The sequence below is a fragment of the Ornithorhynchus anatinus genome, unplaced genomic scaffold, assembly GCF_004115215.2.
Source record: "Ornithorhynchus anatinus isolate Pmale09 unplaced genomic scaffold, mOrnAna1.pri.v4 scaffold_80_arrow_ctg1, whole genome shotgun sequence".
Taxonomy (NCBI): Eukaryota; Metazoa; Chordata; class Mammalia; order Monotremata; family Ornithorhynchidae; genus Ornithorhynchus; species Ornithorhynchus anatinus.
In genome coordinates this window covers 1177385-1249473 of record NW_024396936.1, presented here as the reverse complement: position 1 = coordinate 1249473, position 72089 = coordinate 1177385, and the positions used below count along the sequence as shown (strand labels likewise).

Sequence of the window (72089 nt, the reverse complement as noted above, 5' to 3'; positions counted from 1 at the left end):
ACTGGGTCAAACTACCCCGGAGTTTGAGCTGCAGCCTGAACCAGAATGAATTACCCCAGGGGCCTGAACCAGGTTGAGCTACCCCTAAGGCCTGAGATGAGGCCTGAGGAGACCAAGTTATTCCAGGGGCTTGATTTGGGGACAGAGATGTGCAAAGCTAACTCAGGGGCCTGGGACTGGGCCTGAGCCAGAATGAGCTACCCCAGGGAAAAAAGACGGGGCCAGAGCTGGGCCTGAGCTGGGGCTTGAGCCAGGATGAGTTATCCCAGGAACCTGAGCTGGGGTCTGAGCTAGGCCTAGGTAACCCAGGAGCCTGAGTGGGGCTGAGCTACCCCAGGGTTTTGAACCAGGATGAAGCACACAACCACACCCATGAAGAATTCATTCGCTCCCTAGGCTTCAACTCCCATCTGTCACCCGTCTCCGGGGATGGGTTCATTTGGGATCGGCTTGGTGTGTGTGTGTGTGTGTGTGTGTGTGTGTGTGTGTGTGTGTGTGTGTGTGTGTGAGAGAGAGAGAGAGAGACAGAGAGAGAGAGAGAGAGAGAGAGAGACCAGGGATGGAAAGCCCGAGTTCATATAAAATGGATTCTGCCAAGCAAATTGAATTATGTGATTGTTTAGAGGCAACAAATTGAACTCCTTTCCAGGAGGAGTTCACCTAATTATTATTGATTATTGATCATTATAATATGATTATTGGTGGAGTTACAGCTTCCCTAGTGGGAGGAATATACTTGTATGGTAGTATTAGAGCTTAGCTAATGGGAGGAGGAATACTCTGGCCCACGCAGGTAGGAATCGACTTACAGTTTGCTCTCATGCGGTGAGGCGGCTACCTCTCACACATGTGCCCTCTGCACATGGGAGGAATCCACTTAGGTGATAAATCAACTTATGTGCTATTTGCACTTGGTGAGGCAGCTAGCTCCCACCATGTTAACATCCCACTCGGGAGGAATCCACTTAGGCGTTAAATCCACTAATGTGCTACTCGCACTTGGTGAGGCGGCTAGCTCCCACCGTGTCCCACCATGGAGAAGTAGCGTGGCTCAGTGGAAAGAGCCCGGGATTGGGAGTCAGAAGTCATGGGTTCTAATCCAGATCCTCCATTTGTCAGCTGTGTGACCCTGGGGAAGTCACTTAATTTCTCTGTGCCTCAGTTCCCTCATCTGTAAAATGGGGATGAAGGCTGTGAGCCCTACGTGGGACAACCTGATTACCTTGTATCAACCCCAGCGCTTAGAACAGTGCTTGGCACATAGCGCTTAACAAATACCAACATTATTATTATTATGTTCACATCCCAATTGGCATTAAATCCACTTATGTGCTCCTCACATTTGGTGAGTCAGTAGCTCCCACCATGTTCACGTCCCACTCAGGAGGAATCCAATTAAACGGTACATACCCATGGCGAAGCGTCTGGCTTCCAGCCCCACGAGCGTTCAGCAGGACGGGACACTCATCCATCCCACGTTTCCTCACTTGGCGCAGGCAAAGCAGCCTTCTCATGCTCTTGACAGAGGCGACCTGCAGACGGCTCTTGCAAGTCTCGTTCCTCTGCACAGAAGGTTAGAGGCTACAGGTATTTATCACCTGTGCCCTTAGGCCATTCCAGCTTCAGGCCTCAATTTATCCAATCTTTGCCCTTCCCCCTCCTCCATACTTAATTTGATTGGCACTGGGAGGAGGGGCACCTTCTGTATTCCCAGCTTGGGCTGTCAATCTGGTAGTTTTGATTGTGGGGGCAGTATCTTACCCTCACTTCCGAGTTCTGCCTGCTGGCTCAGGAGGTCACGAGATAGCATTTGACCTTGAGATGGTCGGTACCCCAGAGTCACTTTGGGACACCATATCTATGCAGATGACTTCCAAATCTACCTCTCTAGCCCTGATCTCTCTCCTTCTCAGCAGACTCATATTTCCTCCTATTTTCAGGACATCTCTACTTACATGTCCAACTGATACTTCAAACTTAATATGCCTAAAACTGAGCTCCTCTTCCTACCCAAACCCTGTCCTCTCTGCCACTTTTGCAACACTACAGGCAGCACCACTATCCTCCCTGCCCGAGAAGCCTGTAAACTTGGCATTATCCTTGACTCTTCTCTCTCATTCCATTCATTCATTCAGTCAGTCATTCAATCGTATTTATTGAGCGCTTACTATGTGCAGAGCACTGTACTAAGGGCTTGGAATGTATAATTCAGCAACAGATAGAGACAATCCCTGCCCAGTAGCGGGCTCACAGTCTATTCCATCGAATCTGTCAACAAATCCTGTCGGTTCAACCTTCACAACATCTCTAAAATCTGCCCTTTCCTCTCCATCATTCATTCATTCACTTATTCGTTCAATTCTTTCTGCATCAAACAGAATCCCCTTCCCATAGGCTTTGAAGTAATCTTGCTCCCTCCTACCTTACCTCCTTGGGATTTCTTACTACAACCCAGCCCACACACTGTGATCCTCTAATGCCACTGTACCTTAATTTCATCTATCTCTCCATCAATCCCTCGACTACATCCTGCCCTGGTCTAGAAATTCCTCCCCCTTTTCTATTTAACAGCTGATCACTCTTTCTGCCTTCGAAGTCTTATTATAGCACATCTCCTCCAAGAGAACTTCCCTGTCAGCCCTCTTTCTCTTCTCCAACTTCTTCTGTTTTGCCCTAATACTTGGATTTGCACCCTTTATTTTCCCTTCCTTCAGTCTTACAGCACTTATATACAAATACATACTTTATTCATTTGTATAAATGTCTCTCCCTCTAGATCACACGTTCGTTGTAGGCAGGAAATGTGTCTGCCGGTTCCATATCATACTCAAGGTCTTCCCCTTTTGTGGAAATGGAATAAGCCAAAGGATCCCAAGGAGACCCCTATGTGATCAAACCACATTTGGTCACTGCCACTGGCGAATTCAAAGCACCTCCACCCATGTCTAGGGAAGTGGGTGAGAGCTGGGAAGAGCTCTCACAGAAATCTCCCCCTTGGACTGAGGCTGTCAGCACATATTGATCATGAGTTCTACTCTCTTACTTCTGTCAGTCTGCAGTTTGGGTACCATTCTTCTACCTAGCAAACAAAACAGATCAGTGAATCTAAAAATGGAACTAAATGAACAATAACCACAAGCAAGTAACAGCCAATTCCAAACCCAACAAGAATTGTTCAATTTTAGCAACTCACAGTCCTTCATTAACCTACAGGATATCCCCACCTACTTTGTCAAAAGTCTCAAGATCTACTCTACTCTACCTTGCATCATTCAACAAGGACAAGCAAAGCTATGACCAGGAACCCCAATGGTCTCCATGAAGCAGCATGGTCTAGTGGATAGAGCACGGATCTGGGAGTTAAAAGAACTTGGGTTCTAAACCTTGCTTTGCCACTTGTCTGCTTTGTGACCTTGGGCATGTCACTTGGTTTCTCTGTGCCTCAGTTACCTCATTTGTAGCAGATGAGAAGCAGCGTGGCTTAGTGGGAAAAGCATTGGCTTGGGAGTCAGAGGTCATGGATGTGAATCCCTGCTCCACCACTTGGTTGTGTGACTTTGGGCAAGTCACTTAACTTCTCTGCGCTTCAGTTACCTCCTCTGTAAATGGGGAATTAAGACTGTGAGCCCCACGTGGGACAACCTGATAACTTACTATCTACACTAGTACTTAGAACTGTGCTTGGCACATAGTGGCTCAGTGGCTCAGTGGCTCACTGAGCCACGAAGCAGTGTGGCTCAGTGGAAAGAGCACGGGCTTTGGAGTCAGGGCTCATGAGTTCGAATCCCAGCTCTGCCACTTGTCGGCTGTGTGACTGTGGGCAAGTCACTTAACTTCTCTGTGCCTCAGTTCCCTCATCTGTAAAATGGGGATTAAGACTGTGAGCCCCACGTGGGACAACCTGATTCCCCTATGTCTACCCCAGCGCTTAGAACAGTGCTCGGCACATAGTAAGCGCTTAACAAATACCAACATTATTACATAGTGCTTAACAAATACCATTATTATCATTATTATCTGTAAGATGGTGACTAAGACTCTGAACCTCATGTGGGACATGGACTGAGACCAAACTGATTAGCTTGTATCTTCCCCAGCACTTAGAACAGCTCCTGGAACGTAGTAAGCTCTAAACAAATATCATAAAAAACAGATTAGTCAGATGAATGGTTCCCTGATCATTTAGAAGCCTTGAGAACAATTTACAATAATAGGAGACCCCATAGTTGATGTGTACATGAGCAAAGACACCCTTATTTGGGGGAAATATGATGAGTATGAAGCAGTGTGGCCTCATAGAAAGAGCACAGGACTGGAAGCCAGTTTTAATTCCAGTTCATCCACTTGCCTGCCGTGTGACTTTAAGCTAGTCACTTAGTTTGTGCTTCAGTTTTATCATCTGTAAAATAGGGAGTGAATACCTGTTAATTCTCTCTCTTAGACTGCAAACTCCATATAGGACGGACACTGTGTCTAATTTGACTCTGTCTATCCTAGACCTTAGTACAGTTCCTGGGCTCAACAAATGCCACAGTTATTATCTGTTATTTATTATTGCTCCTCTTTTGCATGAAACATCAGTAGGATCCCCCCCCTCCACCTAGGCTGCAAGCTTGTTGTGGGCAGGGAATGTGTCTGTTTATTGTTGCATTGTATTCTCCCAAGTGCTTAGTACAGTGATCTGCACCCAGTAAGCATTCAATAAATATGATTGAATGGATGAATTTTATACCATGAGTGTGAAACTGGTTGTAGCTTCAGATGCGGCAGCTGAATTTGGAACTCCAGGAAGACTAGGCATCCCTTATTCTATAATAACAATAATAATATTTAAGTGCTATCTATTTTCCGGGCACTGTTGGAGTCTTGGGCACAGTCCATTTCCCACATGAAATTCATAGTCTTAAATCCCATTTTACAGCTGAGTTAACTGAGGCAGAGAAGTGAAGTGGCTTGACCAAGGTAACACAGCAGACAAATGGTGGAGCTGGGTTTAGATCCCAAGTCCTTCTGACTCCCAGGCATGTGCTCTACCCACTAGGCCATACTACTTCTCTACAGTCCAAGAAGATTCATTTGGCATGTAGAAAGCTGAGGTGGGTGGACCAGAGATTCAGACTGTCAGAGAAGCAATGCCGACACGGTCCACTTGTATGCTAAAAATGAAGAGAGTGGAGGAGTCCCAGGGGGAGGTACATGCAAGGAGCTTCCTGCAGATAGAATCTAGGCTAATTAAGGTGGGCTAACTGTGGTCTCCACAATGTCTGAGTTGCTGTTGCCCCCACCTGCCAGCAGGGAAGGGTGCTAATCCCAAGGTCTTGAGAGAAAGAACCACAACTGCACCCAGAGGGCCAGGAGAAGGGGCTGCCCATTGTGGAGGAACAGGACAAGAGCTTCAAAGAATCAGAGCAGCACTGGGAAAGACCTTAGTATCCAAGGAGATAAGCACTAGGATGGAATGGGCTCCTCTCATTCACTCAACTCTGGTGACAGTGTGCTAAGGACTAGTGGGAATTTTGGACTCTAGTACAGTGCAGTGCAATTCAAGTACCTCATAGCAGCTGATTTAGAGCCAGAGGGTGTTGAGCAATAGCAGAAAAAAATCAAAATCATGACCTGCCAGAAAAGAGCTAATTCCAAAGAACAGACTGTTCTACTGTCTTGCAGGTACAGCAAGAGGCACTGAGGCTCAAATAGGGGCTGTGCAGAGATATCCTCAGGAGAGGGTGAGAGCAGGCCTCAGACCCAGTGTTTCTTGGGAACCCCACCACAGAGCTTGTCCTTGGGGAGAATCAAGAGTTGGGGCACCCACTAAGCAAGCTCTGCAAGGGGAGGGCTTCGTTTGAGAGCAGGCAATCCTAGGGGAAGAAGAGGGTATAGAACCTGCCAGAGACAATGAAACCCCTCATGTAAAAGAAGCCTTTGTAGATTACAAGACTGGAAACCAGACTTCCAGGGGAAGCATGACAAGGGCACTTCTGATTGAGGTACTAAACTCTGCTGATTTTGGAGGATGGGGAGAGCATGAAAACTGTAGCTGAGGCCTCACACCTTCATATCACCCCTCCTAAGTCTTACATGCTTTTCTCAGAAGGAGATTAGCCATTCTCCCTTCACTGTCTGCTCTGAGCATGCAGGCAGATGAGACAGGTTTCTGGATTGAAGTGATGGAGGCAAAAAGCGTTTCTCAGCTGTTGTGCACAAATCATCTAGAGCAGTTTCCTGGCAGCCATGGTCTGGGGGTAGACAGGTCTAGATCTACTCAGGGTTTGGCAGAGGAAAAAGTTGCAGAATTATGAGGAGAGAAGCAGAAATCCCCTGACAGCTAGAGTAGATTTATTTCAAGTCGGAGAGCTTGCTTGACTGTTTCATTATGATCAATAAAACAGATGGAGCAGGTATAAGGGACATGAGAGGGAGACGTAGGGTCACTGGTGACTTCATGAAGAAATTAAAGATCTGGAATGATTCCTGTGGGAATGGGTATGGAAGCAATATGGGAGAAGAAAGTGGGCAAACAGAAGAAAGGGCAGCACTGTAGCGGGAGCATGGTAAAATTGCAGGAGTCAGCCGGGTGCCTAGAGGTCCACCAATAGCACTGGGTACCTTGAATGCAAGAGTTAATAAGTAATAATAATAATAATAATGATAATGACATTTGTTAAGTGCCATGTACCTGGCACTGTTCTAAGTGCGGGGGTAGATACAGTGCAATCGGATTGTTCCATATGGGGCTCACATTTTTTAATCTCCATTTTACAGATGAGGTAACTGAGGCACAGAGAAGTGAAGTGGCTTGCCCATGGTCAAACAGCAGACAAGTGGTGGAGCCAGAATTAGAACTCACATCCTCTGACTCCCAAGCTCGGCCTCTTTCCACTGAGCCACGCTGCTTCTCAGCAGAGTGAAATCTGCTCTGGAAGTGATCCAGGTTTGGGGGTTAGATGTCCATAGAGTCATTCATTTGGTCAGTCAGTCAGTCATATTTATTGAGCACTTACTGTGTGCAGATCACTGTAATAAGAGAGTATAATACAACAGTGAACAAATTCTTTAAAAAAAACGAGCTCACAGTCTAGAGGGGGCAAGAAAGACATTAAAATGAATAAATAAATTACAAATATGGACATAGGTGCTGTGGGGCTAGGAGGGGGGATGAAGAAAAAAGCAAGTCAGGATGACAAAGAAGGGAATGGGAGAAGAGGAAAGGGGGGCTTTGTCGGGGAAGCTCTCTTGGAGGAGACATGCCTTCAAAAGACTTGAAAGGGGAGGAGAGTACTTGTCTGCAGGATTTTAGGAGTGAGGGCATTCTAGGCTACAGAGTGGACATGGGTGATAGCTTGATAGCGAGATAGATGAGATCGAGGTTCAGAGAGGTTAGCTTCAGAGGGATAGGGGGCTGAGGCAGTTGAATATAGTAGAGCAAGTTGTGTTGGGGAGGTAGACTTTTGAATCAAGAGGGGGAAAGGTCTGTAGGGAATCTAGATGGAGGGGCACATTGTTTAAGCACTTGCACAAACTCTTCCTCAACACAAAGATCACTGGGGAAATGCCATAAGATTTCAAAAGTGTCACCATTACCATGATATTCATGAAGAAGGGCAAATAAACAGATTACTAGAATTACTGAAATACATGGTGCTCTCCGTTGCCCACATGACTGCAATCAATGCCTTCTGGATCGGCCGCTAAAGAACATGGTTGAACAGCAAAATACAGGACCCAGGAGAAGTGTAGTGAACAGCACCAGGACCACAACACAGTTTTCTAAAACCTAAATAAAGCATATCTATTCAAATAATTCCCAAATACATCTCTCCAGACCTGACCTCACTCCTTCCTCCTTCAATTCTTCCTGCCTTCAGGACATTTATTAGTAATAATAATAATGGTCATATTTGTAAAGGACATACTATGTGACAAGCACTGTACTAAATGCTGGGGTGAATACAAACAAATCGGGTGGCACACTGTGAGCCTCATTCAGGACAGGGACTGTCTTAATCTCCATTTTACAGAAGAGGTAATTGAGGTCCAGAGAAGTGAAGTCACTTGCCCAAGCTCACACAGCAGAAAGGTGGAGGAGCTGGGATTAGTACCCATGATGTTCTGACTCCCAGGCCTATGTTCTATCCACTATGCTGTTTCTCACTATGCTGTTTCTCACTATGGTTATCCTGTCAACACCTTAAACTTAAAATATCCAAAAAAGAACTTCTCATCTTTCCACCCTAACCGGTCTCTGTCTGTCTTTCCTATCACTGTAAACAACAGCACTATCCTCTCTATCTTACGAGCCCAAAACTTGGGCATTATCCTTGATTCTCCCCCACTTCAAAGTTTTACTGAAATCACATCTCCTCCAAGAGATCTTCCTTTACTAAGCCATCTTTTCCTCTTCTCCCACTCACTTCTACTTCACCCTTTATTCATTCCCCCTTCCCAACCTCCCAACACATGTACATATCTGTAATTCACTTATTTATATTAATGTCTTTGTCCACCTCTAGACTGTAAGCTCGATGTGGGCAGTAAGTGCTCAATAAATATGATTGACTGACTGACTCACTAAATCTGTCAACAAATCCTGTCAGTTCTACCTTCACAAACTGCTAAAATGTTCCCTTTCTTGTCCATCCAAACTACTACTACTACACTGATCCAAGCACCATTATTATCTCTCCTTGACTACTGCATCAGTCTCCTCAGTGGTCTCCCTGCCTCCTCCATCTCCCCAGCTCAGTCCGTACTTCACTTTTTCATTAAAAAAAATTCAGTGTATATCTCCCTACTCCTCAAGAACCTCCATCTCTGTGTTAAATCACTCGGTGAGGTCATCTCCTCCTATCTTACCATGTTTATTTTCCTACAACCTAACCTGCACATTTCACTTCTCTAATGCCATTTTACTCACTGTACCCATGCAAATCATCTCGCACCCACTATTCATTCATTCATTCATTCATTCATTCAATAGCATTTATTGAAAGCTTACTATGTGCAGGGCACCTCCTTGGTACCTCCTAGAGGTGCTGCCATTCCCACCAAACTCACCAAATCACAGCTTGGGATTGACCCCTCACACCCAGTGTTTCCCCAACACCTTTGAATTTGGGGCATTTTCCCCGACTCTCTCACCTCTGGGCCATCTGACCTGTGCAGATCAGAGCACAAGATGAAGAGCAACAGGACCCTTGGAGGAAGGGCCAAGAGTGATTCATTCGTTCATTCAATCAATCTTATTTATTGAGTACTTACCAGGTGCAGAGCACTGTACTAAGCGCTTGGGAAATTGGGAATGTACAATACAACAATACACAGACACATTCTCTGCCCACAACAAACACAGTCAAAAGGGGGGAGAGAGACATTACTATGAATAAATAACATATATGTACATAACTGATGTGAGACCAGGAAGGGTGATAAACAAGGAGAAAGTCAGGGAGATGCAGAAGGGAGTGGGAGAAGAGGAAAGAGGACTGAGTCAGGGAAGGCTTCTTGAAGCAGATGTGCCTTCAAAAGGCTTTGAAGGGAGAGTAATTGCCCGTAGGATTTGAGGAGGGAGGGTAGTCTAGCCAGAGGCAGGATGTGGGCCTTGGGTTGGCAGCAAGGTAGAGACACAGTGAGGAAGTTAGCATTAGAGAAGTGAAATGAGTGGTCTGGGTTATAGTAGGAGAGTATTGAGGTGAAATAGGAGATGGCAAGGCAATTTATCACTTTAAAGCCAATGAGGATTTTTTTTTTTTTTTTGATGCAGAAGTGGATGGGCAACCACTGGAGTTTCTGGAGATGTGAGAAAATATATCCTGAATATTTTGTAGAAAAATGATCTGGGGAGCAGAGTGAAACATGGACTGGAGTAGGGAGAAGTCCTGAAGCCCAGACTCCAGTGGCAAAGATGGCAAACAGTGAGACCTGTGTCTAAAACCTCCAGGAACAAAAGCAGCACAAATTGCTGTTTTATTCATAGTATTGTCTCAGAGTGAAACATGGACTGGAGTAGGGACTGGTGCGGAGGCTGGGAGGCCATCAGGGAGGCTGACGCAGTAATCCGGGCAGGATAGGATGAATGATTATGATAAGATGGTAGCATTTTGGGTAGAGAGGAAAGAGTGGATTTTAGCGATGTGTGAAGGTGGGACCAACAGGATTTAATGATGGATTGAATACGTGGGTTGAATAAGAGAGAGGAGACAAGGACAAGGACAAGGCTACGGGCTTGTGAGACAGGAAAGATGGTGGCGCCTTGCTTTTCTCCTCACACCAAAGGAGCAAGCCTGAGTGGAGATACAGGAGGTATCAGAAAAGGAAATGAGGAGCTACCTCTGTGGATGCTGAAATAAAGAGCACAGAGAAGGAGCTCTGGCCATTCTGATCTGGAGAAGGGGATTGGGAATCCAGTGATGGTGTGGGGATGCTTGAGACAATATTGAGGCAGACTTCCTGGCACCCATTTTTAGGCAGCTTGCCAGGTTGTAGGTGGAGGTGACCACCTCTTACCTAATACTGCTTACCTCTTACCCTTGCTATAGCAGTCATATGTGCACAGTGGCAAAGACAGTGATTTTCACATAGGGAGAAACTAATTTGAATGATCATGTCAAGTGTATTTATCATGCTAGCTCATACTAAACCTGTGCACTAGAAATGTCGGTGGAAAAAGAAGTGATTAACATCAGTCTGCCCTCTGAGCAGTGCTAACATGAGTCAAATGAGATAAAATTGTGTTCTGGAGAGCCAGACAGGGGCCTTTTTGTTCATTGGTGCCCCTGTCTGGCTCTCAGGAACAAGTTGTACTTGTGCTGCTTTTTGTTCCTGGGGGTTCTAGACCCAGGTCTCACTCTTTGCCATTTTTGCCACTGGAGTCTGGGTTTCAGGACTTTGGGTGCCAGGCTCCTAGATCTATTTTTTGGTTTGGTCTTTATATCTTTTCATTCACTTGTATTTATTGAGCACTCACAATGTGCAGAGTACTGTACTAATCGCTTGAGAGAGTACATTACAACAATAAACAGACACATTCCCTGCCCACAAACGAGCTTACAATATAGAGGAGGGGAGAAGGACATTAATATAAATAAATAAATTACAGATATGGGCATAATTGCAGTGGGGCTTGGAGGGGGGATGAAAAAAGGAGCAAGTCAGAGATATGCAGAAGGGAGTGGGAGTAGAGGAAAGGGGGGCTTAGTCATGGAAGACCTCTTGTAGGATATCTGTCTGCAATAAGACTTTGAAAAGCGGGAGAGTATTTGTCAGTAGAATTTGAAGAAGGAGGGTGTTCCGGGCCAGAGGCAGCATGTGGGCAAGGGGTCAAAGGTGAGATAGGCGAGAGTGAGACACAAGGAGGTTAGCATTAGAGGAGTGAAGTGTGTGGGCTGGGTTATAGTAGGAGAGTAGCAAGGTGAGGTAGTAGGGGGCAAGGTGATTGAGTGCTTTAAAGACAAAGGTGAGGAGTTTTTGTTTTTTGTGGAGGCAGATGGAGAACCACTGGCTTTTCTTGAGGAATAGGGAAACAGGTCCTGAAAGCTTTTGTAGAAAAATGATTTGGGCAGCAGACTGAAGTATTGACTGGACTGGAATGGAGACAGGCAGGAGGTTGGGAGGTGAGCAAAGTGGTTGATGCAATAATCCAGGTGGAATGGGATGAGTAATTTTATTAACAGGGTAGCAGTTTGGATGGAGAGGAAAGGACAGATTCTAACAATGTTCAGGTGGGACAGACATGATTCAGTGATGGATTGAATATGTGTGTTGAATGAGAGAGAGGAGTCAAGGATATTGTCAAAGTTACGGTCTTGTGAGACAGAAAGGATGGTGGTGCTATGTAATAATAATAATGATAATATTTTTGGTATTTGTTAAGTGGTTACTATGTGACAAGCATTGTTCTAAGGGCTGGGTTTGATACAAGGTAATCAGGTTGTCCCATGTGAGGCTCACAGTTGTAATCCCCATTTTACAGATGAGGTAACTGAGACACAGAGAAGTTAAACTGCTTGCCTAAGGTCACACAACAGAAAAGTGGTAGAGGTGGGATTAGAACTCACGGCATCTGACTCCCAAGCCCGTGCTCTTTCCACTAAGCCATACTGCTAGTGATGAAGCAGCGTGGCTTAGTGGAAAAAGCATGGGCTTGGGAGTCAGAAGTCGTGGGTTCTAATACTAACTCCACCACTTGCCTGCTGTGTGACCTTGGGCAAGTCACTTAACTTCTCTGTGCTTCAGATACCTCATCTATAAAAATGGGGATTAAAAAAATGTGATCCCCACGTGGGACAATCTCAATACCCTGTATCTATCCCAGCGCTTGGAACATAGTAAGTGCTGAGCAAATACCATAATAATAATCATAATGAGAAAGTCAGGGGGAGAACAGGGTTTGGGTGGAAAGATAAGGAGTTTTGTTTTGGATATGTTAAGCTTGAGGTGATGGGGGGACATCCAAGTAGAAATGTCTTGAAGGCAGGAGGAAATGTGAGACTGCAGAGAGGGGGAGAGATCAGGGCTGGAGATGAAGATTTGTGTAACATTGCATAGGGGTGGTAGTTCAAGCTATGGGAGCGAATGAGTTCTCCAAGGAAGTGCGGTTAGATGGAGAATGGAAGGGGACCCAGAACTGGATCTTGAGGGACACCCTCCCCCCACCAGTAGAAGGTGGGAGGCAAAGGAGGAGCCTGTGAAGGAGACTGAGAATGAATGGATAGAGAGATAAGAGAACCAGGAGAGGACAGTTTCAGTGAAGCCAAGGTTGGATAACATTTCCAGGACTAGGGGGTTGAGACAGTGTTGAAGGGAGTTGAGAGGTTGAGGAAGATTCATTCATTCATTCATTCATTCATCAGTATTTATTGAGCGCTTACTATGTGCAGAGCACTGTACTAAGTGTTCGGAATGTACAATTCAGCAACAGATAGAGACAATCCATGCCCATTGATGGGCTTACAGTCTAATCGGGGGAGACAGACAGACAAAAACAATAGCAATGAATAGAATCAAGGGGATGTATATCTCATTAACAAAATGAATAGGGTAATAAAAATATATACAAATGAGCAAATGAGCACAGTGCTGAGGGGAGGGGAAGGGAGAGGGGGAGGAGCAGAGGGAAAGGGGGGAAAGGGGGCTTAGCTGAGGGGAGATGAAGAAGGGGGTGAGAGGCAGCAGAGGGAGCAGAGGGAAAAGGGTAAGCTCAGTCTGGGAAGGCCTCTTGAAGGAGGTGAGCTCTCAGTAGGGCTTTGAAGAGGGGAAGAGAGTGAGTTTGGTGGAGGTGAGGAGGGAGGGCATTCCAGGACAGCGGGAGGACATGGGCCAGGGGTCGACGGTGGGATAGGCGAGAACTGGGGACGGTGAGGAGGTGGGCGGCAGAGGAGCAGTGGATAGGCAACCACTGGAGGTATTTAAGAAGGGGAGTGACATGCCCAGAGCGTTTCTGCAGGAAGATGATCCGGGCAGTGGAATGAAGAATAGACTGGAGCGAGGAGAGACAGGAGGAAGGGAGATCAGAGAGAAGGCTGATACAATAATCCAGCCAGGATATTATGAGTGCTCATAATGTACCAGTAAAATAGTAAAAAACCAGTAATGTACCATATGTACCAGTAAAATAGCCGTTTGGATGGAGAGGAAAGGGCGGATCTTGTCGATATTATAAAGGTGAGACCGGCAGGCCTTGGTGACAGATTGGATATGTGGGGTGAATGAGAGAGCTGAGTCAAGGATGACACCAAGGTTGCGGGCTTGAGAGACGGGAAGGATGGTCATACCATCCACAGTGATAGGGAAGTCAGGAAGAGGACAGGGCTTGGGAGGGAAGATAAGGAGCTCAGTTTTGGACATGGTGAGTTTTAGGTGGTGGGCAGACAACCAGGTGGAGACGTTCTGGAGGCCGGAGGAGAGACGAGCCTGAAGGGATGGGGAGAGAACAGGGGCGGAGATGTACATTTGTGTGTCATCTGCATAGAGTTGATAGTTGAAGCCATGGGAGTGAATGAGTTCACCAAGGGAGTGCGTGTAGATGGAGAACAGAAGAGGGCCAAGAACTGACCCTTGAGGAACTCCTACAGTTAGAGGATGGGAGGGGGAGGAGGAGCCAGGGAAGGAGACTGAGAATGAACGGCCAGAAAGATGAGGAGAACCAGGAGAGGATGGATTCTGTGAAGCCAAGGTGAGCTAAGGTGTGGAGGAGAAGGGGATGGTTGACGGTGGCAAAGACAGATTGGGATAGAGTAGGAGCCATTGGCTTGGGCAAGAAGCAGGTCATGGGTGACCTTAGAGAGAGCAGTCTCAGTAGAGTGGAGGCGATGAAAGCCAGATTGGAGGGGGTCCAGGAGAGAACTGGAGTTAAGGAATTCTAGGCAGCGAGTGTAGATGACTCGTTCTAGGAGCTTGGAAAGGAAGGGTAATAGGGAGATAGGGCAATAACTGGAAGGGGAAGTGGGGTCGAGAGAGACTAAGCGCTTAGTCCAGTGCTCCGCACACAGTAAGCGCTCAATAAATAAGATTGAATGAATGAATGAATATGATTGACTGAGAGATTAAGCCCTTACTACAGCGCTCTGCACACAGTAAGCGCTCAATAAATACAATTGGATGAATGAATGAATACATTTGACTGAAATTAATCACTTAGGAAAGCGCTCTGCACACAGCGCTCAATAAATATGATTGAATTAATGAAGGAATAGGATTGATTGATTGAGATGAAGCGCTTAGTCCAGTGTTTCGCACATAGTAAGTGCTCAATAAATACGACTGGATGAATGAATGAATGAAACTGACCCATCGAGATCAAGAGCTAAATCCAGTGTTTTGCACATAGTAAGCGCTCAATAAAAACTATTGCATGAATGAATTAATATGCTTAATCCAGTGCCCCGCACACAATAAGCGCTCAATAAATACAATTGCATGAATGAATGAATAAGATTAACGGAGACTAAGCGCTTAGTTCAGCGCTCCGCACACAGGAAGCGCTCAATAAATGAGACTAGATGAATGAATGAATGAATGAATGAATAAATAAGACTGACCGATCATTTGAGATCAAGGGGTTAGTCTAGTGTTCTGCGCACAGTAAGCGCTCAATAAATACGATTGCATGAATGAATGAATGAATGAATACTGTTGACCGATTGATTAAGCGCTTAGTCCAGTGCTCCGTATACAATAAGCGCTCAATAAATTCGATTGAATGGATACGATTAACCAATCGATTATTGTTATTAATAATAATGATGATGGCATTTGTTAAGTGCCTACTATGTGCAAAGCACTGTTCTATGTGCCGGGGAGGACCCAAGGTGATAAGATTGTGATGAGATGAGACCGTGGGTCTCACGGTCTCAGTGGAAAGAGACCGGGCTTGGGAGTCAGAGGTCATGTGTTCGAATTCCAGCTCTGCCACCTGTCAGCTGTGACTGTGGGCAAGTCACTTAACTTCGCTGTGCCTCAATGACCTCATCTGGAAAATGGGGATTAACTGTGAGCCCTACCTGATTGTATCTACCCTAGCGCTTAGATCAGGGCTCTGCACAAATACCAAATACCAAATCTTAACAAATACCAACATTATTATTATTACTATTATTTTCCAGAGGAGGTCACCGAGGCCCAGATAAATGAAGGGACTGGCCCCAAGTCCCCCAGCCGCCACGGAGCAGCTGCGGGATGGGCTTCGGAATTTGAACCCACGACCTCTGCCTCTCCAGCCCGGGGCTCTTCCCGCTGGATTTCTATCTGTTGCCGAATTGTATATTCAAAGTGCTTAGTACAGTGCTCTGCACTTAGTAAGCGCTCAATAAATACTATTGAATGAATGAATGAATAGATTAAGCGCTGTCCCCCTTTGGAAATAATAATAATTCATTCATTCATTCAATAGTATTTATTGAGCGCTTACTATGTGCAGAGCACTGTACTAAGCGCTTGGGATGAACAAGTCGGCAACAGATAGAGACAGTCCCTGCCGTTTGACGGGCTTACAGTCTAATCGGGGGAGACGGACAGACAAGAACAGTGGCACTAAACAGCGTCAAGGGGAAGAACATCTCGTAAAAACAATGGCAACTAAATAGAATCAAGGCGATGTACAATTCATTAACAAAATAAATAGGGTAACGAAAATATATACAGATGAGCGGACGGGTACAGTGCTGTGGGGATGGGAAGGGAGAGGTGGAGGAGCAGAGGGAAAAGGGGAAAATGAGGCTTTAGCTGCGGAGAGGTAAAGGGGGGATGGCAGAGGGAGTAGAGGGGGAAGAGGAGCTCAGTCTGGGAAACGCCTCTTGGAGGAGGTGATTTTTAAGTAAGGTTTTGAAGAGGGAAAGAGAATCAGTTTGGCGGAGGTGAGGAGGGAGGGCGTTCCAGGACCGCGGGAGGACGTGACCCAGGGGTCGACGGCGGGATAGGCGAGACCGAGGGACGGCGAGGAGGTGGGCGGCAGAGGAGCGGAGCGTGCGGGGTGGGCGGTAGAAAGAGAGAAGGGAGGAGAGGTAGGAAGGGGCAAGGTGATGGAGAGCCTTGAAGCCTAGAGTGAGGAGTTTTTGTTTGGAGCGGAGGTCGATAGGCAACCACTGGAGTTGTTTAAGAAGGGGAGTGACATGCCCAGATCGTTTCTGCAGGAAGATGAGCCGGGCAGCGGAGTGAAGAATAGACCGGAGCGGGGCGAGAGAGGAGGAAGGGAGGTCAGAGAGAAGGCTGACACAGTAGTCTAGCCGGGATATAACGAGAGCCCATAATAGTAAGGTAGCCGTTTGGGTGGAGAGGAAAGGGCGGATCTTGGCGATATTGTAGAGGTGAAACCGGCAGGTCTTGGTAACGGATAGGATGTGTGGGGTGAACGAGAGGGACGAGTCAAGGATGACACCGAGATTGCGGGCCTGCGGGACGGGAAGGATGGTCGTGCCATCCACGGTGATGGAGAAGTCTGGGAGCGGACCGGGCTTGGGAGGGAAGATGAGGAGCTCAGTCTTGCTCATGTTGAGTTTTAGGTGGCGGGCCGACATCCAGGTGGAGACGTCCCGGAGGCAGGAGGAGATGCGAGCCTGAAGGGAGGGGGAGAGGACAGGGGCGGAGATGTAGATCTGCGTGTCATCTGCGTAGAGATGGTAGTCAAAGCCGTGAGAGCGGATGAGTTCACCGAGGGAGTGAGTGTAAATGGAGAACAGAAGAGGGCCAAGAACTGACCCTTGAGGAACTCCAACAGTTAAAGGATGGGAGGGGGAGGAGGCTCCAGCGTAGGAGACCGAGAATGATCGGCCAGAGAGGTAAGAGGAGAACCAGGAGAGGACAGAGTCCGTGAAGCCAAGGTGAGATAAGGTATGGAGGAGGAGGGGATGGTCGACAGTGTCAAAGGCAGCAGAGAGGTCAAGGAGGATCAGAATGGAGTAGGAGCCATTGGATTTGGCAAGAAGGAGGTCATGGGTGACCTTAGAGAGAGCAGTCTCGGTAGAGTGGAGGGGACGGAAGCCAGATTGGAGGGGGTCTAGGAGAGAATGGGAGTTAAGGAATTCTAGGCATCGATTGTAGACGACTCGTTCTAAGATTTTGGAAAGGAAGGGTAGTAGGGAGATAGGACGATAACTGGAGGGGGAAGTGGGGTCAAGAGCGGGTTTTTTTAGGATGGGGGAGACGTGGGCGTGTTTGAAGGCAGAGGGGATGGAGCCCATGGAGATTGAGTGGTTAAAAATAGAAGTTAAGGAAGGGAGGAGGGCAGGGGCGATGGTTTTAAGAAGGTGAGAGGGAATGGGGTCCGAGGCGCAGGTGGAGGGGGTGGCACTTGCGAGGAGGGAGGAGATCTCCTCTGAGGATACTGCAGGGAAGGATGGGAAAGTAGGGGAGGGGGTTGTTGGGGGGAGGGGAGAGGCGGAGGGGTGACTTTGGGGAGCTCAGACCTGATCGTGTTGATTTTCGTGAGGAAATAGGTGGCCAGATCATTAGGGGTGAGAGATGGGGGAGGGGGAGGAACAGGGGGCCTAAGGAGAGAGTTAAAGGTCCGGAACAATCGGCGGGGGTGACGGGCATGGGTGTCGATGAGGGAGGAGAAGAAGCTTTGCCTGGCGGAGGAGAGGGCAGAGTTAAGGCAGGAAAGGATAAATTTGAAGTGTGTGAGGTCGGCTCGGTGCTTGGACTTTCGCCAGCAGCGCTCAGCAGCTCGAGCATAGGAGCGTAGGAGGCGGACGGAGGAGGTGATCCGGGGCTGTGGGTTAGTGGAGCGAGAGCGGCGGAGGGAAAGGGGGGCGAGAGAGTCGAGATGAGTAGAGAGGGTGGAGTTGAGAGCGGAGACCCGATCGTCGAGAGTGGGAAGAGAGGACAGGGCTGCAAGGTGAGGAGAGATGCTATTGGAAAGACGGATGGGATCGAGAGAGCGGAGGTCTCTGTGGGGCAGTAGCGAAGATTTGCAGGGGGAGGGAGTGTGAGAGATGAGGCAGGTGAGAAGGTTATGGTCAGAGAGAGGGATTTCAGAGTTGGTGAGGGAGGAGATAGTGCAGCGGTAGGAGATGACGAGATAGAGGGTGTGACCGAGTCGGTGAGTGGGCGCGGTATGGTGGAGGAGGAGGTTGGCAGAGTCGAGGAGGGATAGCAGGCGGGCGGCAGAGGAGTCGTCGGGTACATCCGTATGGATGTTGAAGTCTCCAAGGATCAGAGTGGGCAGAGAGAAGGAGAGGAGGAAGGTGAGAAAGGGGTCAAGGTGGTTGAAGAAGTCGGAGGTGGGACCGGGAGGTAGGTAGATGATGGCGACAAGTAACTGGAGTGGGTGGTAGAGGAGAATGATATGGGCTTCGAAGGAGGGGAAGGAGAGGGAGGGGGGAGGAGGGATAGTGCGGAAGCGGCAACGGGGCGAGAGGAGGAAGCCGACGCCTCCTCCCTTACCGGTGAGTCTGGGGGAGTGGGAGGAGAGGCCGCCGCTGGAGAGAGCGGCGGCGGAGACCGTGTCTTCGGGAGAGAGCCACGTCTCCGAAAGGGCGAGGAGGAGGAGAGAGCGGGAGAGGAAAAGGTCATGGATGAAAGGTAGCTTGCCTGTAATAGAGCGGGGGTTCCAGAGGCCACACTTGAAAGTAGCTGTGGGTGCAAGGGGAGGAGGGGGGGGAGGGCGGGGGGAGGGGAGGGTTTGGATGGGAAGGAGGTGGCGGGGCCCTGGACGAGGAGAGGGGGATGAGGGGTGGCGGTGGGACAAGAGGACTGGGATGGGGCATGGGTGGGGAAGAGAGAAGGGGGGAGGGGGTGAAGAGGGGGTTTGGTGGGGGGAAGAGTAGGGGGAGGGGGAAGAGGGGTAGCGCTGGTAAAGTGGGGTTCTAGGGCGGGAGAGAGGAGGGGGGAGGAGACAGAGGAGAGAGCGGGAAAGAGCTGAGCGAGAGAGGGGAAGGGGAAGGGGAAGGGGAGGATAGGAAGGGGCGGGAGGGGGGGGGGGAGGGACATGGCGAGGCCAGAGAGGTGGGTGGCAGCACTGACAACAATAAACAGTAATAAACGAAATCGGTAATATAGCAACATGATACAATATGATACAATACAGTGGTGCTAATATAGCAACATGATACAGTATGATACAATATAGTCGTGTTAATAAAAGGGGTGATGATCAGGGTCGGGGGTAGACTCGATTAAGGGGCGACCTGATCAAATTCAAAGTCTGACGACAATAAACAATGACAAGCGAGATCGCTAATATAGCAACATGCTACAGTAAGGCACACTACAATAGTGTTAATAAGCAGGCGATGACCAGGGTCGGGGGACGAGCCGACCCTACCCGATCAGACTCAAAGTCAAGCGGCCAGCGGCCGAGAGAGTCCCAGAGCTCATGACCAAATAACTCTGTGGCGGCGGGGGGGCCCTGAGGTTGTCCGGGGTGGGTGGCGGCCGTGGGTGGCGGCTGTGGGCGGTGGCTAAGGTAAGGTAACATGGTGAGAACAAGGACGTCGTCGCCCGGGGCGGGGGCGGGAGGGATGAATCACCTCAAGAGGGAAGAGGGAGTGAGGCCTTCCCAAAATGGCCGCCTCAGGCAGAGTGGGGGCTTCCCAAAATGGCCGCCTCGGGTGGAGTGGGGGAGCGGTTGGGGAGCACAATGTCCCCGGGCCCGAGCAGGGGGACACAATGTTCCCCGAGGACACAATGTCCTTGGGGCCGAGAAGGGGAGCACAATGTCCCCAGGATCGAGAAGGGGAGCGCAATGTCCCCGGGCCCGAGCGGGGGGGGGGGGGGGGGGGGGGGTGGACTGGAAGCTGGTGGCTGGGGGTCTGTGGGGGCGAAGATCCGTAGTGTCGGAGTTCCCGAGCGGGGGTGCGGAGATCCAGGTTGTGAAAGGCTGAGGCGGGCGTGGGTCCGCACGGTCCGAGGCTCAGCTCCCCGGTGGAGGCGGAGGAAGCGCAGATGAGTCAGCGAGCGGTAGGCGAAGGGGGGCTTGTCGGGAATCGGGGCAGGGGCCGGGTGGGCCGAGGGTGCGCCTCAGGGGAGCAGAGATCCCGAGCCCACGAGGTAATGGCTCCAAGGGTCCGGGCGATGACAAGGCTCAGCTTCCGGGAGAGGGGGATGGTCTCGGCGTGGATGAGTCGGCGGTCGGCGGCCAAAAAGCCGCTAAAGTCGGCGGTCGGTGGCCAAAAGGCTGCTAAAGAGCTAGGCTGGAAACGGGGGGCAGGCAGCCCAAGGAACCACCGCCTGGGAGGAGAGCTCCAGAGTCCATGTGGTGGTCGATTCGGCTGGGAAGAGGGGGCCCGGCGGTCTGAGACTTACCCCCAGGGGAGCAGAGATCCCGGGCCCACGTGTTGTTGGTATTTGTTAAGTGCTTACTATGTGCCAAGCGCTGATCTAAGCGCTGGGGTAGATACAGGGTCATCAGGTTGTCCCACGTGAGGCTCACAGTCTGCATCCCCATTTTACAGATGAGGTCACTGAGGCACCGAGAAGTCAATTGACTGGCCCAAAGTCACCCAGCGGACAGGTGGCGGAGGCGGTAATCGAACCCATGACCTCTGACTCCTAAACCCGGGCTTTTTCCACTGAGCCACGCTGCCTGGCCCCCAAGTTGCTCCAGGGCCGCCCCCTCATTCATTCATTCATTCATTCATTCATTCATTCATTCATTCATTCAATCAATTGTAGTTCTGGAGCGTCTATGTGCGGAACCCTGGACGAAGCGCTGGGCACGGACGATCCGGCAACAGAGAGAGACCGACAACGGGCTTACGACCTGAGCCGGGGGGAGACTCCCCTTCCCCTCCCCCTCCTCCCGCAGCCGCAGCCTTGTCCCCCGCAAGCTCAGAACAGTGCTTTGCACATAGTAAGCGCTTAACAAATGCCATCACCAAGATCATCCCGAGCAGAGCGGCGCCCCGCCCCGCCCCCGGACCCCTCAACGGGACGTTGGAGGTGCTCTTGCTGCAGGTCCAACCTCCGCCGCCAGGGAGCGCGCTGAGCTGCACCCCTTCGCCCGACGCCCCCGCTCTCTCCCTGGCCGATGTGCGCATGCTCTGCTCCTCACCCTTGCCCCCTCCGGCCCTGGGTGATGTGCGCATGCTCCGCAACTGACCCTCACCCTCCCCCCCCCGACGATGTGCGCATGCTCCGCTTCTCGCCCTCGCCCCCTCCTCTCTCTCAGAGCCCGCTCACCTCGGCACTGGTGTGGGCGAGGCCTCAGGTGCTGAAGCATCTAATACTGTTACTATTAATAACAGTTATTAATATTAATAAGTATAAGAATTCATTAATAATTCTTAATGATTAGTAATATTAACAATAATAATGGTACTTCTTAAATTCTGACTTTGGGCCCAACATTACCCTAAGCGCCTCAGGTAGATACAAGTTAATCAGGAAGGACGCAATCCCTCTCCCACATGGGGCTCACACTCATCCCCATTTCACAGAGGTGGTAACTGAGGCACAGAGAAGTGACTTGCGCAGGGTCACAGAGCAGATATGTGGTGGAGCCGAGATTAGAACCCTGGCGGTGGGCAATTTAGTCCGCCCCGAGAGGGAGAAGGGGAAGGGAAAATGGGGTAAATTGGAGAGGAGGAGAGGCCAACTTGCAAGATGAACTGCCCTATTTCGGACCAAGACGGGTCAACTGTAATCGCTGGCCAGGGAGGCCGTGTGGTGCAGCCAGGGTAAGGGGGAGCAAAGAGGCACAGAGATCGGGGGGCATGATGGGCACATGAGAGGAGAGGACCTAAAGGCTACCACTAAGCTGGCCCTATTTCTTTTTGAGAAGCCCTGTCCTCCACCAACAAGTAGCTAATAACAATTGTAGTGTTGGTTAAGAGTTTATGTGCCGGGCACTTTACTAAGCGCCGGGGTAGATTCATTCATTCAATAGCATTTATTGAGCGCTTACTATGTGCAGAGCACTGTACTAAGCGCTTGGAATGTACAAATCGGTAACAGATAGAGACAGACGGGCTTACAGTCTAATCGGGGGGAGACAGACAAAAACGATAGCAATAAATAGAATCAAGGGGATGAACACCTCATTAAAACAATAGCAAATAAATAGAATCAAGGTGATGTACATCTCATTAACAAAATAAATAGGGTAATGAAAATATATTCAGTTGAGCAGACGAGTACAGTGCTGAGGGGAGGGGAAGGGAGAGGGGGAGGAGCAGAGGGAAAGAGGAGTGGAAGCCAGCTGCAGGAATGTATGTAAGAGGGAGAGTGTCAGAGGGATCCTTAATATGATGATTAAAAGTAACTGAGTTGAATACAAGAAAGAAAGGGATGGGGTAGGGAAGAAGAGAAAAGAAAGGAAAAAAACCCACTTAGGTTCCTTAACTGTAGAGATTGGCCCTCAACAGCCAAGTGATCCACAGGCTTTGTGTCACTGATAACTCTGAAAACCAGTACAGACAACGAGTCAGGTTAAAGCAGTGTAGCCACACGTTGACAATTAACAGATGAGTCATCCTAGCCTCCAAACCCCCAACCCAAAACAGCCCCCTACCTCTCTACATACCACATCTCAAAACAAGTGCCCACATCCCCCACCCACGATCAACATTGCAAACCCCACCCCACACCTCAGAGCAACATCCCTTAGATAGATAAAAGATAGTAGGGCCAGACACAGTCCATGTCCCACATAGGATTCCCAGTCTCAATCCTCCATTTTGCAGATGCGAGAACTGAGTCACAGAGAAGTGAAGTGACTTCCCCGAGGTCACACAGTGGATAAGTAGTAGAGTAGGGATTAGAAGCAAGATCCTTCTGACTTCCAGGCCCAGAGTCTATCCACTCTAACATCTAACATCGTGTAGGGTTTTCAGGAAGAGGTTGGCACAGCCTGAGACAGAGAAGGCCTCCCTGGGTGGCCCAAACCTCCCTTCCATCACCCCCCAAAAACTCTCTGAGAGTCCTCAGGGCAGGGATGTCCCTAGGCATCCCTGGGCTCGGGGTACTGCTGCAAAGCTCTGGAAACTTGTGTGTGTGTGTGTGTGTGTGTGCTATTTTTAAAGTGCTTACTATGTGCTGGGCACTGCACTGACTAATGAGGTTGATACAAGCTAATCAGGCTGGACACAGTCCCTGTTCCACATGGTGCTCACAGTCTTAATCCCCATTTTATAGATAACTGAGACAAAGAGAAGTTAAGTGACTTATCCAAGGTCACTGAGCAGACCACAAGCACCACAGCACCTCACTGAGCCACTCCCCCCAGCCAAATACATACCTCAGACATGAAAAAAGAGCCTCTACCATGAAGTGCCTCAAAAGTTATATTCAACCTGTGCATTGTTCTTTCCATGGAAACATTTAATAAAATGCAAAATATTTAGTCTCTGTGAAGGGAAGCAAGCCAGCCTACATGGCCAGGTAGGTCACAATGGGCAATGTCAGCATCTTTCAATCCTATTCTCTGGGACGAATGGCCATGCCTGAGGGGGACACAGTCAGAAACTGGACAGGTAGACCACAGATGAATTCCCTTTTCAGTCCATTCATCAATGATTAGACTGCTGTCCCAAACGCCACACATTATGAGTATGCAAATGCTCCAGGGGTGCCCCTTTCTCTGGGTCAGAAGCAATCAATCGATCCATCAGTGGAATTTCTTGAGCGCTTACTGTGTGCAGAGCACTTGTCTAAGCGTTTGGGAGAGTACAATACAAGGAAGTTGGTGGACACGTTACATGCCCGTGAGGAGCTTACAGTCTAGAAGCAGCAGGGAGAGCAGGAGAACAGGGTGGCGGGGAGATCTAAAGTGGGAGGGGTGCAGCGCCCCGGAAGAAAAATACATGAAGGGATGCAACAGATTTGCGTGGCTGCTTTTTCAAAACAATTATGAACCGGGGGAAAGAAAAATCCTCTTCAAGATCAAACTGTGTTTGGAGAAAGTCTTCAAATACCAGAATCCTGTAGAACCTTTAGAAGGGACTTGCAAAGATTATCAGGGCCAACTCCCTAAGTCTGGAAAGGAGAATAATGATATAACCAAAGAGCCTATTCTTTTCTTAAGGATGCCTTGGGATGGAGAACCTTGACACTTTTCCTCATGTCACCTCAAGCTTAAGATGTTCAAAACAGAACTCCTTATCTTCCTACCAAACCCTGTCCTCCCTGTCACTTTCCCATCACTGTAGATGGCACCACCATCCTACCTGTCTCACAAGCCCAGAACCTTGGCGTTATCCTTAACTCCTCCCTCTCATTCAACCCATATAGTCAATCCATCACCAAATCCTGTCGGTCCCATCTTCACAACATCACTAAAATCCTCCCTCCAAACTCCTACCACGTCAATACAGACAGAGTCCTTCTTACACATGGGGCTCCCAGTGTAAATAGAAGGGAGCAGTTACAGAGATGTACATAAGTGCTGTAGGGCTGAGGGAGGGGTGAATAAAGGGAGCAAATCCAAGTGCAAAGGTGACACGGAGGGAAGTGAGAGAAGAGGAAATGAGGGCTTAGTTGGGAAAAGCCTCTTAGAGGAGATGTGCCTTCAAGAGGCTTTGAAGCTAGGGAGAGTAATTGTCTGTAGGATACGAAGAGGGAGGGCATTCCAGGCCAAAAGCAGGATGTGGGCGAGAGGTCGGTGTTGAGATAAATGAGATTGAGATACAGTGAGTAGATTGGCATTAGATGAGTGCAGCGTGTGGGCAGGGTCATAGCAGGAGATCAGCGAGGGGAGACAGGAGGGGTAAGCTGTAAATCAGATGGTAAGGACTTTCTGTCTGATGCGGAAGTGGATGGGCAACCACTGGAGTTTCTTGAGGAGTCGGGGGAAATATGGACTGAATGTCTTTGTAGAAAAATGATCTGGGCAGCAGATTGAAATATGGACTGGAGTGGAGACACAAGAGGTTGGGCAGTCAGCAAGGAGGCGGATAGAGTAATCAAGGTGGGTTAGGTTAAGTGCTTGGATTGACACGTTAGCAGTTTGATAGAGAGGAAAGGGCAGAGTTTAGCAATGTTGTGAAGGTGGAATCAACAGGATTTAGTGACAGATTGATTATGTGGGTTGAATCTGTAGAATGGGGATTAAGACCACGAGCCCCATGTGGGACAGGGACTATGTACATCCCAAGGAACCCAGAGAAACAGCATGGCTTAATGGAAAGAGAATGGGCTTAGGAGTCAGAGGTCATTGGTTCTAATCCCTGCTCCGCCACTTGTCAGCTGTGTGACTTTGGACAAGTCACTTAACCTCTCTGTGCCTCATCTGTAAAATGGGGATTGAGACTGTGAGCCCCACGTGGGACACCCGAATAACCTTATATCTACCCCAGCACTTAGTACTTGGAACATAGAAAGCACTTAACAAATTTTATTATTATTGTTATTATTAATGAGAGAGAGAAGTCAAGGATAAACTCAAGGTTACGGGCTTTTGAGACAGGAAGGTGCTGTCTACACTGGAGGGAAAATCACAGGTAGAGCAGGGTTTGGGTGGGAAGGTAAGAAGTTCTGTTTTGGACATGCTAGGTTTGACGTTGTGTTATGCTATGTTAAGTTATTTGCCCAAATTTATACAACAGGCAAGTGGTGGAGCCAGGATTAGAACCCAGGAGTTCTGACTCCCAGGCCCATGTTTTTTCCACTAGATCATACTGCTACTTAGAAGAATCTTACTTTAATTTTCAATTTACATTCCCTCTATTGGGGAATTCATCCATTCTCTGGTTTCAACTACCACCTCTCTATGGGTGACTCTTAAATCTACCTTCAGTTCCAGTTAGCATGGACCTGGGAGTCAGAAGATTCTGAGTTTTAATTCCAGCTCTGCCACTTGTCTGCTCTGTGAACTTGGGCAAGTCACTTAACTTCTCTGTGCCTCAGTAACCTCTTCTGTAAATTGGGGATTAAAACTGTAGGCCTAAAGTGGGACACGGACTGTGTTCAACCTGGTTAGCTTGTATAATAATGTTGGTATTTGTTAAGTGCTTACTATGTGCAGAGCACTGTTCTAAGCGCTGGGGTAGATACAGGGTAATCAGGTTGTCCCACATGAGGCTCACAGTCTTAATCTCCATTTTACGGATGAGGGAACTGAGGCACAAAGAAGTTAAGTGACTTGCCCACAGTCACACAACTGACAAGTGGCAGAACTGGGATTCAAACCCATGACATCTGAATCCCAAGCCCGTGCTCTTTCCATCTACCCCAGTACCCCAGTACCATGCCTAGCAAATAGAAAGTGCTTAACAAATACCATAAAAAAAATAGTTTGGTAGAGGGGCGTGGAATTTGGGCACAGACTCTTTCCGAGATGCCAGGATAAATAAATTTATAAAACGGCTGATAACAGGACTGGAGATTTTATTAAACTACCCATTGTTAATCAGTTAATCAATGGTATTAATTGAGCAGTTATTGTGAGCAGAACACAGTACTAAGTACTTGGGGGAATTCAATAATACAATATCCAACCTGATTAACTTGTATCTACCTCAGTGCTTCTTACTGTTCCTGGCACATAGTAAGCTCTCTATAAATACCACTGAAAAAAAGACTTCCCGAACTAAGCTTTCATTTCTTCTTCTCCCACTTCCTTCTGCGATGCTCTTGCACTTTCATCCTTTATTCACTCCTCCATCGCCCTCACAGCACTTTTGTACATATCTGTAATTTATTTATTTATATTAATATCAATCTCCTTGAGAATATAAGATCATTGTTGGCAGGGAATGTGTGTACCAACTCTGTTTTAACGCACATTCCGGAGTGCTTATTTCAGTGCTCTGCACAAGGTAAGCTCTTAGTATTTATGCTTGACTGATTGATTGATTTATCAGTCATCTACCTATTTCAAGCAAGGTTCCAATGGGATTATTTTTCCTTCCCAAACCCCGAAAAGTCTCAGGTGAATATTAAAAACTGGAGTGAATGAGAATAAAAAGGAAAAGGACTCTTTTTACAATTCACACCCTATGTAAGCCCTAAACAGAGGCTAATGTTTTCGCTTCTTTGTTCTGCAGTTAATCAGCTGAGAAGATGAATCAGAAAAGATCAGTGATATTTTATACAGTCCAACCTGTGCCACTGTGTTGTACATGTTACCTTGCTGAAAATCACTGTGAATGAATATCAGAGGTCAAGATGATGAGGTAGGAATGATATTGAGCATAGCTTCTAAAAACCCTCTATTTCAAGAGGCCCCATTTATTTTGTCCCAAATGTATAGGACTTTCCCTTTTATATGTAAAACCTTTACAATCACAATGGTAACAGTAATAATGATGATGGTGATGATAATAATAATAATCATTAAGCAGTTAATATGAACCAAACCCTTTACTAAGCCCTGGGATATATACCTAAAAGGCTCATAGTTTAAGGGGGAAGGAAAAACAGATATTGATTTCCAGTTTAACAAATGAGGGAACTGAGGCAGAGCAGTTAAATTATTTGCCCAATGTAACAGAGTAGGTAAGTGGAGGAGCTGGAATTACAACCCAGGACCTCCTAACATTTATATTCTTTCCACTAGGCAACCCTGCTTTTCTACGTACCTGCGTGTATGTGCATCTGAGTCTTATATGACTATATGAATCTGTAGATTGCTTGATAAAAGAGTGAGGGTTGTGGGTTGAGGAAGTAGCAGGTGAAGAGAGCAGATATGTTAACTGGAGAAAGCTGGTGGAGAGTTTTGAAGCTAGTGATAAAGAGTTTTTGCTACATAAGGAGGGAGAAGGCAGTCATTACAAGTTTATAGGAGTGCAGCATGTGCTAAGCTTTACTGTAGGAAGATTATCTATGTCAGAACTGAAGGGGTAAGAGGCTGTAGCCAGTGATATTGACGAGTAAACTGGCACAGTACTCTAATCATGATATGATAGGAGTTAGACCAGGGTGATAGTGTTTAGGTCGAAAGCAGTAGATAGATTTGGGAAATGTTACGGAGAATCAACAAGCTTTAGCTGAAGACTGAATATGAAGGCTGAAAGACAGGGAATCATCTAAGATGATACCAGAATTGTGACTTCCTGGGACAGGAATGGTGTGGGTGTTATCAAGAGAAATAAGGATTTTAGGTAAGAAGCTGAGAAGTTCCCATTTGAGTTTGTGTGGTTGGTGGAACAGCCCTGTACTTATGTCACAGGAAGGAGGAAAAACAGGTTTGGAGATTCTGTGAGAGGTCAGGGTTGGAGAAGTAGATTTGGGAGTCTTTCACAGAAAGGTGAGCTGGGGAAATGGGAGACCGAGGAGAAGGTGAAAATCTGATGACTTTCATAGGTCCCACCTGAATTTAGTTGATACTGAACTGTGTAGAACTGTGTAGACAGAGATAAATGTATACAGGGCCAAACAACAGTGGCGACAGGAGAGATTTAGTAGTGTTCTGGGAGATGCTAGAGTGAATGGAAGGATTGAATTCAGGAGAGTCAGTTTCTCAGTACTTCAATCTGTCTCCCTCGGTGAAATCCAGATCAGTCAGGCAGGCAATAGTATTTATTGAATGTTTATAGTGTGCAGAACACTGTACTAAACACTATGGAGAGTACAATATAACAATAAACACATTCCCTGCCCACAGTGAGTTTACAGTCCCGAGGAAGAGAAAAACATTAATATAAATAAATAAATTACAGATATGTACAAAAGTACTGTGGGAATGGAAAGGGGGATGAATAAAGGAAGGAAGTCAGGATGTCACGGAGGGAGTGGGAGAAGAGGAAGGGAGGGCTTAGTAAGGGAAGGCCTCTTGGAAGAGATGTGCCTTTAATAAGGCTTTGAAGGTGGGGAGAGTAAGTGCCTGTTGGATATGAGGAGGGAGAGCATTCCAGGCCAGAGGCAGGACACGGGTGAGAGGTCGAGAGTGAGATAGACGAGATTGAGGTACAGTGAGAAGGTTAACATTAGCGGAGCAGAATGTGTGCACTGGGTTGAATAGTATAGTGAAGTGAAGTAGGAGGGGGCAAGGAGATTGAATGCTTTAAAGCCAATGGTGAGGAGTTTTTTGTTTGATGCAGAGGTGGATGGACATCCAGGTCATCTTCAAGGGATACCTGTGTCTTTCAGAGTCTTCCACATTCAGGCAGGAGCATAACAAATGTTCCTGGTGTGAAGAGGGTTTGCAGAGAGCATCAGAGTCTGTAGACCTTTACCTGAAAAATTTACCTTAGGAACTAGATGATTCTTGTGTCACAGGTGAGCAGCACAAAAGGGCTGAGAGTGGTATAGCCATTGAACACAGATGTGTTAGCATTAGAAAGGGAGGCATCATTCTTCATGGTTGTCCCTAGAAACATGGAGAGGATGAAATCTCCAAAGTAAAAGGACACAAAGCAGGTAACCAGCAGTGTGATAGTTTGGGTGGCTTGTCTCTCTGGGGAGTTCTCGGAGGAGAGGTGGAAGCTGTGGAGATGTTGGACTTGGTGGTGATGTTGGAGAAGAAGGACCATGTGACCGCTGAAGCAGCTTATAAGCCCCTTAGAAAGGACATCACGGAGAGTCATGAGGATGAGAATCAGGCTCTGAGGAAAGTGTTGATGGGCACAATCAAACAATTGGCATGAATGTGGTGACATTGTAGGAAATGATTAATTGGAAGAGAAGGTTGATGCTTATCAGCAGGTTGAGGATCCACAAGCTGACTGACCCGGGGAAGATGAGTTTTGGGATGCTAACTTTGAGCTGGAATAGGTGGGAGTTGCTGGGACTGATGGTGATAGCCTGAAGGACGCTCAGCAAGCAGGTGGTGTAGATGGAGAGGCCACTGCTCACGTAGCTCAGGTAGGAGAGAATCACACACCCAAAATCGCTGTGGATGAGCTGCAGCCCGAACATCTCAGCTGCTGTGATGATTCCCCCGGGGAGTAACGTCAAGATATGGACCAGGGCCAGGTGAATGATGATAAGATCTGTGGACTTTGCTTTGAGACCCAGGAGGAACATGGAAAAATATAGTCCGAAGAGGAGGGAGTTGGCCACAATGCCCAATCCACTCTGGGAGAGAAAACAGATGCTTTTGATTACATCAGTGCTCATCATTTCCAGGAACAAATTTCTGTAATGATGCTGGAGGAAAGTGGATGGCACAGACACTATGAAAACAATTGGTTGTCAAGCATCTGGATCCTGGAAAAAAAGGCAAAGGATCTAAAATAAATTAAGAGATCATTCAGTCAAGATGGTATTCAAGTTTCTATGTGCTGAGCCTTCAGGGGTTGATGGGAGTGATTAAGGGCAGAACGTATTTGTCAGTCAATCAGTGGTAAATAAATTAATGGGATTTGTTGGATGCTTACTATATGCGCAGTATTATATTAAGTGCTTGTGGGAGTACAATAGAGTAGGTAGACAGGATCCCTGCCCTCAAGAAGCTTACAGTCTATTAAGGGAGACAAATGTTAAAATACATTACAGGTAAGGTAAGTAACAGAGTAGAAAGAGGTTTACCTGAGTGCTGTGGAATTAAAGTGAGTACCCAAGTGCATAGGAGGACAGAATGAAGAAGACAGGATGAAGGAGGAAAAGACAGAATGAAGAGGAGAAGACAGAATGAAGATGAAGAAGACAGAATGAAAAAGGAGGAAGGAGAGGAGGATGAGGAGGGGAAGAATAATGGTATTTGCTAAACATTTATGTTATGTGCCAAGCACTGTATTAAGCACTAGGGTTTATACAAAAGCATCAGGTCAGACATAGTCCTTGTCCTACGTGTAGCTCATAATTTAGAGGGGAGAGAGAAAAGGAATTTCATTATACTGATGAATAAACTGAGGTACAGAGAAGTTACATAATTTGCCCAAGGTTGTGACACAGAAAGCAAATTTTGGAGCTAGCATTAGAACCCAGGTCCTCTGACTCCTTGGCCTTTCTCTTCCCACTAGGTACAGAATAGAAAGAAAATGGACTAGAGAGATGAGACACTAGTCAGACAAGGTTTCCTGGAAGACATATGATTTTAGTGGGGCTTCGAAAATGGGGAAGTGATGGTGTGTAGGACATTAAGCAGGAAGGAGTTCCAGGCAGGAGTGAGGGCATTAGCAAGGGGCTGATGGTGCCTGGGATGAAATTGAGACACAGTAAGTAGCTTGGTGTTACAGAAGTGGCTTGTGTGAGTTAATCGGTAGAGGGAGAGAAATGAAGATTAGGTGTGGAAAGTTGATTGAGGGCTTTAAAACTGAAGGTGAGGGGTTTCTGCCTGATGTAGAAATGGATGGACAACTACTGAAGGGTTCTGAGAAGTGTGCAGAGAGTAAATCTGTTAGAAAAATAATCCAGGAGACAAAGTATGAACTGTAGAGGAGAGAGATTGAAGCGGGGAGGTCAGCAAGGAGGCTGATGCAATAATCTCGATGGGATATGACAATTGTTTTGACCAGTACGATAGCATTCTCAGTGGAGAGAAAAGGGGCAGACTGTGTTGGTGTCGTTTGTTAGGGGGTTAGAATAGAATAGATAGAGCAAAAGCTAAATAAAACAAAATTTAAGGTGTTGAGGTGGGAGATGAAGATAAGTGGATTCTGTAGTTGTAAAAACCTTGTTCAAGGAGTTTGGACAAGAATGGTAGGAGGGAGATGTGATCATTTGGAAGCAGCAGAGGATTGAGGGAGGATTTTTTTCAAGCAGATGGGCAGGAACCCCTGGAGAATGAGCTGCTGAAGATGGAGGTTAGGGAAGGAAGTAGGGGCGCAAGTGTTTTAAAAAAGAGTGAAGAGATGGATGCAGTCTAAGGGAATAGATTTTGAAAAGAGGTTGGAGATCTTCAGAGAGATGGTTGGGTAAGATGAGAGAGTGGATGAGGGGTACTGAAGGGTGAGAATGGCCCAGAGAGATGAAGTGACTTGCCCAGGGTCACACAGCGGACGGGTGGCAGAGCCGGTATTAGAGCCCAGGTCCTTCTGACTCCCAGGCCTGTGCTCTGTCCACTAGACCACAATGATTCTGATCGTCTTCATCTTCAGTGGTATCTATTGAGCTCTTGCTGTGTGGAGAGCACTGTGAAAAGCACTTAGGAGAGTACAACAGTGTAGGTAGATGCGAGCCCTGTCCTTGAGGATTTTACAATCCAGTGGAGGAGACAATAAAATAAATTGAAGGCAAGGGAAGCAACTAAGTGTAAGGCGATGTACATTACTGCTGTGGGGGTGGGGATGGGGTTGGGCTGAGTACTGTAGACAGTAGGAATGATGGTATTTGTTAAGCGATTACTATGTGCCAAGCACTGTTCCAAGGAGGCTACCTCTCGACTGTAAGCTCTTTGTGAGCAGGGAACAGTGTCTACGATTTCCCAACCAATTAGTACAGTGCTCTGCACACAGTGGGTGCTCAATAAATACCATTGAGTGATTTTTTTGGGGGTATGGACATAAGCACATAGGTGACGCAGTTAGGAGGGTGGATAGGGTGGAGGGAGGAGAGATTATTCAGGGAAGATTCTCTGGAGCCAATACGATTAGGGTTTTGAAGATGAGGAAGGTTGTGGTCTGTCAGATATGAAGGGGTAGGAGGGAGGACATGAGCAAAGAATAGAGGGTGAAAGATACAAGAATGAGGGACAGTGACACAGTTGATAGAGAAGCAGTGTGGCTCAGTAGAAAGAGCCCAGGCTTAGAAGTCAAAGGTCACGGGTTCTAATCCCAGCTCTGCCACCTGTCAGCGGTGTGACTTTGGGCAAGTCACTTTACTCCTTGGTGCCTCAGTTACCTCATCTGTAAAATGGGGATTAAGACTGTGAGCCTCACGTGGGACAACGTTAATATCCAGTATCTACCCCAGCGCTTAAAACAGTGTTCGGCACATAGTAAGCACTTAACAAATACCAACATTATTATTATTATTATATTAGATGAGCTACGAGTGTTTATGCTTGAATGGGATCGGCTTTTTTTTCTTGGTATTTGTTAGGCTCCTATTGTGTACCAGTCACTGTACTAAGTGCTGGGGTAGATTCAAGCTAATGAGGTTGAATGCAGTCCATGTTCATTCATTCATTCATTCATTAAATCGTATATACTGAGTGCTTACTGTGTGCAGAGCACTGTACTAAGTGCTTGAGTGAGTACAATATAACAGTAAACGGGCACATTCCCTGCCCACAGTGAGCTTACAGTCTAGAAGGGCTCAGCAGGCATGTATGCACATGTTGGTGCCCTGTCCCATGTGGGGCTCACCATCTTAATCCCCATTTTGCAGATGAGAGAATTGAGGCACAGAGAAGTTAAATGACTTGCCCCAGATCACACAGCAGACAGGTAGCAGAGGGAGGATCGGAATCCAGATCCTCCGACCACCAGGCCTGCTCTCTTTCCACTATGTCACTCTGCTTCCTAAATAATAATAAATACAGCAGAGTGGATAGAGCATGAACCTGGGAGTCAGAAGAACCAGGTTGAGTCCTGGCTCTGCCACTTGTCTACTGTGTGACCTTGGACATGTCCCTTTAGTGCTCACCACCTCAGTTGCTTCATCTATGAGATGGGGATTAAGACGGTGAGACCCACATGGGACAGGGCACCAACAGGCTTGGTGACTATGTCCATCCTGTTTGGCTTGTTTCTACCCCAGTGCTTGGCTGAGTGTCTGGCACATAGTAAGCACTTAAATATCATAAAAACAATAAATAAATCAATTCTGATCTTATGAATACACTGTTGTTCCTGTACTGTTCCTTAGATAATCACTTTCCTCCCTTTCCTCATTCATTTCTTCCTCCTTTCCCACTAGCTGGGAACCTTACCTTTTCTCTCTATGTTTGTTGCTTTGCTGGATGCAACTCCTTCCAAATGTTGTAAGATGAGCTCCCCACACAGTTCGTATCACATTCATCCTCTTTCCCTCACCAACCCTTGAGTTGCTCATGATAATACTGAGGAAGTAAGGGGAGGACTTTGGGACACTGGTCCAGGCCAGGGGAAGCATCTGGAAGGAACAGGTACCAAAGATTTTGATTCTCAGCCCTTCCAACTCAGCGGAGGTCCTCCCATCTCTTCCCGACGCTCATTATGGTTTGGACATAGCCACTCTAAGCTTCAAGGTTCTCCATCACCTTGCCCCTTCCTACCTCTCCTCCCTTCTCTCTTTCTACTGTCCACCCTGCACGCTCCACTCCTCTGCCGCTCACCTCCTCACCGTCCCCCATTCTCGCCTATCCTGCCATCGACCCCTGGGCCACATCCTCCCGCGGTCCTGGAACGCCCTCCCTCCTCACCTCCTCCAAACTAATTCTCTTCCCCTCTTCAAAACCCTACTTAAAGCTCACCTCCTCCAAGAGGCCTTCCCATACTGAGGTCCCCTTTTCCATATGCTTCCTCTACCCCCACCTTCACCTCTCCGCAGCTAAACCCTCTTCTCCCCCCTTTTCCTCTGCTCCTTCCCGTCTCCCATCCCATCCCCTAAGCAATGTACTCATCCGCTCAACTGTATTTATCTTCATTACCCTATTTATTTTGTTAATGAGATGTACATCACCTTGATTCTATTTATTTGCTATTGTTTTAATGAGATGTTCTTCCCCTCGATTCTATTTATTGCCATTGTTCTTGTCTGTCTGTCTCCCCCGATTAGCCTGTCAAAGGGCAGGGACTGCCTCTATCTGTTATTTATTTGTACATTCCAATCGCTTAGTAAAATGCTCTGCACATAGTAAGCACTCAATAAATACTATTGAATGAATGAATGAACTGTGAGCCCCACGTTGGACAATCTGATTACCTTGTATTCCCCCAGTGCTTAGAACAGTGCTTGGCATATAGTAACTGCTTAAGAAATGCCATTATTATTATTATTATTAATTAACCTGTACCCAGCCCAGTGCTTTAGAATAGTGTTTGACACATAGAAAGCATTTAACAAATGCCATAAAATACCATAGTTATTATCATTATTATTACTACTAATAATAATAATTCTTTTTACTGCATTTGCCTCCTGTCTCTCCCCAGTCTAGTCTATTTTTCACTCAGGTGTTCAGATCATTTTTCCAAAAAAAAAATTAGTCTACAACTCCCCACTCCTCAAGAACCTCCAGTGGTTGCTGATCTACATCTGCATTGAACAGAAACTCCTTACCATTGGCTCTAAAGCACTCAATAAGCTTGCCCTGACCTAATTACCTGAGCTATCTTCTAGTAGGGCCCAGCCCGCACATTTCACTCCTCTGGTTCGAGCTCACTGTGCCCTGATCACGTCTATGTCACTGCTGACCCCTTTCCCTGGTTCTCCTTCTGACCCGGAATTCCCTCCCACTCCAGGTATACCAGACCACCACTCTTCCCACCTTCAGACTCTTATTAAGGTCATGTTTCCTCCATGAGGCCTTCCCTCATTAAGCCTTCTTTTGTATGGATCTCTCTCCTTTCTGTGCCATCTATGCATGGATCTGTGATCTTTGGGCATTCACCCCATCCTCAGCCTTATGGCACTAATGTATATATCTATAAATTATAAACTATAAATTATTTATATTATGTCTGTCTCCTCCTCTAAACTGAAAGCTTGGTGTGGGCAAGGAACCGTGTCTACCAACTCTCTTAGATTGTACTCTTTCAAGTGCTTAGTTCCAGTGTTTTGCATACAGTAAGCATTCAAAAAATGCCATTGATTGACTGATTGATCCATTTCTGCATCGAACAGAATCTCCTTTCAAATGGCTTTAAAGTACTCAATCACCTTGCCCCCTCTTACCTCACTTCTTATTTCCTATTACAACCCAGCCCACGCATTTTGCTCTTCTAATGGAAACTTACCTATGGTACCTCAGTCTTACCTCTATAGCCAACAATTCCTGCAAGTGTCCTGCCTTTTACCTGGAACTCCCTCCCCTTTATATCTGACAATCATTCTCCCCACCTTCAAAGCCTTATTATAAGCACATCTCCTCTAAGAGACCTTCCCTGACTAAATGCTCATTTGCTTTTCTCCCATTTCCTTCTGAATCACCCTTGTGCTTGGATTTGCACCCTTTATTCACCCCCTCTTCAGTTCCACACTTAAGTCCATACCTATTTTCACTCCTATGAATCCCATGTGGTAAAGGACTGTGTCCAACCTAATTAACTGATAACTACCCCAGGGCTTACAAGAGTGCTTGACACATAGTAAGTGCTTAACAGAGGTAATAATAATAATAAGAAGAAGAATCCCTGCAATTAATCGATTAATATTAATATCTGTCTCCCACCCTGGACTGTAAGTTCACTGTGGGTAGGGAACATGTCCACCAACTCTGTTATATTGTACTCTTCAAGTACTTAGTACAGTGTTCTGCACATAGAAATGATTGAATTATTCATTCATTCAAATGTACTTTGAGCACTTACTGTGTGCAGAGCCCTGTACTAAGCATTTGGGAAGTACAGTTCAGCAACAAATAGAGACAATCACTGCCCACAACGGGTGATTGATTCTCTCACCCTCAGTTTCCTCCTCTGTTAAATGCATACAAGATACCTGTTATCTCTTCCTCTTAGGCTGTGAGCCCAGGTAGGACAGAGATTCCAAATACCACAGTTATTAACAGGATGAAATAACTGAATGTGCATATAAATAATTTTGACATATATATATATATATATGAGTGCTGAGAATAGGACTAAAAAACAAACTTACTAGGATGGATGGTGAACTAACATGACAGAGTTGTGAGAAATTAGTTGGGGAAGGCCTCCTGAAGGATGTGGGATTTTAGTAAGGCTTTAAAAATGGGGAGAACCCCAGTATAGTGGATTAGGGGACAGTGAAGTTTCTGGCTGAAGCTTGAGCTAGTAGTTGGAAGCAGGAGAGTCAAAAATAAAATTCAGATAAATTTGGCAATGGATAAAGCGTCAAAGGTGGGAATACTTGGTGAAGAGAGACAATTCCCACATTCTAGAGACATCAGTGCATGGACAGAAAAAGTATGGGCATTTATAGGGTCAATCAATCAATGATATCCGTTGCACTATGTGCAGACCACTGTACTAAACATTTAGGAGAATAAAATGCAACAGAATAGGTAGACAAAATCACTGTTCTTAAGGAGCTCAAGGTCTGGAACAGACCTTAAAACAAGTTACAGATTGATGTGAAAATGAATACATTAAACCTGAGGGTGGGGTGAATAATAATAATAATAATGTTGGTATTTGTTAGGCCCTTACTATGTGCTGAGCACCGTTCTAAGTGCTGGGGTAGATACAGGGTAATCAGGATGTCCCACGTGAGCCTCACAGTTAATCCCCATTTTACAGATGAGGTAACTGAGGCACTGAGAAGTGAAGTGACTTGCCCACAGTCACATAGCTGACAAGTGGCAGAGTCAGGATTCAAACCCATGACCTCTGACTCCCAAGCCCGGGCTCTTTCCACTGAGCCAAGCTGTCTATAACCAAGTGCTTAAGGGAACAGACAAAACTACGTAAGTGGCAAAGAAGGGATGGCAAATAGGGAAAGTGAGGGCTTAGGCAGGGAAGATGTCTGGAAGGAGTTATGATTTTAGAAGGGCTTTGAATATTGGGAGAGTGGCAGTTCATTATACATGAAGGAAGAGGGAGTTTCAGGCCAGAAGGAGGGCAAGGAGTCGGTGGCCAAATAGAAAAATCTCTAGTGGTTGCCTATCAACTTTCCTATCAAGCAAAAACTCCTCACTATTGGCTTCAAAGCTTTCCATCACCTTTCCCCTTCTTTCCTTGCCTCCTTCTTACACCTTCTTTCCTTCTACATCCCAGCCCGCACACTCTAGTCCTCTGGTACTAACCTTCTCACTGTGCCTCATTCTCACCTGTCCCGCCGTTGACCCCAAGCCTACATTCTACCTCTGGCCTGGAATGCCCGCCCTCCTCAAATCTGCCAAACAATCACACTTCCTTGCTTCAAAGCCCTACTGAAAGCTCACCTCCTCCAGGAGGCCTTCCCAGGCTAGGTCCCCCTTTTTCTGTGCTCCCCTTCCCCTCCACATCCCCCCAACTCATCCCTTTGCTCTACCCCCCTCCCCACTCCATAGCACTTGTGTATATATGTACATATTTATAATTATAATTCTATTTATTTTTATCAGCTATAGCTATAATAGCTGATAATAGAATATAGCTATAATTCTATTTATTTATAGTGATGCTACTGATGTCTGCTCACTTGTTTTGATGTCTGTCTCCCCCTTTGAGTGAGTCAATTGTGAGTCAATTGTGGGCAGGGATTGTCCTGCAGTGTGGTGCAGTGGAAAGTGCACGGGCTTTGGAGTCAGGGCTCATGAGTTCGAATCCCAGCTCTGCCACTTGTCAGCTGTGTGACTGTGGGCAAGTCACTTAACTTCTCTGTGTCTCAGTTTCCTCATCTGTAAAATGGGGATTAAGACTGTGAGCCCCACGTGGGACAACCTGATTCCCCTGTGTTTACCTCAGTGCTTAGAACAGTACTCTGCACATAGTAAGCACTTAACAAATACCAACATTATTATTATTGTTTCTATTTGTTGCTGAATTGTACTTCCCAAGCACTTACTACAGTGCTCTGCACATAGTAAGCGCTAAATAAATTCGAATGAATGAATGAATGAATGCATGAATGAATAAATGAGATCGAAGTATGAGAGGTAGGTTGGCATTAAAGGAACAAAGTGTGAAGCCTAGGTTGTAGTAGGAAATCAGTGAGGAAAAATAGGAGGGGGAGGCCTGATTGAGTACTTAAAACCAATGGTAAAGAGTTTCTGTTTGATACAGAGATGCACCAGCAACCTGTGGAGGTTTTTGAGGAAAGGAGAGATGTGGACTGAGGTTGTTTTTAGAAAAATGATTGGGAAAGCGGAGTGAAGTATGGTCTGGAGAGGGGAGAGACAGGAAACAGGGAGGTCAGCAAGAAGGCTGGTGCAGCAGTCAAGGCAGAATATAAGTGCTTGGACCAGCATGGTAACATGCTAGATGGAGAGAAAGGGCATTTGTGAAGGAAGAGCTGACAGGATTTGGTGACAGTGAATATATAGGTTGAATGAGAAAGATGAGTCGAGGGTATTGCCAAGGTTTCAGAGTCGTGAATCATGGAGGATAGTGGTATTGTCGACAGTGATGGGAAAGATATGGTAAAGACAAAGTTTGATTAGAAAGATGAGGAGTTCTGTTTTGGACCTATTAATTTTGAGGTTCAGTGGAATAATCAAGTAGAGATATCCTGAAGGCAAGAAGAAATGAGAGACTTCAGCAAAGAATAGATGTCGGGGCCGGAGAGGTAGAATTGGAAATCAGTTGCTTAGAGATAGTAGTTGAAGCTGTGGGAGTGAATGAGTTGTCCCAAGGAAGTGGGTATAGATGGAGAATAAAAGGGGACCCACAACTGAACCTTGAGGGATTCCACAGTTAGTAAATTGGAGGCAGATGACACTGGCAAATAACACTGAAAATGAGCAGCCAGAGAGGTAGGAGGAGAAACAGGAGATGACTGTGACAGAGAAACCAAGTATAGACAGTATATCCAGGAAAATGTGGCATTTGAAATAACAGTGGTGGTCATGGTGGCAGAGTTATTGTTTGGGAAGAAAGTCCAAATTTGACTTCCAGTGCTTAGAAATGTAACCAGTTGAAGAGAAGTTATGCAACAAAGGCAGGATGACAAAAGATGACATAGCTCACATAAGAGAGACCTGCCAGTAGTTCATCTAAATTGTTTAACCTACTTTGAATTCAGTGGAGTGATTTCATGGATGGAGATAAAGTCGTTTTCTGAGAGATGTAATTTTGACAGTATGTAGTTAAAACTGCAAAGGGCTTATCCTTCTCAAAGGTCACCAACGATCCTCTTCTTACCAAATCCAATGGCCTCTACTCCAACCTAATCCTCCTCTACCTCTCAGCTGCCTTCAGCACTGTCAACCACCCCCTTCTCCTGGAAACATTATCCAACCTTGGCCTCACTGACACTGTCCTCTCCTGGCTGTTCATTTTCAGTCTCCTTCATGGGTTTCTCCTCTGCCTCCCAACCCATAACTGTGGGGGTCTCTCAGGGCTCAATTCTTGGTCCTCATCTATTCTCCATCTACACCCATATCCCACAGCCTTGGACAACTCATTCTCCAAGGGCTTCAACTATCACTTCTGAGTCGATGATACCAAAATCTACAACTCCAGCCCTGATCTTTCTCTGTATCTGCAGTCTTGTATTTCCTCTTACTTTCAAGACATCTCTACATGGTTGTTTTCCTCTCACCTCAAGTTTAATATGGGAAAAACAGAACTCTTTATCTTTGCCCCAAACTCTCTCTTCCCCCTGTCTTTCCCATCAATGTAGACAGTAGCAACATCCTTCCTGTCTCACGAGCCCGTATCCTTAGCGTTATCCTTGACTCTTCTCTCTCATTCAAGCCACATATTCAATCCAACATTAAATCCTGCTGGTCCCACCTTCAAAACATTGCTAAAATCACCCTTTCCTCTCTATCCAGACTCCTACCGCATTAATACAATCACTTATCCTATTCCACCTAACTTACTGCATCAGCCTCCTTGCTGACCACCCAGCTTTCTGTCTCTCCCCACTCTGGTCCATACTTCACTTTGCTGCCTGGATCATTTTTCTTCAAAAACATTTAGGACATGTCTCCCCACTCCTCAAAAAATTCTAGCAGTTGTCCATCCAGCTCCACATAAAACAAAAACTCCTCACAAGCAGTATGGTGTAATGGATAGAGTAGTGGCCTGGGTTCTAACTCTGGCTCTGCCACTTGTCTGCTGTGTGACCTTGGGTAAGTCACTTAACTTCTCTGTGCCTCAGCAACTCCATCTATAAAATGGGGATCGAGACTTGAGCCCCACGTGGGACAAGGCCTGTGTCCAACCCAATTTGCTTGTATCCACCCCAGTGCTTAATATTGTGCCTGGCACATAGTAAGCATTTAACAAATACTTAATGACCTTACCCTCTCCTACCTCAACTCGTTACTCTCCTTCTACAACTCAGCCCCCACACTTTGCTCTTCTAATGCTAATTTTCTCACTGTGCCTCAATCTCCTCTATCTCACTGCTGACTCCTCTCCCACATCCTGCCTCTGGCCTGGAACCCGCTCCCTCCTCAATCACTCTCTCCACCTTCAAACCTTATTGAAGGCACATCTCATTCTCATTCTCCAAGGGTTTCAACTATCACTTCTGTGTGGATGATACCCAAATATGCATCTCCAGCCCTGATCTATCTCCCTCTTTGCAGTCTTGCATTTCCTTTTACGTTCAAGACATCTTTACTTGAATGTTCCCCTGTCACCTCAAGCTTAATATGTAAAAAACAGAACTCCTTAGAAGTCTTCTCTAAGACCCCTTTTCTCTTCTCCCATTCCCTTCTGCATCGCTCTGACTCGCTCCCTTTGCTCTTCCCTCCTCCCAGACCAACAGCACTTATGTACGTATTTGTAATTTATTTATTTATTTTAATGTCTGTCTCTCCATCTCTAGACTTTAAGCCTGTTGTGAGCAGGCAGTGTGTTTGTTTATTATTGTACGGTACTCTCCCAAATGCTTAGTACAGTGCTCTGCCCACAGTAAGTGCTCAATAAATATCATTGAATGAATGAATGATTGAGCACTTACACTGCCTGAGAAGAATAGAGCACTAATCAATCAATCAATAGTATTTATTGAGCACTTACCACGTGCAGAGCACTGTACTACGTGCTTGAGAGAGTACAATACAAAAGAGTTGGTAGACATATTCACTGCCCACAAGAAGCTTAGAGGAATAAGGGTAGACAACAGGGATTTGGAAGAAACAGGACTCAAGGAAGATGAAAGAGGATGCAATTGAGGATACTCCATATACTGCTGGAGCCCAGGGAGAATAGGAGGAATATTATCGATATTGAGTGAGAAGAATATGGGGAGAACTAGATTCTTTAAGATGATGACCCAGAAGATAAAGACAGACTCAAAGACTGATTCAATCTCTTTTAAACCCTTAATATGAAGATTCATTTAAAAATATAAAGTAAATATTTCTTATGGAGGATACTTGAGGATCATATAATCCAGAAAACCACTCAAAGACCTGCTTTCTTCTGCTAGAAGACAAAGCACAACCAAAATTTGCTCTCCAGACCTAAGGATGTGGGGGGGGGGGATGGTGGGGGGAGTGTCTGTTATGTATTTGGAAGAAAGATTGCTTTCATCTCCAGAGTCAAAGGAAAAGAGTGTATGTGAGAGAGAGAGAAGCCGAAAGAGACAGCAATTATTTCCTCTTTCATCCCCTAGACCCAGACGAGGGCTCTCAGCCCTACCGCTTTCCCTCTGCACTATCTTTCCCTGTGTCAAAGGGGAATAGCCCACTGCCCCAGAAATGGGAGGGGAGCAGGGTGGTGTGAGAAAGGGCAAGCCAAGAACTGGAGAGACCCACTGAAAGATTTTGAAGGTGTCCAACAACAGGGCTGGCCCATTGCTGACAGTTCCCCACTACCAGAACAGCAACGCCTATGGGGAGTCCAGAGCCTGAAAGGGATTGGAAATTACCTGCTGGGAAATGGAGAGTGACCAAACTGACTGGGGATAGGCATGGGGGTCCAGTGGTACAGTGTTGCAGGGGAGAGGAACTATGCCTACCAGTAATGTTCCGTCCTGTTTTTGCTTACCAGCTTTCCCCTGGTCCAGGGTTCCATCTGTCTCTCATCGCTCGCTATCTGGCCTCAGAGTATAAACTAGAAGGAATAACTCACCAGTATGTTCTTTGTTGCTAGGACTGGGAAAGGTCTGGTCTGTTCATGTGATAAGGGCAACAGTTACAGGGAAGGACACCATGAGCTCATCTCCCTCTGGGGCTGCAAGTTTTCTTGTCAATGGCAAGATCCTGACACTGTCAAGGAGGAGCAGGAGATTAGGAGTCCTCTTTACAGAGAAACCACTCGTGTCTCCTTACAAGACAACAGCAAGCTAGGGCTACCTCAGCCACAATTTCCCTCTGAATTTCTGGCCCCTACAGATTTGACTGCCTGCAGGGAGTTTGTAGTCAATTAATACGGAAAGTTTAGAGTACTTCTTCTGTATTACCCCACCACACATACCTACAGAATTATTCATATGGACAATGTTAATGCCCTAACTCATTCTGAGAGCTCACCTCCTCCAGGAGGCCTTCCCAGACTGAGCCTTCTCTTTCCTTCTGCTCCTCCTCTCCTCCCCATTCCTCCTATCCCACACTTTGCTCTTCCCCCTTCCCCTCCCCTCAGCACTGTGTATATTTGTATATATTATTTATTACTCTATTTACTTCGTTACTGATGTGTATACATCTATGATTCGATTTATCTTGGTGATATCTACACCAGACTGTTTTGTTTTGTTCTGTTTTGCTTTGCTTTGCTGTCTGTCTCCCTGTTTAGACTGTGAGCCCATTATTGGGCAGGGAATGTCTCTATCTGTTGCCAAATTGTACATTACAAGCGCTTAGTACAGTGCTCTGCACACAGTAAGCGCTCAATAAATATGACTGAATGAATCGATAAATACGATTGAATGAATGAATTTATTCATTCATTCAATCGTATTTATAGAGCGCTTACTGTGTGCATAGCACTGTACTAAATGCTGTACTCATCTGTACAACATATAAATATATATTTCTAGCTATTCCTTTGGGAGATTGGGAGATAGCTCTTGAGGCTAGCATAGCAGAAGATTTAATGAGGGTGAGATTGGAAACTGGGCTGCCCCAAGAGAAGAGGGGAAAGATACAGAAGAACCTGTGCCCTACAATGCCTACAGGGACCTGGAGGGTGGGGTGGGGGGAAGAAGGGAGTATTACACCTAAGAAAAGATGATCTAAACTGGAATTATTTTTATTGCTATTGTATTAAAAAATTGTTAAACATTACTGAGATCTCAGATCTTCATGTCTGCCTATGGGATGGGCTGGAGGAGAAGCTCCAGGATCCAAGTAGCCAGGAGACCTGGAGGGACCAAAGGTGTGGGAGGGAGTATTTTCTCCTCAAGCTTCCTGTAGCCAGCCCCGAAGAGGTGATGGTGGAAGATTAGTCGCTTTTGACCCCTTCATCTATGGGGGGAGTTACCGGGAATTCAGTCAGAGGATGGTGGCAGCAAATAAAGGTATAGGGATTTGGGCTGCCCTGAGCAGAATATCCCTAATCCTGTGATTCAAGAACAGTAGACCTAGAGTCTAGAGGGTCTGGAAGCTCCCCAATTGACTCCAATGGTAAACCACACACATCTCAGTGTGTCCAAAACTGAACTCCTCATCTTCTCACCTAAATCCTCTTTTCCCCACAACTTTCCCATCACGGTTGACAACCCCATCATTCTCCTTGTCTCCCAAGCCTGTTGACAATTCCCAGTCTTCTCCGCCCTACTAAAAAAAAGAACTCCTCCAGGAAGCTTTCCCTGACTAATCACTCATCTTCCACCCTATTTTCCCTTCACCTTTCTTGCCTATGCAATTGAGTCTGTAGCTGCTAAGAACTTTGGTACTTACTGCACCACAGCACTTATCCTTATTTTCTGCCATTTCCCCTATCTGTAATTTAGTTAAATGCCCATTTCCTCTTCTATATTGTAAGATACTTGAAGGCAGAGAATGTGTCTACCTGCTCTATTGTTTTGTCCTTTCAAAAAAGGTCTGCACACAGTAAGGGCTCAGTAAATATCACTGATTGATTTATTAATTGATTGAGGCAGTAATACAATATTATGAATAGTTTTCATTGATGCTCAGACTGTATAAACTGGCAGATCCTTTCATTGTATGAGTTTTCTTTTCCATTTGTCTTTTGCATCTATACTCTTGGCACTTAGAGTCCAAAAGACTTAGCTACAGGGACTGCAGAGCTGCAGACTTTCCAGTGTTCAACATTCTGTGGAGGCAGCCTGCTTTCATTGCTTCCATCCCTCCTGCTGAGATGAAGTGAGGCAGGTCAGGAAGGAGGCCCCAGGATGATATCTTTGGGGGCAGCAGAGAATGCTATATCAGCCTCCTTGCTTGTCAGCCTCCCACCAGGGTCTCCCCTCCACAAATTACACTTCATGCTGCAGCACTGATCATCTTCAAGTAGTGCTGACTGGCACATATCTCCCCATTCCTCAAAACCCTACATTTACTTCCCATCTACTTCTGAATCAGGCAAAAACTCCTCACAATTCACTTCAAGGCTCTCCACTATCATACCCATCTTATTTATCCAGTCTCTTCATCCACTACTCCCCTGCTCACTCTAATAGTATCACTCTTTACCATGCCTTGCTTTGACTCATCCATCTCCTACCCCTCACTCACCTTGTTCCCTTTGACTGTAACCCCTTTCTTTCCCACCTCAATCAGACCATGACTCTCCTCATGCTCAAAGCCCACATAAAATCCGACCTCCTCCAACAAGTCTTCCCTGCTTAAACCTTCATACCATTAATAATCCAAACCCATATATGTATATATGTATATTTCTATGTTGATCAAACCCTGGTTTCACTCACATTGTCCTATCCTGGTTCTCCTATTTCTTTAGCTGTTTCTTCTTAGTCTCCTCAGACTCCTCCTCTGCCTCTCATCCTCTAACTTTGGAAATTCATTCATTCAATAGTATTTATTGAGTGATTACTATGTGCAGAGCACTGCACTAAGCGCTTGGGATGTACAATTCGGCAATAGGTAGAGATGATCCCTGCCCAATGACAGGTTCACAATCTAAATGGGGGAGACAGACAGCAAAGCAAAATAGAACAAAACAAGATATCATCAAGCTAAATAGAATCAAGGAGATATACACCTCATTAACAAAATAAATATAGTAATTAATATATACAAATGAGCACAGTGCTGAAGGGAGGGGAAGGTGGAAGAGCAGAGGGTGGGGGGAGGGGAGAAGAGGGGGGAGCAGAGGGAAAGGGGGGCTCAGTCTGGGAAGGCCTCCTGGAGGAGGTGAGCTCTCAATAGGACTGTAAAGAAGGGAAGAGAGGTTGGCAGATGTGTGGAGGAAGGGCATTTCAGGTTAGTGGTAGGAGATGGACCAGGGCTCCACAGCAGGACAGGTGAGAATGAGGGACCATGAGGAGGTTAGTGGCAGGGGAGCGGAGCATATGGGGTGGGCTGTAGAAGGAGAGAAGAGAGGTGAGGTAAGAAGGGGCAAGGTGATGGAGAGCTCTGAAGCCAAGAGCAAGGAGTTTTTGCTTCATGCAAAGGTTGATAGGCAACCACTGGAGATTTTTGAGGAGCAAGCAGAGTGACATGCCCAGAGCGTTTCTTTAGAAAGATAATCTGGGCAGCAGAGTGAAATATAGACTGAAGCAGGGAGAGACAGGAGGATGGGAGATCAGAAAGGAGGCTGATGCAGTAGTCCAGTCGGGATAGTATGAGAGATTGTACCAGCATGATAGCCATTTGGATGGAGAGGAAAGGGTGGATCTTGGTGATATTGTAAAGATGAGACGGGCAGGTTTGGGTGATGGATTGGATATGTGGGGTGAAAGAGATAGCAGAGTCAGGGGTAACACCAAGGTTGTGGGCCTGTGAGACAGGAAGTGCCATCCACAGTGACGAGAAAGTCAGGGAGAGAACAGGGTTTAGGAGGGAAGATAAGGAGTTCAGTCTTGGACATGTTGAGTTTTAGGTGGCGGGTGGACATCCAGGTGGAGGTGTCCTGAAGGCAGGAGGAAATACGAGCCTAGAAGGAGGGGGAGAGAACAGGGGAGGAGATGTAGATTTGGGTGTCATCTTCATAGAGATGATATTTGAAGCCATGGGAGCAAATGAGTTCACCAAGGGAGTGAGTATAGCTGGAGAACAGAAGGAGGCCAAGAACTGACCCTTGAGGAACCTCTACACTTAGTGGATGGGAGGGGGAGGAGGAGCCCCCGAAGGAGACTGAAAATGAAAGGCCAGAGAGATAAGAGGAAAACCAGGAGAGGATGGAGTCCATGAAGCCCAGTTTGGATAAAGTGTTGAGGAGAAGGGGTGGTCGACAGTATCAAAGGCAGGTGAGAGGTCGAGGGGGATTAGGATAGAGTAGAAGCCATTGGATCTGGCGTTAAGGAGGTCATTGGTGACCTTTGAGAGGGCATTTTCAGTGGAGTGGAGGGGATGGAAGCCAGATTGGAAGGGATCCAAAAGAGAGTTGGAGTTGAGGAATTCAAGGCAGCAAGTGTAGATGACTCATTCGAGGAGTTTGGAAAGGAAAGGTAGGAAGGAGATAGGGTGATAACTGGAAGGGGCAGTGGGGTCAAGAGAGGGATTTTTAGGATGGGGAAACATGGGCAAGTTTGAAGGCAGAGGGGAAGAAGCTGTTGGAGAGTGAGTGGTTAAAAATGGAAGTTAAGGAGGGGAGGAGGGAAGGGGCGATAGTTTTTATAAGGTGAGAGTGAATGAAGGGTCCGAAGCACAGGTGGAGGGGGTGGCACTTCTGAGGAGGGAAGAGATTTCCTCTGAAGATACTGCTGGGAAGAATGGGAAAGTAGAGGAGAGGGTTGAGAGCGGGGGGATGGAGAAGGGGGAGGGGTGACTTTGGGGAGCTCAGACCTGATGGTGTTAATACCAAAATGCTCTTCTTGAGTGGAGTTTAAATAATGTTCTGTGTGGCTAAAACTAGCAAACCAGTTAGAGGAAGGGATTAGGAAGGAAGTAGGCTGGGACAGTTAGCTGGGGAAGAAGACCCTCAACCATTCTGAGACAAGAGGTTGTATCTGTGTCCCAGGGCGAACAGGGCACAGGGAATGCTTGGATCTGTGATACTGAAAGGGCACAGGGCACAGGGAAGGCTCAGAGATAATTCTAAAGGGAATTCAGGTAACCTGAAGGTTTGGGGTCCAGGTAGTAGGACTCCAGAGAGCAAGGCTTCTGCCCCTTAAGGGGAAAATTGACCAGCGGAAAGTGAATCCTGGTATGTCTACTGGAGAGTAAAGGATGTCTTGGGGGAAATAGTATTAGAGTTGGTGGTTTGAACCAAAATTCTGTTTGATAGTTACCTAGTAATGAATACTTGCAAGAATACCATTAAATGATATTGAGTGCTCTTTGTGCCTGACTGTGGGAGGGCTGGAGGAGAAGCTACAAGTAACAGAGAGATGTGCACTAGGGAAGCTACTGGAAAGGGGAGGAAGCACTTTCTCCATGAACATCCTGCAATAATAATAATAATTATTTTGGTATTTGTTAAGCGATTACTATGTGCTAAGCACTGTTCTAATCTCTGGGGTAGATTCAGGGTAATCAGTTTGTCCCAGATGGGGCTCACAGCCTTAATCTCCATTTTATAGATGAGGTAATTGAGACGCAGAGAAATTAAGTGGCTTGACTAAGGTCACACAGCAGATAAGTGGCAGAGCTGGGTTTAGAACCCATGTTCTCTGACTCCCAGAGGATTTTAGGACCTAATGAAGGCCAACAGGCTCCTGGGTGTTCCTGAAGTGACTTTAAGGGCTATTTTGGCTGGGAATTAAGGCTGAGAAGTCTTGGTAACATCACAGTGAGTCACGGAGCAGACAAGTGGTAGTGCTGGGATAGAACCCAAGTCCTTCTGGATTCCAGACCACATTACTTCCCTGCTGAAACCTTCATTCTCATCCCCTCATGAAGGTGGCCTAAATATAAAATATAGTGGCATTGTGAAGTGGTTCTTTTTTGGAAGACCCGGACCTTTAGGAAATAACTCTTGAAAGCAGAGTAGGTGGGAAGGTCTAGGAGAAGAAAGTGGTTGGAGGAGATGAAGCTCCTTTACTACTAGGTGGCCACTCTATTTAGCTAAAGGCCAAGGAGCCACTCTCCTACCTGTTTCCAGAGGACTTCTTGGCTTGGAACCATTTAGAAGGGAAATTTGAGGATTGCTGTCTGGCCGACTCTAGCCAGCCCAGTGCACCTGGTTAATTTTCCAATGCCCTAGAGAAAAAGAGTTGGGAGCAGTTGTTCCATCACACCACAGTTCCTCCAGTTCCACTGTCACCTTTCCTCTTTTCCTATTTCATTCATTCATTCAGTCGTATTTATTGAGCTCTTACTGCTTGCTGAGCACTGTACTAAGCACTTGGGAGAGTACAATACAACAACAACAATAATAATATTAATAATAATGGTATTTGTTAAGCACTTACTATGTGCAAAGCACTGTTCTAAGAGCTGGGGGGGATACAAGGTGATCGGGTTGTCCCACGTAGGGCTCACAGTTTTAATCCTCATTTTACAGATGAAGTGACTGAGGCACGGAGAAGTTAAGTGATTTGCCCAAAGTCACACAGCTTTGTCACATTCCCTGCCCACAGTGAGGTTACAGTCAGGGTGGGGGGAGACAGACATTAATATAAATACATAAATAATAATTACAGATATAATGATAATGATAATTATGGTATTTATTAAGTGCTTACTTTGTTCTGAGCACTGTTCTAAGCACTGGCGTAGATACAAAGTAATCAGGTGGTCCCACGTGGTGCTCACAGTTTATTCCCCATTTTACAGATGAGGTAACTGAGGCACAGAGAAGCTAAGTGGCTTGCCCAATGTCCCACAGCAGACATTTGACAGAGCCGGGATTAGAACCCACATCCTCTGACTCCCAAGCCCGTGCTCTTACCACTGAACCACTCTGTTTCTCTACATATCGGTACATATCTTTCAATTTCTTGTGAGTTAATTAGATCATCACTCACTTTTAAAAAATTATTTTACGGTATTTGTTAAATCCTTACTATGTGCCAGGCACCACTCTAAGAACCTCTCGGAATCTCACCTGGAAAGTTTTCCAGTGATCTACCAGTCTCGAATACGGGAGGGAGAGTCAAACAGAGGCATATCCATTCCATTCCTATCTTGGGAAATGGCTAGCGATTGAATGGCTATCTGCTATAAGTCAAAACTCACCTGTGCTGGGCAGCAGTGGCCTGGGAGAGAGTCCAAGGCAGAGACTCAGATTTACTTCATGGAAGGAGTAAATCGATTCTGTATTTTTACCAAGAAAATTCTATGGATACACTACCAGAACAATTGCAGATGGAGGTGGGGTGTTCTGGGAGAGATGTGTCCATGGTGTCACTATGGGTTGGAGGCAACTTGACAGCATAAGACAACAATAACAATTGCTCTAAGCAATGGGGTAGATATAAGATAATCAGGTTGGACATAGTCCCTGTCACTCATAGGGCTCACAGTCTTAATCCCTATTTTACAGATGAGGTAACTGAGGCATAGAGAAGTTAGGTGACTTGCCTGAAGTCACACAACAGATAAGTAGCAGATCTGGGATTAAAACCTAGGTCCTTCTGACTCTTAGGTCCATCTTCTATTCACTAAGTCTCTCTGCTTCTTTTTTTTTTTTCTTGTTTAATTCACTGCCAGCAGGGGATTATGCTCGAGCTGCTGAGTACTGCTGATGAAGGTTCAAGCACCAAGCCAAACATCCATTTCAAATTTATCCTTTCCTGCCTTAACTCTGCCCTCTCCTCCGCCAGGCAAAACTATTTTTCTTCCCTCATTGACACCCATGCCCGTCACCCCCGCCAATTGTTCTGGACCTTTAATTCTCTCCTCAGGCCCCCTGTTCCTCACCCTCCCCCATCCCTCACCCCCAACGATCTGGCCACCTACTTCATCATGAAAATTAACACAATCAGGTCTGAGCTCCCCAAAGTCACCCCTCCCCATTCTGCCTCCCCCCCCAGCCCTCTCCCCTACTTTCCCATACTTCCCTGCAGTATCCTCAGAGGAGATCTCCTCCCTCCTTGCAAGTGTCACCCCCTGCACTGTGCTTCGGACCCCATTCCCACTCACCTTATAAAAACCATAGCCCCTTCCCTCCTCCCCTCCTTAACTTCTATCTTTAACCACTCACTCTCCAATGGCTTCTTCCCTTTTGCGTTCACACATGCCCATGCCTCCCCCATCCTAAAAGAAATCTCTCTCGACCCCACTTCCTCTTCCAGTTATCGCCCTATCTTCCTTTTCAAGCTCCTAGAACAAGTCGTCTACACTCGCTGCCTAGAATTCCTTAACTCCCATTCTCTCCTGGACCCCCTCCAATCTGGCTTCCGTCCCTTCCACTCTACCGAGACTGCTCTCTCAAAGGTCACCCATGACCTCCTTCTTGCCAAATCCAGTGGCTCCTACTCAATCTTAATCCTCCTCGACCTCTCAGCTGCCTTTGATACTGTAGACCATTCCCTTCTCTTCCACACCTTATTTCACCTTGGCTTCACTAACTCCGTCCTCTCCTGGTTCTCCTCTTATCTTTCTGGCCGTTCATTCTCTGTGTCCTACGCAGGCTCCTCCTCCCCGTCTCATCCTCTAACGGTAGGGGTTCCTCAAAGGTCAGTTCTTGGCCCTCTTCTGTTCTCCATTTACACTCACTCCCTTGGTGAACTCATTCACTCCCATGGCTTCAACTATCATCTCTATGCAGATGACACACCCCTGTCCTCTCGCCCTCCTTTCAGGGTCGTATCTCCTCCTGCCTCCAGGATGTCTCCACCTGGATGTCAGCCCACCCCCTAAAACTCAACATGTCCAAACCTGAGCTCCTTATCTTCCCTCCCAAGCCCTGTCCCCTTCCTGACTTCCCTGTCACTGTGGATGGTACGACCATCCTTCCTGTCTCTCGAGCCCACAACCTTGGTGTCATCTTTGACTCAGCTCTCTCATTCACCCCACACATCCAATCCATCACCAAGGCCTGCCGATCTCACCTTTATAATATCGACAAGATCTGCCCTTTCCTCTCCACGCAAATGGCTATCTTACTGGTACAGGCTTTCATAATATCCTGGCTGGATTATTGTGTCAGCCTTCTCTCTGATCTCCCTTCCTCCTGCCTCTTCCCACTCCAGTCTATTCTTCATTCCGCTGCCCAGCTCATCTTCCTGAGGAAACGCTCTGGGCATGTCACTCCCCTTCTTAAAAACCTCCAGTGGTTGCCTATCAACCTCTGCATGAAACAAAAACTTCTCAATCTAGGCTACAAGGCTCTCCATCACCTTGCCCCCTCCTACCTCTCCTCCCTTCTCTCTTTCTACTGCCCACCCCATAGGTTCTGCTCCTCTGCTGCCCACCTCCTCACCGTCTCCCGTTCTTGCCTATCCTGCCGTCGACCCCTGGGCCATGTCCTCCCGCTGTCCTGGAATGCCCTCCCTCCTCACCTCCGCCAAACTAACTCTCTCCCCCTCTTCAAAGCCCTACTGAGAGCTCACCTCCTCCAAGAGGCCTTCCTAGACTGAGCTTCCCCTTTTCCCTCTGCTGCCTCACTGCCCCCCCTCCCCTTCTCTCAGCTAAGCCCCCTTTCCCCACTTTCCCTCTGCTCCTTCCCCTGTCTCTTCGCCTCCCCTCAGCACTGTGCTCATTTGCTCATCTGTATATATTTTTATTACCCTATTCATTTTGTTAATGAGGTGTACATCCCCTTGATTCTATTTATTGCTATTGTTTTTGACTGTCTCCCCCAATTAGACTGTAAACCCATCAGTGGGCAGGGATTGCCTCTATTTGTTGCCGAATTGTACGTTCCAAGCACTTAGTACAGTGCTCTGCACATAGTAAGCGCTCAATAAATAAATGATTGAATGAATGGATGCTTCAAAAGAAAGACTGATAAGAGATCTTACATATGGCCCAGGTAGCCTCAAATGTGCAAACAGGCAAAGACCTTGGCACTGCAGCTGGAGGGACATGTCAGAGAAGAGCACTGTGTGTCATTGGATTGGATAAATAACAGTGTATTTAGGATCTGCTTTTTTCTGAGTATAGGGAAAAAACTCCCAGTGTTACCACCATTCTACAGATATGGGCAATGGATGGGGAAAATCTGCCTTTTCTGGTTCTGCCACTTGCCTGCTCAAAAACTTGGGGCAAATCACTTAACTTTTCTGTGATGTGGTTTCTTCATCTGTAAAATGAGAATTAAATATCTGTCTTCCCTCCCCCTAAGCCTGTAAGTCCCATTTGAGACAGGGACTGGGTCTGATCCTGCCTACCTATTATCACTTCTGTTTTCCAGATACTCCCCTATCCATGCGTGAGTCTTTCTCAGAAACAGTGATTTATGCAGTAAAGTGAGCTTGCTTGCACACCCTCTAAATCAGTGCTGACTCCTGATATTTAGCCTTTGTTTACACTTCCATTGAACTTCCTGTCCACTGAATGTTCTACGTTTAATTCCTTGGTGCATTTCACAGAAAATGAAGTGGGAGCCAGATAACAATAACGATGATGGTATTTGTTAAGCATTTACTAAGTGCGAGGCACTGTATGAGGTGCAGGAATGGATACAAGCCATTTGGGTTGGAGACAGTCCCTGTCCCACGTGGGGTTGACAGTCTCAATTTTACAGATGAGGGAACAGAGTACCAGAGAAGTGAAGTGACTTGGCCAAGGTCACACAGCAGACAAATGGCAGAGCTGGGATTAGAACCCATGAACTTCTGACTCATGGGTCTGTGCTCTATCCACTATGCCATGCTGCCACACTGTGTCTCTTTGTCTATGTCCTGGGGTCCGAATGTGCCTTCTGCTCATTTTTCATTCAATCATATTTATTGACCAGTTGCTGTGTGCAGAGCACTGTACTAAACACTTGGAAAGTACAATTCTGCAACAGAGACAATCCCTACCCTACAATGGTGTCACAGTCTAGTCTCTCCACAGTTCCCTTCAATCTTGCCTCAATTTTTGGAGAAGAAAACCAGAGGAAGCTTAAACCACCTCAATTTTGGCAAAGATTAGTGGGTGGAGCTGGCTGAGCAAGACTCACCTGCTTCAGCTCTGAATTTCATCTTTGAATTTCATCTTTGAATAGTATAGATGTTGGAATGGTGTAAAGAGGAAAATTTGTTGCTATTGATCCTTTACTGATGTGGGAGTTTCTCTCAGCGAAAGGAATAAGAAAGATTTGAACCTTGCAACCAACCACCTCCAACTCTCTGAGAAATAGGCCCATAATATGAGATTTCTAGATTCCTACCCAACAGGAGTATTTTTCTCTAAACAATTGTAATTTTTGTTAAGCGCTTACTCTGTGCCAAGCATTGTACTGGAGAAGCAGCATGGCCTAGTGGGAAAAGCTTGGGCCTAGGAGTCAGACGACTTGGGTTCTAATCCTAGCTCTGCCACTTGTCTGCTGTGTGACATTGGTCAAGTCACTTAACGTGCCTGTGTTTTAGTTTACCTCATCTGTAAAATGGTAATTAAAACTGAGCCCCAGGTGGGAATGGACTCTGTCCAACCTGATTATCTTATGTCTACCCAGTGCTTAGTACAGCACCTGGCACATAGTAAGCACTTAACAAATGCCATTACACACTCACCCATACACACACACACACACACACTTACACATTGTACTAAGTGCTGGGGTAGAGAGAAGACAATCAGTTTGGACACAGACTGTGAGCCCATGTGGACAGGGACTAAGCAGGAGGGAGTAGGATTTAATCCTCATTTTTCAGAGGAGGAAATTGAGGCACAGAAAAATTAAATGACTTGAGGTCACACAGCAGGCAAATGGTGGAGGTGGAACTAGAACCCAGAGCCAACCATTTGTGCTCTTTTGACTAGGCCATCCTGGTTCCCAGAAGAAAAGAGCATGTTTCCTGCTCCCTTCTCCCAGTCATGGACAAATCATGAATTACTCCCAGAATCTCCACCCACTGCTAAAAGCTTCAGGAGAGATGAGAATAGGATGAGTGGGGGTAAGACTTTCAAAAACAGGTACATTTGGACAGGGCGGGAGGTGCTGGAGAAGTCAAAAAAGTGAGACTTGGAAATCTCTGCCCCCGGGGGTCAATCTGTAAGCTTGGTATGGGCAGGGGATATGTCCTCTAATTTTATTGTATTGTACTCTCCCAAGTACCACTCTACACCATTCTGTACATAGTAAACACTGGAAAGCATCATGGCATAGTAGATAGAGCACAGGCCTGGGAGTCATTGTGTCATGGGTTCTAATCCTGACTTTGCCACTCATCTGTTGTGTGACCTTCGGAAAGTCACTTCACTTCTCTGTGCCTCAGTTACCTCACCTCTAAAATGGGGCTTGAGACTGTGAGTCCCATGTGAGACAGGTACTGGGTCCAACCCAATTTGCTTGTCCCCACCCCAGCAATTAGTACAGTGCCTGGCACATAGTAAGTGCTTAACAAGTACCATAATTAATATTATTAATAAATGCCATTGATTGTTTGATCAATTTTTTGGTCAGAATCAGAAATAGTCCTTTCCTGGGTAGAGAGCAGATGATATCTAAGTAAAGTTTTAATTTTGTCCTCTGGCCTCTCTCCCTGGGTTGCTACACTCTTCAGGATTCTCTTCTCTGCTTTTTATCTCTTTGCTTAGAAGACTATGAAATGAAAACTGGAATAATAGGAAAAGGCAAATTGTCAGTGCTTCTGTCCAGAACTCTGGTTCAAAGGAACCGTGCTAGGTTGAAGGAAATTTTTGCTGAATTCCCTGAAGACTGGTGCTTTGGTGGAACCATAGAGAGGGTGTGAATTGTGAATTCTGCAGAGGCCTTCGAATCTCTGGGTCCTATGGAAGCAATTAGCCTGAATTGCTAAGTGTCCAGGGTGGAACTCTCCAGGAAGACAAGAGAGTGAGGAATTCTACTGAACCTGGTCCTTCTCTTTGTGAGAGTTCCATGCCAAACTGAGACACCCACACCCTGCTGATTACTTGATAATTATCTCTAGGTTGGAGCTGAGGGGGGCGGAGAATAACATTTAGGGTCCTTAAAAGAGTGGTCATGACATAGTTGGGGGGAGGGGGCGGATGGAGAGTTCCCAAATTTAACCTTCAGTTCAAAGAAAAGGGACTAATCCTGATTTGATTGGGGGGGGCGGAATTTAGTAGAATATTTGCTTCTCATCGAGGCAATAATAATGCAATTGATATGACGATAATAAAGCTGGTGTCAGCAATGATATTCTCTAGACAGTAAGCTCGTTGCGAGCAGGGAATGTGTCTGTTTATGGTTGTATTTTACTCTTCCAAGTGCTTAGGACAGTGCTCTGCACACTGTAAATCCTCAATAAATACGACTGAATGAATGAAAGTAAACTGATTAACCATCTTAGTAATTAGGCGTGTCAATCTATCAGAAGGTGGAACATTTTTAGATGCCTCTTCCATAACCAGGAGATTATTTTGATATCAGTCTTAACTGATTATATTGAATTTGGCATTTGTTAATCCATGATCAGGTTATTCAGCTTGCCTGTAGCATGGGGACGGCATCCTGACAAGCCCCACATGAAGGACAATGCCCATTGTAGTTCACACTCCTGTCCCACAGAATGCAACACCAGTTTTGCCAAGCAGGGATGCTCCATGACTAGAATGGATTTCCATGGGGCAGATGGAAGACTTCCTTTCCACAATCTCTGCAACAGCTCTAGTGCAACTATGTGGAACCAATTTTAACATAGCCGGAGGACACCTCTCCACTGCAGGTGCATCTCCTTTTTTTTGGCTGACCACACCTTAAGGTGAGGAGAAGCAAAATGTGAGCCTGAAAGAGCAGGACATGGGAGACCTCATGCTGTAGACCCCCGTGCCTCTTCTGAGTTCAACGTTTTGAAACCATCTTCAAAGTAGCAGGAAGAAGCTGATATACTGAGGTTGCAGAGCTTGGAGAACCAGAGTGAATAGAGAGGGCTGAACTGGAAGAGAACGTGGCTTACCAGACAGGACATGGGATTAGGAATCAGGAAAGCCAGGTTAGAGCCCTTGAGTAAGTTACAACCACTCTGGGCTCCAGTTTCCTCATCTGTAAAATGGGCATAAGATACTAGCCCTTCCTGCCTCTTAGATTGTTAGCCTTCTGTGAGACAGGGACTGTGCCAGACCTGATTACCATATTTATGCCAGAACTATAACATGTTTGACTGGAGAGCATGACATTTTATGGGATGACAGGGATGTAGAGTATAAGTGTTGCAGTCTGCAGTTGGGCAAAGGGAGATGTAAAGTGGAGTAGAGTAGCTTGGCTTAGTGGCAAGAGCACGGGCTTGGGAGTCAGAAATCATGGGTTCTAATCCCGGATCCGCCACTTGTCAGCTCTGTGACTTTGGGCAAGTCACTTCACTTCTCTGGGCCTCAGTTATCTCATCTGTAAAATGGGGATTAAAATTGTGAGCCCCATGTGGGACAACCTGATTACCTTGTATCTACCCTAGAGTTTAGAACAGTACTTGGCACATAGTAAGCACTTAACGAATACAATCATCATTATTATTATTTAGAGAACTATATGACCAAGGCATGATCTCCACAGCCCCAGGACTTCTCCATTTGTCATGGTTGTAACCTCTCAGAAGGCATTATGTGACAAATCCCCAGTGGCTTAATATTCATTTGGGTCAAACTATTAGGAAACATCTTTAGTTTCTTTAACTACTAGTGAAATTATCTTGAATGAACAAGCTGTGGCAAAATTCCAATTATTTTTAATTCACTGGCTAAGGATTCTTTGAGTATACAAGCAGTGACCTGATTCTTCCACTTTATAAAAATTTTAGTACATTCATTGAATCACCAGTAAATGAAACACAAAATATAATTAATTGTTGTCTCTATGGATAGTATTTCACTAAAATATTAATCACAGTAGCATTTATTGAATGCTTACTATGTGTTAAGCACACGGGTATGAGGTCCATCACAGTCCCTGTCCCGCACAGGATTCACAATCCAGTTTATTCTCATTTTACAGATGAAGAAATGGAGGCACTGACAGGTTGTGACTTGCCCAAGATCTCACAGTAGGCCAGAGGCAGAGCTGGGATTTCGAACCTAGGTCTTCCTGATTCCCATTCCCAGATACCTTCCACAGGATTATGCTCCCTCCATTTTCTTGTCTATTTGGCCTATCTTCTGGATTTATCCATACCAAAGATTTCGAGATTTTCATGTAGATATTTACATTTTTACAGAATGTTGATGTGTAATAACCTGGCCAAAGCTTACTGTGATTGTAGTGAAGATGAAAAAATATATTAGCAAAGATTCTGTAATATATACCCTGATTAGGGGACACATTAAATGTAAATTCTGGATATAACGCTTTAGAATCATTGCATGGGTGGCCCCCTGGTGGTTTTTCATTTGATCTTGGGCTGGAAATTTATTTTGCTATAATATTCTGTTGAGACTATGTGTTGACCACTGCCACTGGCCCCCATGCTTGGGACAGGGAGGAGGAAGCCAGGAAAGCAACTCCTTGGTGTCTTTCCCTAAAACTTTGGAAAATCAATCAGAGAGAAGGACTGGGGAGGAAACAGAAAGTTCATGTTGGCGGGAAGATGGAGACCTTCAGCCGTAATGCGGTAAGGAGAAGCGAGCTGTGGGTTTGGGAGAGCAGGACATGGGGAGAACTTGTGCTGTGGACCTTAGGTACAATCAGGGCACAGGGAGGGTTCATAGTGGATTCCTGGAGGGTTGGAGTCCAGTGTCTAAGAGTGTAGAGTAGTGAGGGTCCTGTCCCTGAGAGGGAGAAGAATGTGAGGCCTATAACACCTACAGGGAAATAGACAGGGTCTTGGTTCAGGGAGGGAAGGTAATAGGGAAGGACAGAAATAGGACTAGATAAAACGAAAAACAGTTCAACCTGGAATCTTTTTAATGGCATTTGTTAAGTGCTTGCTATGTTCCAGTCACTGAGCTAAGTGCTGGGGTAGATGCGAGATAATCAAGTTGGACAGAATCTCTGTTCCACATGGAGCTTCTATTCTTAATCCCCATTTTACAGATGAGATAAACTGAGGCACAGAGAAGGTAAGTGACTTGCCCAAGGTCACCTAGCAGACAAGTGGAGGAACTGGGATTATAACCCAGATCCTCTGACTCCCAGGCACATGCTTTTTCCAATAAACCATGCTGCTTCACTGGAGTTGTTTTGGTTGTTATGGTATTAAGAATATATTAACTACTGTAGCTCTCCCAGCTTTTTCTGTGGGCTTCTTGAGGCAGCCCTGGGAAGGTAATGGAAGGTTAGTTCCTGATGATCTAAGGATCAGGGATCCTGGGGAGATCCCTGGGCTTCAACCATAGAGTGGTGACAGCAAGAAAGGTGCAGGGACATGCGGGGCAAAGAATAGGAAGCCCCCAAACTTTCAGCTGAAGAATGAGAAATATGAAAAACTTGAAAGCTGACTGGTGAAGCTGACTGGGGTCCAGGCACTCTTAAAGTTACTACTGGGCTCTTTTGTCCTGGATTTAGGGATGAAAACCTTTCATGGTGCTTCTCTAGGACACTAGAAAATTTTGATTCAAGATTTTAAGTGCTTCCTCAACTTTGGTCTTTTCCCAAAAGCCTTCTGAGTGCTTTTTTCATGTCCTTGTTCCTCAGGGTATAGATGAGTGGGTTGAGTGTGGGGGTGATCACGGCATAGGAGAGGGTCAGGAACTTTCCTGAACTCATGGAGAAGGATCTGTTGGACTGGATGTAGATGCCCGAGATCATACCAAAGAAAAGAGTCACCACCAGCAGATGGGACCCACAGGTGCCTAGGGCTTTCCGCCAGGCCTGGGATGACTTGATCCTCAGTGCGGCTCGGGCGATGAACCCGTAGGAGACCAAGATCAGGGCAATGGGCAGAAGGACCAGGATCAAGGTGGCAATGAAAAGCACAACCTCATTGGCTCGAATATCCACACATGCCAGTTTGATCATGGTGGGCACCTCACAACCAAAGTTAGGTATATGCCGGTTGCCACATCGGGGCAGACGGAGGGTGATGGTGCTCTGGATTGCACTGTTTCCCATCCCACTCAGCCACGCCATGGCTGCCAGGCCTTGGCAGAGCCGTGGGTGCATGAGAGTCATGTAGTGGAGGGGCCGACAGACCGCAGCATAGCGGTCAAAGGCCATGATGGTGAGAAGGACACACTCAGTTGAGCCCAGGGCCAGGCCAACGGAGAGTTGGACCGCACAGCCTATAACAGTGATGGTTTTATATGGTCCCCACAGGTTCCATAATAACTGGGGAATGGCATTGGTTGTGAAACAGAGATCAACAAAGGAGAGATGGGAGAGGAAGAAGTACATGGGTGTGTGGAGGTGAGGGTCCAGGTGGGACACTACGACAATGATTGTATTGCCTAAAAGGGTGAGGAGGTAGGAAATCAAGATAAGCACAAATAAGACCATCTCTAGTTGGGGCTGGTCAGAGAAACCCATCAAGATGAAGTCTCGTCCAGAGCTGCTGTTGGTCACTTCCATCATCCATCACTGCCAAGAGAAAATGAGACACGGGTGATTAGGTTAGTGCTTGGCATATAGTAAGCACTTAAGAAATATCACAATCATCAGAAAGAGTGGAAAGGGTGGAGCCTACAGGATTCACGGAATCAGCAAGATCCTAACCCCAAACCCAACACATTTATAGTGAAATCCCAGGATAGAATAAGTTCATATTCCCATTTTCCAGGTGTCAGTGGGTTTTTTCTTCCCCCATTCTCTTCTTTTTGTTCAGAACCTTCCTCAGAAAAGCAAAATAAACAATCCTATCCAGGGGAATTGTTCAAGAGTTGGTGTTAGAATGCATGTGCTTGTGTCAGTGAGTGTATGTGTGTAACAGTGAGGGAAGAGGAGCCCATGGTCAAGGTAAGATTGGTATTGGAATGACACAGGATTTCATACAAGAACATAAGCAGTGTCGTGCTGAACCAGATCATCCATCCATTGCTCCACTTGCATTCAACCCCTGGGTCCTTACTTCACCAAGGGGCACTGTGACATCCCCATGAAATCAGGCTTCCCATTGATCCCTGCTCCATTCTGGAAAGAACCCAGAAGTAATGTTGAGAAGGTCACCACTGTTACTTCTCTGACTGTTGATCTGATCTATGAGGAACCTGAAATCGTTCTGCTCCTTCCATGTTTCTACAAAACATTTTTCTACATTTTCTACATTTCTCTATAAAAGCTTTCCATTCACATTTCCCCACTCATCAAAAATCTCCAATGGTTGCCCATCTATCTCCACATCAAAGAGAAACTCCCTGAACATTGAGTTTAGAGCATTCAATCCCCTTGCCCCCTCTTACCTCACCTCCCTGATTTCCCACAACAACCCAGCCCACACACTTCACTCCTCTATTACTGAGTTGTACTTTCCAAGCACTTAGTACAGTGTTCTGCACACAGTAAATGCTCAATAAATATGATTGAATGAGTGAATGAATAATGCCAACCTATTCACTGTATCTCAATCATGTCCTGCATCTGTTCTAGAATGTCCTCTCTCTCCATATTCTACAGACTATCATTTTCTCCATCTTCAAACATTTATTGAAGACACATCTCCAGCAAGAGGCCTTCTCTGACTAGGCCTTAACTTCCCCTTCTCTCACTCCCTTCCGTGTTGCCCTTGTACTTAGATTTGAACACCTTATTCACTCCTCCCTCAGCCCCACAATACATACATTAATATAAATGAATTACAGATATGGATCTCTGTCTCTCCCTCTAGACTGTAAACTCATTTAGAATGGTTTTTGTTCAGTGCTTACTATGTGCCATGTACTGTACAAAGCACTAGGATAGATACAAACTAAGCAGATTGGACACAGTCTATGTCCCACATTTGGGTGATAGTATTATCCTCATTTTACAGATGAAATAACTGATGAAAGAGAAGTGAGTTGCCCAAGGTCTTATAGTGGATAGTGGCAGAGTTGAGGTTAGAACCCAGGTCCTTCTGATTCCCAGGGCCATGCTCTATCCACTAGGCCATGCTTTTTCTCAGCTGTGGTCAGGGAATGTGACTAGCAACTCTGTTACTGTGTACTTTCCCTTTGCTTAATACAGTTCTCGACACACAGTAGGCACTCAAAAATATGATTGATTGAGTTATTGGGAAAGAAGCATAGTGAATAGGTTCAACTGAAAGGAGTGAAGCAAGCTAGCTGGGGTGCAATGGGAGATTACATATTGGAATGGTCAGAAACATCCAAACTGTTAGATCGTGAAGACAAATGAACAGTAAAACCCTGAGAAGAAAAATCAACATCCTTAACTAGAATTGGAAAAGGAACTGGTCTGTGACCTTTCAACATTTATTTTTAATAATGTCTGTCTCACCCTCCAGACGGTAAGCTCATTATGGACAGGAAATGTGTCTGCTAATTTTGTTGTATTGTATGCTCCCAAGTGCTTATTACAGTGCTCTGCATGCAGTTGATTGATTGATCGATTGATTATTATCATCTTTGTCATTTTTTGTTTGCCTTTCTTTAAAGTGTCTGCCATGAAAACCCTCCCTTCCCTCCTTATTTTAGATTGTGAGCTTTTCAGGGTGAGGGACCAAGTCTATATCTCTTCCATGTATTTCTTTCCCAGTGTTTGTTTCAGAACTTGGACCCTTTGTCTAATAAAAATTATTACTCCTCCTGCTTTTAACTTGGCCCATTCCACCCAGAATTCTGGACTGAACAGGACACAACACATTGCTGGAAGGAACAGTGAAGTCATCCTTTGTCTATAGAGAAGCAGCATGGCTTAGTGGGAAAACCCCAGTCTTGGGAGTAGGAGTCGTGGGTTCTAATTCCAGCTCTGCTACTTGTCAGCTGTGTCACTTTGGGCAAGTCACTTAACTTCTCTGTGCCTTAGTTACCTCATCTGTAAAATGGGGATTAAGACTGTGAGCGGGACAACCTGATTACCTTGTATCTACCCCAGCACTTAGAACAGTGTTTGGCACATAGTAAGCCTTAACAAATCCGATTATTATTTTTATTTATTATCCTTATTATTATTGAGGGAATGATTGAAGAAGGACAAATAGCTATATTTGCAATAATTTTTGATTTGTCTCACCATAATATTTTGAAAGGTGTTCTGAGCCTAATTCTTCCCAGGATCAGTGGACATTAGTCTATGAGAGGCTGCATAAAGCAGAGGTAAGTAAATCACCACACATTTTAGAATTTTAGACCTCGCTTCTCACAAATACGAGGATTTGATCTGAGATATCTCTGAATTATAGAAGAAGCAACCAATGGTATTAATTTTCATTTTTTTTAAATAAAAGAACCAGGAGACTGATTCTCCCTTGGTTTCACCTCCCTGGGAAGCTGCCATATCTTTCTCTTCTGCCTGGAGCATGCTAATTCTCTAATGGCCTTTAAATGACCTGAAAGGTTTACTGCAGTTTCCAAGGGGTCTTTTTCAGTTCATTGAGAAACTGACAGCCCAGATCACCCTATTCTGACTCCTCCTCCCCTCCACATTTCAATGGCTAGTTCTTTAACCGGGTTTAACAAACTTATGGGCATCACACAAGTGCTCCTTCAATGTATAATGCATCTTGCAGGGAGGTAGCAGTGGTCAGGGGGAGGAGAAGTGGTAGGAGCCACTAGGGTTGGATTAACCTGGAAGAACAGGCCACCAAAGTGTGAGCTCAGTAAATATTTTGGGATCCTAACCCTATCTTGCTCAATGTCACTAGTAACCAACGGGAACATGGGACAGTCGTGCCAACTCAGATGGGGGGATCTTCTGCAAGTCACCCCAGGGAGGGATAGAGTGAGCCTGGGGAGAGAGGAGAGAAACAATGGCAGATGCCCCCTTCTGGTAAGGGACATTATTAAATTATCTGACATAGTCCCATTTCTGTGGGATGGGTAGCACCAGAATCTTTTTTTCTAAAATAATAATATTTTATAATGATAACTGTGATGCTTGTTAAGTGCTTGCTAAGTGCCGAGCAATGAGAGAAACACTAGGGTAATTAGATTAGCAACCCTGTGTTGCACATAGGGTAAGAAGGAGGGAAATTGAAAATGATGCACTGATAATGAATTTTAATCATAGGTGAGGGTGTGATTGAGCAGACAATAGGGTGGTGCTGTCACCTAACATCCCAAACACCAGGCAGACCCAGACACCGGGTAAGTCATGAGCTTTCAGATTCGAGGGTGGGAAATGGATTTACAGACTTGAGGGTTATGTGTCATAGAGGCAGGATTATTAAGATCATAGTACAGGACTTGCGAGAGTTAATCTTCAGAGGGCCAAACTATTCCTAGACTAATTAGCAATGAGCACACTAGTCAGCATGGTATCCAACTTCTGGCAGCTGGTAAAACCTGGGACATCCTTAGACTACCTTTCAAACCACCCCAAAAGGGGTTCCTTCATATAATTCCAAACTAGCTATCTTTCAAATAACCTCAAATGGCTACCATTCAAACCATCCCAACATGGGCTACCTTTCACAATCACCTGGGGCTGCCTTCAAAGTATCCCAACACGGGCTAATTTTCACAATCACCCAGGAGTCAAGTTATCAAGATGGAATACTCACTTTTCCTAGCTCCAGTGAGGAGGTCCAACTGGTCACTCAGCACCAAACAGAGTTTGAAAGAATAGGCATCCTTGAGTCTAGGTAGAGGTGCTTCACTACATCGGTGTGACACAGTTCCGATCTGCTACAAAAAGTTTGTGGAGACCCCCTCCCCATATATACCTTACTACTTCCTCATCCTCTTCTCTTCTCTTGGCCACATTTGGGGTAAAAAAGGATTCTGCGACAAGACCTATTGCAGTTTTCTCATTCCAGAACTAATTGTTTGGCTTCATTGCTCAACCAGCCCCTCCACGGTTGGTAGCACCGGGAAGTATGGGAAGTGTTAATGCTTCTTGTTGTTCATTGCCAGCCCCTCTGGTGCTAGTGAGCTAAGTTTGCTAGCTTGGCGAGGGTGTCACTGGTCACATGGGATATGTAACTTTTCTGGGGGTTGATGAAACCTGCACTATTGTGTGTTGTGGAGGCCTTCCCAGACTGAGCTCCCCTTCTCCCTCTACTCCCTCTACCACCCACCCTTTACCTCTCCGCAGCTTAACCCTCTTTTCCCCCCATTTCCCTCTGCTCCTCCGCTTCTCCCTTGCCATCCCCTCAGCACTGTACTCGTCTGCTCAACTGTATATATTTTCACTACCCTATTTATTTTGTTAATTTTGTTAATGAAATGTACATCGCCTTGATTCTATTTAGTTGCCATTGTTTATACAAGATATTCTTCCCCTTGACTCTATTTATTGCCATTGTTCTTGTCTGTCTGTCTCCCCCGATTAGACTGTAAGCCCGTCAAACGGCAGGGACCGTCTCTATCTGTTGCCGACTTGTTCATTCCAAGGGCTTAGTACAGTGCTCTGCACATAGTAAGCGCTCAATAAATACTATTGAATGAATGATTATAGAGGGCCAGTCACACTCGGTCCCTAATTTTGTCCAGGATTAGGTTCTTGAGGGGAGCAGACTTCTCAGTGGGTGGGATTGATAATTACATGTCAGGAAGAAAGAATCTGGCCTTGCCTGGGAGCCAGAGAACCTGGGTCCTAATCCTGGACTGGCCATCTACCAGCTGTGTGATCATAAGCAAATCATTCAACTTGTTCTGGCCCTCAGAATTCTCATCTCTTCTCCTTTCTACTTAGTCTGTGAGTCCCATGTGGGACAGGGACTGTATTCAACTAGATTATTTTATATCTATCTCAGCACTTCATAAAGTGCTTGGCACATAGTAAGCACTGAACAAATGCCACAGTTATTATTAGGAAGGGGTTCTGGCTTCAGTTACCATCTCTATGCAGTTGATTCCCACATCTACATCTCCAGTACAGACATAATAATAATAATAACCATTATGGTGCTTGTTAAGTGCTTATTATGTGCCAAGCACTGTTCTCAGCACTGGGATAGATACAAGTTAATCAGTTTGGACACAGTCCCTATCCCACATGTAGTTAACAGTCGTAATCCCCATTTTAATCATTCATTCATTGAATCATATTTATTGAGCACTTACTGTGTACAGAGCACTGTACTAAGCACTTGGAAAGTACAATACAGCAGTAGAGACAATCCCTGCCCACAGTGAGTTCACAGTCTAAAACTGATGCACAGAGAAGTTAAGTGACTTACCCAACGCCACACAGCAGACAAGTGGCGGAACTGGATTAGAATCCAGGTTCTTCTGACTCCCAGGCCTGTGCTCTATCCACTAAGCCAGGCTACTGTCTCTTACCCTGCAATTTCACATTTCCTTCTGCCTTCAAGACATATCTACTTGAATGTCTTGCTGAAACTTCAATTAAACATGTCCAAAACTGAACTCGTTATCTTCCCACCCAAACCCTGTCCTCCCCCTGCTTTACCCATTACTGTAAACAACAACACTATCCTCCCTATCTCACAAGCTCACAACCATGGCTTTGTCCTCGACTCATCTCATTCCACCCACATATTCAATCTGTCACCAAATCCTGTCGGTTCTACCTTCACAATACTGTTAGAATCTGCCCTTTCCTCTCCATCCAAACTGCTACCATGCTCATCCAAGAACTTCCTATCCCACTTTGACTATGGTATCTGCCTCCTCACTGACCTCCCAGCATCCTCTTACCACCCCAATCCATATTTCACTCTGCTGCCTGGCTCATTTATCAACAAAAACACACAGTCCATGTCACCCCATTCCTCAAGGAACTCCAATGGCTGTTCATTCACCTCCGCATCAAACAGAAGCCCTTTACCTTAGGCTTTAAAGTACTCGATCACCTTACTCCTCCCTACCTTACCTTACAAATCTCCAACTACTACCCGGCCCACATACTCTGCTCCTCTAGCACCAGCTGACTCATTGCATCTTGATCTCATCTATCTCGTTGCCAACCCCTTTTCAATGTCCTTCCTCTAACCTGAAACTCCCTCATTCATTCATTCAATTCAGTAGTATTTATTGAGTGCTTACTACGTGCTCCACACTGTACTAATCCCTTGGAATGTACAATTCGGCACAAACCCTCCCCCTCCATGTATGCCAGAACCCCACGCTCTCCACCTTCAAAATGTTATGAAGGTTACATCTTCTTCAAGTAGCCTTCTTTGATTTAATCCTCTTTTTCCTGGCTCACTCTTCCTGTTGTGTCATCTACACACTTTGATCTGTGACCTTTGGACATTTGATATTCACCCCACCCTCCACCCCAAAGCATTTATGTATACATCTTTAAATTACTTATTTATTCATATTAATGTCTGTCTAGAGAGGGAAGCTAGTTAGGACAGGGAATGTGTCTACTAATTCTGTTGCATTGTACTCTCCTAAGTGTACTCTCCTAAGCACTTAGTATAGTACTCTGCACATACTAAACACTCAATAAATACCATTGATTGATTGATTGATTGATTCTGGATGGTTAGTCTTTGGAGAGAGAGAACCAAAGGAGGATTTGGGACTTGATTTATTTTATAATAGTAGCTGTGGTAGAATTGATCACAGACATTGTTCTTTCCTCGTTTTCTTTCTATCCCTCTGGCCACTCTTTCTCAATGTCTTTCTCCGGCTTCTCCTCTGCCTCCCACTCCTTAACTGTGGGAGTCCATTATGGCTCAGTTCTGGATCCCCTTCTATTTTCATATATACCAGGTCCCTCAGAGAACTCATTTGCTCTCATGGCTTCAACTACTATCTCTAGGCAGATGATGTCCAAATCTGGATCTCCTATCCAGATCACTCTCCTCTAGAGTCTTGCATTTCCTACCTTCAGGGCATCTCTTCTTGGATGGCCTACCAATATCTACAACTTAACATGTTCAAAACAGAATTCTCCATCTTCTCACCAAACCCTGTCTTCCCTGAGACTTTCCCATAACTATAGACAATTCCACTATCCTCCCTGTCTCACAAGCTTATAACCTCAGCATTATCCATGCTTCATATCTCTCATTCAAGCTGCATATTAAGGATATCACCAAATCCTATTGTTTCTACTTTCACAACATTTCTAGAATCCATTCCTTCCTCTCCAACCAAATTGCTACCTTGCTGACCCAAACACTTATCACTTCCCACCTGGACTACTGTGTCAGCTTCCACATTGACCTCCCTGACTCCTGTCTCTCCTCTCTCCAGTCCATACCTCACTCTGCTGCTTGATCATTTTTTTTTCTAAAAATGATTAGACCACATCTCTCTCCTCAAAAACATCCAAAGGTTACCCTTCATTTCTGCATCAAACAGAAACTCTACTATCTTCTTTAAGGGACTTAATCAGCTCTTCCCTTCCTTTCTTTCCTCACTCATCTCCTAGTACAACCTAAACTGCACACTTCACTCCTCTAATGCCATTTACTGTATCTCAACCTCGCCTTCTCTTGGGCAAACTCTTGCCCATATCCTCATTCTGGCCTGGAATTGCCTCCCCCTTCATATATGGCAGCCCATCAGTCTCCTCAATTTTAAGCCTTACCAAAATCATATCTCCTCTAAGAAGTCCTTCTTGACTAAGCCCTTATATCCCCTATTTGCCTTCCCTTCTGCAGCACTTAGGCACTTAGGTTTGTTCCTCTTAAGCACTTTAATTTCCATCCCAACTAACAGTACTTGTGTACATATCCATCTATAATTTATTTTAATGTCTGTCTCCCTATCTAGAGTATAACAGCCTTGGGAGTAAGGACTGTATCTACTTACTCTATTGTATTGTACTCTCCCAAGTGCTTTTAGTACAGTGAATAATTGCAATAATAATTGTGGCATTTGTTCAGCACTTAGTATGTGCCAGGCATTGTTCAGCCCTGGGGTGGATACAAGCAAATCGGGTTGGACACAGGCAAGGTATCCAAGGCACAGAGAAGTTAAGTGACTTCCCCAAGATCATACAGCAGACAACTGGCAGAGCCAGGATTAGAACCCAAGTCCTTCTGACTTCAGGTCCATGCTCTATCCATGGGACCATTCTGGTTCTGCCTCCAGGCCCATGCTGTAGTCAGTAGATCATGCTGCTTCCACAAACAATGATAATAATAATTGTGGTATTTGTTAAGTGCTTACTATATGTGCTAAGCACTGGATTAGATATGAGGTAGTCATATAATAATCAGGTCCCACATGGGGCTCATAGTCTAAATAGGAGGGAGAATAGGTATTGACTCCTCATTTTGCAGATGAGGGAACCGAGGCACAAAGTAGTGAAGTGAGTTGCCTTAGGTCACACAGCAGGCAGGTGGCAGAGCCAGGATTAGAACCTAGATTCTGACTCCCAGGCTAGTGCTCTTTCCACTAGGCCATGCTACTTCTCTACAGTGCTCTAAACACAGTAAGTACTCAATAGTTAATTGATTGATTAAGCAAGTAGTTTATTCAAGAACACTGTACTAATTTGATTGGAAAAAAATGCACAGGTGAAAATTAGGCATGATTCTTGGCTCTCGAGAAATACACAGTCTAAGAGTTGAGGAAAGAGAGGTTTTGACACATAAGGAGGATCCTTGAACTGGTGTCTTTTAAAGCACAGAAACATCCTGAAGTCCATCCTAATGAAGGGTGAGGCATGACTTTCCTTGACTGGAGTGCATCCTACTCTTTTCCAGGATCCTCTAGGAATATGTCTGGGAGAAACTAATCCAAACAACAGTGGAGGCTGTTTCCCTAAATCTCTAATGCACCTTGTCCATCCTACCCTGAATCTTCTACTTTCATATAGGATCAGAAGTTTAGCACTTAGAACAATCCACAACCAGGGAAAGGGAGGCCCAGAGATTAAGTGAGATGACCAAAGTAATACCAAAATACCTGGATCCAACATTCCAACCCATTTACCCAGAATAACCTTCCCTTATTGTGACCCTTATCCTGTTGGCTGAAGTTTGGTTCTATTTTCCCCTCATCCTCCCACAGAACCTCCCCCTGTTTCCCAAGTTAGCCCCTGACTCACATTTTGGAGAAAGAGCAAGAGGAATCTCCATTCATGTCCATGTGGGCGAGATAATGATAGCTGGAGTTGTCGGGACAGCTCCATACTACCTTTGCAATCAGAGTTTCAGCTTTGAATCATGGGTAGTGATTGGATTGTAAGATTGTGGAGAGCGGTGAGAGAATCAATCCTACATTAGAATGTCTCCCTCCTCCTGATGTGGTTCAGAACCAAGGGTACAAAGAAAATTGTTTCTTGTGACAGCCATTTCTAATTCTCTAAAAAGTGAGGAGAATCGTTGGATAGATGAGGAGGGATGGAACTGACTTTGCTTTATACTCAGGGAAGGACTGGTTTCTCTCCATGCAGACTGAGCCAGGAATTGTTCTCAGAGACTTTTCTCTCTATCTGAAAGGAATCAGATACAATTTTCAGCAGGATAGATTGAGGTAACATCATCAGAAAATCTTCTAGGTAGTAAGATTGGGAAGCACTGTAGGGATCACTGGTCTGGGAGATGGATTTCTCTTCCTTGGAGATCCGCAAAAACTGGAGAAGTTCCAATCAAATCAATCGCCCAGTGATAAACTGAAATCTGCAATTTTCTTTGCTGTTTCTGTCTCTGCATTGTTTGACCTCTAAAGACCCTCCACCCTTCTCCTCTCTGTTCAGAAAACTGGTGTGATGGGAAACTGGGATGATCAAGGCCATCAAAATCGCTATGTTCCTCTTGGGGGTTCTTCAACAAAGAACCCTGCTCAGGAGGAAGAAGAGTATTGATAGATGGAGCTTGGATTCCCTCAAGGTCAATACCTTGAGGTAGACAGGGGAAGTACTGTCACATGTTGGGTATGCCTGGGGGCCTGGGGGACCCAGTAAGCCAATTATCATGAGTAGCCGAGGTGTCCTGAATGGAGTCTCTAGGTAGAGGGCTGATGAGGGAAGAGTTTAGATCCCAAACCCATTCCCTGACCTCTGAGACCATAAAGGAACATAGTGCTGAGTAACACACTATGATGCCCACCTATATAGTCATTTTCTTGTGAGTTTCTTGGGGTGGAAATGGGGATTAAGGGAAAAGCATGGGACTGCTGTGGCCTGGCTGGGGGTTTTCCCCAAATTCGCCATTAGCCAAAGAAAGGAGCTGTGCTAGGTTTGGCCTTGGTAAAGTATTTGTGCTCAAAGCATAATGCTAATGTTGATGGCAACAATGATGATGATGATGATAACCATAATAGTGTAAATGGAAAAAACAATGATAGTAACAGTGACTCAAATGATCTATTAGACATCTTGATGAATGGGGGTTTAACATATGGTATTGTCACACAGATGAATTTCTGTGGTCCTGTTAATATTCAAGACCTAAAAAATAAAAATCAACTTTACTTGGCTAAAGCTTCCCCAATAAAAACTTAAGGTATTTCACTAACAGAAAAATCAGATAAACAAGAATTCATTAAGCCTAATTTTTCACTACTGAGTGAATCTTGAATGTGGAGAAGGAGCATGGCTAAGTGGATTGAAAATGGGCCTGGGAGTCAGAAGGACCCTGGGTTCCAATCCAGCTCCAACATCTGTCAGCTGTATGACCTAGGACAAGTCACTTAACTTCTCTGTGCCTCAGTTACCTCATCTGTAAATATGTAAAGTGGGATCAAAATGCACCCCTCCACCTGACATCTGACCCCATTCCTTCACACCTTATCAAAACCTCTGACCCCTCTCTTCTTTCCTCCCTAACAGGCATCGTCAACTGTTCACTCTGCGATGTCTTCTTTCCCACTGCTTTCAAACAGTCCATGTCTCCCCTATCCTTACAAAACTCCTCCCTTGACCCCACAGCTCCCTCCAGTTATTGCCCCATCTCCTTCTTACCATTGCTCTCCAAACTCCTTGAGCGACTTGTCTACACCCACTGTCTCAGATTCCTCTCCTCCAATTCTCTCCTTGACCCCCTCTAATCTGGCTTCCGTCCCTTTCACTCCACAGAAGCCACCTTCTCAAAGGTAAACAAATGATCTCCTTCTTGACAAATCTAACAGCCTCTACTCTAGCCTGATTCCCCTCGACACTCTCGACCATCCCCTT

At 45.9% G+C, this 72089-nt stretch overlaps 2 protein-coding genes across 2 annotated transcripts; both read right to left on the bottom strand.

The window, feature by feature from the left end:
* Nucleotides 1–29564: 29564 nt before the first annotated feature.
* Nucleotides 29565–30333, bottom strand: LOC114808971 (vomeronasal type-1 receptor 4-like). Its single transcript, XM_029057289.1, has 2 exons — nucleotides 29965–30333; nucleotides 29565–29867 (listed from the first exon to the last, which is right to left on the bottom strand). Exons 1-2 carry the CDS (start codon nucleotides 30331–30333, stop codon nucleotides 29565–29567), a joined length of 672 nt encoding a protein of 223 aa, XP_028913122.1.
* Nucleotides 30334–59537: 29204 nt separating this feature from the next.
* LOC100085752 (olfactory receptor 2G3-like) lies at nucleotides 59538–60515 on the bottom strand. The gene has a single exon (XM_029057291.1). The coding sequence runs from the start codon at nucleotides 60513–60515 to the stop codon at nucleotides 59583–59585; it is 933 nt and encodes a 310-aa protein (XP_028913124.1). The 3' UTR covers nucleotides 59538–59582.
* Between the last annotated feature and the right edge of the window lie 11574 nt (nucleotides 60516–72089).

Coding starts and splice junctions, on each gene's coding strand:
- LOC114808971 (XM_029057289.1), bottom strand. CDS start 30,333: ATGTTCCTCCTGGGTCTCAAAGCAAAGTCCACAGATCTTATCATCATT. Junction 29,868..29,964: donor AATTAATCATTTCCTACAAT/GTCACCACATTC, acceptor GTCCTTTCTAAG/GGGCTTATAAGCTGCTTCAG.
- LOC100085752 (XM_029057291.1), bottom strand. CDS start 60,515: ATGGAAGTGACCAACAGCAGCTCTGGACGAGACTTCATCTTGATGGGT.